Consider the following 52,322-nt stretch of genomic DNA (forward strand, 5'->3'; position numbering starts at 1 on the left):
CCTCGGGTAATACTTTCTGCATCACTGATTTCTTCTTCATCAAATTTTCATTTTCTACATAAGAAAACAAAAATATTAGAAAATTATTTATTACAAATACAGTATAATATGTAAAAATTTACCTTTTGGCCATCCTTGGTTTCATCAACCCTGTTCAAAATAAAATAATAATATTAATTAGTAAAAAAAGAGTTGCAAATACAAAAAAGTAAAAACAATATTAAATGTGAGAAAAATTAAAATGATACACAACTAGGCTATCAAGAAGAGTCGTCTTCACCGTCGTCACCGTCATCATCATCATCGGGAACCTGAGGAAGCTGACTTGGAGCGGAGCCTAACTGAAAATGCTGCATAATCAACTGCTGCTGTCTGCGCATTTCACTCATTTCTTCATTCTGTTGTCTGCGCATTTCTCTCATTTCTTGATCCCTTTGAATAATTATTCCTTTTAAATGAGAGACTTCTTCAGTTAGGCTATCTATTTGTGCCCTCATTGCTGGTTGGGTGGAAGAAGAAGAAGAGGTGGCAGCAACTCGATGAGTTCTGCTAAGAGAACCCATTCCCAATATCCTCCCCCCTTTGATCCTCCAGTCACATCCAACCAGATACTCAAGTCATTTCCAACGGAGGGCTCAGATCCATCAGCATTTTCGCTAGCACTTGAACTCCTCTGTGCTAGCTCGGCCTCATCATATTTTTCCTGTATTGAAATATAAATACATTTAATAAGTTAAACAACATACATAACTATTAAAAATCATATAACTGAAATAATTAAAATTTAAACCTTCATAGCTCTAGCTCTTTCCCCGCTCCAAGTCTTATCTTTTTTTTGAAAAGTACGGGTAAATGTTTCAATAAATAGTGGCTCCTTCCCCATCTCCTTAGTCTAAAATTAAAAAACATTGTTAGAAATAAAGAAATAAGTGAAATTACATTAATAACATAATGTATAGAAAAATTTACCAATCTACGCGTGTGTTCCTCGATGTTGATGGAGCCTCCCGCATATGTAGCAGATGAGTCACCAGAATTATATGATTGATTTGTCTTGTTCTGGTGACTTCGTTGTTTGCTTTGGTCAGTTTCCCAAACACCTTTGATCCTCGTCCAATTCTCATCAGTGATGCACGGTGGTTTCTTGTTTCTGTCCTTGGCATGATGTAGAGTATGACGAATATGATCCCCACATTTTTTTTAAAAAATTCTCTTTATTTCTAATTCATGTGATGGATCCCAAGTGAATGCTCGCTGAAATACATAAAAATAAATAGTTAGATATATTAAATTTTATATGATATATTAATTAAACACCCCAAGGTAAAAGTCAAAGTTCAAATTATAATCCTAACGTAACTTGCTATGGATGCAACAAAAGGGGACACATCAAGCCAAATTGCCCGGATCAAAAGAAGAAAGAAGATTCAAAAGAAAAGAAGAAGAAGAAGGAGGTGATGGTTGCACAAACCACATGGGATACCTCAAGTAGTGAGTCCTCAGATGATGAAGAAGAAGTGTGCCACATTACCCGACACATGGCGCTCATGGCACACAAGGATGATCAATACACATCAAGTGAAGAGGAAGAATCAAGCGACGATGAATCCTCCTCAAGTGAGGATGAGGTAATGGATAGTGCTAAACAAAAACTTATTTTTCGTACAATGGCTTATCTTAGAAATGCTTTAGTTAAATCAAAATCTAAGGTCAAAGCATTAAAAGAAGAACTTAGAACAACTAGGAATACCAACCTTGACTACCATGACATATGTGAAGAAAATGAAAAATTGAAAAATGAAGTTGAGGATCTAAAGAAATGCTTAGAGAAATTCACCTTAGGGTCTAGAAACCTTGACATGATCCTAAACAGTCAACGGGCGGTATACAACAAGGCGGGGCTAGGATATAGGCCTAAAGAGGTGTCCTACATTTCACTAGTAGATAGACAAAGGGGGTTAAACAAATCACCTAAGGACAAGGTTAGACAAGCTTGGGTACCTAAAAAGTATTTTAAAAATGTAAGTGAATCTAGTTTTTGGGTTCCAAAACGTGATGTAGTTTTATGTTGTTTTGATGTATTTTATGTTGTTTAGGTGAGAGAGAAGAAGGATACGGGCATGTGGATTATGGATAGTGGATGTTCAAGACACATGACCGGAGATGTAAGTAAATTCACGAAAATAAAATACATAAAGAAAGGAGAAGTATCATTTGGTAATAGTGGAAAACTCAAAATCATAGGTAGAGGTACCATTGAGGTTTCATCCAAAATTAAAATTCATAAAGTCCTTTTAGTCAAAAACATGGAATTTAACTTGCTAGTATAAGTCAATTATGTGACTCGGGCTATCAAGTGGAGTTTCATGCAACAAAATATTTGGTTAGGCAAATAGGTGAGAAAAATATCATACTAGAAGGCTATAGGAACCGAAATCTTTATTATCTTAATTTAGCTTTTGCTTCTAACCCGTATGTTGAGTGTTTCATGTCAAAAGAAGAAGAAGGATGGCTATGGCACAGGAGGCTTGGACACATCAACATGAAAACCATAGCAAAGGTGGCAAACAAGGAGTTGGTGAAAGGACTACCAAAGCTCAAGTATGTCAAGAACAAATTGTGTGATGCATGCCAAGAGGGTAAGCAATCAAAATCATCACACAAAGGTAAAACACTAACTAGTACTACATTACCTTTAGAATTATTGCACTTGGACTTGTTTGATTGTCATAGTACTCCTTCATTGAATGGTAGTAAATATTGCTTGGTAATAGTAGATGACTACTCAAGATACTCTTGGGTATTTTTCATGAAACATAAGGACGATACCTTAGACATTTTTATTGGGTTTAGTAAAAGGGTTGAAAATGAAAGAACACTCAAAATAAATAGAATTAGGAGTGATCATGGTGGAGAGTTTGAAAATTCAAAATTCTCCAAATTTTGCTTAGAAAATGGATACAAGCATGAGTTCTCATGTGCAAGAACCCCTCAACAAAATGGAGTTGTTGAGAGGAAAAATAGGGCTTTACAAGAAGCCGCTAGAACCATGCTAAATGCATATTCACTACCCACATACCTATGGGCAGAAGCGGTTAACACCGCTTGCTACATTCAAAACAGGGTAGCAATTCATAGATTTTTAGGAAAAACTCCTTTTGAGTTGTGGAGTGGAAAAATTCCAAAGATTAGTTACTTTCGAGTGTTTGGATGTAAAGTGTACATTTTAAACACTAAGGATGAGTTGAAGAAATTTGAGGCCAAGGCGGATGAAGGAATCCTTGTGGGTTATTCATCCTCTAGTAAAAGCTATAGGATTTACAACAAAAGAACTCAAACCATTGAAGAATCGTCAAATGTTGAATTTGACGAGTCAAGTAACACCTACCCTAGAAGATCACAAATCGATGAGGACATAATTGCACAAACAAAAGAAATAACCAAAGAAATGGAAAATCTACAAATAGAGAGCAACAATCTAGGGGGAGGAAGAAATGACCTTGAGGATGAGCCTAAATGCAACAATAACGAGTGTGAGGAGCCCATTAAGACTAGGACTCTTAGGCATCATCAAGATCACCCTATTGACCAAGTTGTAGGGGATATAGAACTAGGAGTAAGAACTAGGTCTCAATTTAGAAACGAAACAAGTCAAATTGCCTTAATCTCACAATGTGAACCTAAAACAATTGATGAGGCTCTAAGTGATACGGATTGGATCCTAGCAATGCAAGAAGAACTAAACCAATTCGAAAGAAGCAATGTATGGGAACTAGTTCCAAGACCCAATGACAAAACAATTGTGACCACAAAATGGGTGTTTAGGAACAAGTTAGATGATCAAGGAATTGTAACTAGGAATAAGGCTAGATTGGTGGCTAGAGGTTTCAATCAAGTTGAAGGACTAGATTATGATGAGACCTATGCACCGGTAGCTAGATTAGAGTCCATTCGAATCCTTCTAGGATATGCCGCATACATGGGTTTTAAACTCCATCAAATGGATGTAAAATCGGCATTTCTAAATGGATTCATTAAGGAAGAAGTATATGTAGAGCAACCTCCCGGTTTTGAGAGTGTTGATCTTCCCAACCATGTGTATAAGCTCAACAAAGCCTTATATGGGTTAAAGCAAGCTCCAAGAGCTTGGTATGAGAGGTTATCAACCTTTCTAATATCAAAAGGCTTTAGGAGAGGGAGTATTGATCCAACATTGTTTATAAAGTCAAAAGAAAATGATATCTTTGTTGCCCAAGTGTATGTGGATGATATTATTTTTGGGTCAACTAATGATGACTTCCTACATGAATTCATCAAACATATGGAAGATGAGTTTGAGATGAGTCTAGTTGGGGAGCTCACTTTCTTCTTAGGACTACAAGTAAAACAAACGAGTGAGGGAACCCATGTGTTTCAAACAAAATATGCAAAAGAAATGATAAAGAAATTTGGAATGGAAAATGCTAAAACAATAACAACTCCAATGGGAACAAATGTGAAACTAGATAAAGATGATGAGGGTAAAAGTACAGACTCAAAACAATATAGGAGCATGATTGGTAGCCTACTCTATCTAACCGCTAGTAGACCGGATATTTTATTTGCGGTTGGGATGTGTGCAAGGTATCAATCATGTGCAAAAGAATCACACCTTGCAGCTGTAAAAAGAATTTTAAAATACATTAAGGGAACCTTAAATGTAGGTCTTTGGTACCCAAGAAACCAAAATTTTGATCTAATTGGGTATACTGACTCAGATTATGCAGGATGTAAGTTGGATAGAAAAAGCACTAGTGGTGGATGCCAATTTCTAGGAGCTTCCTTAGTGAGTTGGAGTAGTAGAAAACAACCATGTGTAGCTTTGTCTACTACTGAAGCAGAATATGTGGCCTTAGGAGGATGTGTAGCTCAACTTTTATGGATGATGCATACACTTAAGGATTATGAGCTAAATTATTCAAAGGTTCAAATCATGTGTGACAACATGAGTACAATCAACTTAACGAAAAATCCAGTGCATCATTCAAGAACTAAGCATATTGAAATTAAACATCATTTCATAAGGGATCACATGGCAAGAGGTGATATAGAACTAAGCTACATTGAATCAAAATCAAATCTTGCCGATATATTCACCAAACCACTACCCGAAGTCGAATTCACAAAAATAAGAAGAGGGTTAGGAATGTGTCTTGTGGAATAGAAGTGTCTAGCATTTTATAAACCAACAACATGAACTTTTACATCTCACAAGACTTTAGGATGACTTTGAATGTGTATTGGTGATTTGATTGATATGTGAGATGATAGGATGATACTCATACCTCACAAATGCTCTCTAGCATCTTGATGTGGTATAAATGGTATCAATTCAATTATTTTAGACTAACTATGGGAAAGGCAAATGTCTAATTAATGGACATCTTGCTCATAGATCATAGTTGGACATTTTAAAGAATTTCACACCATTTCAACAATTAACTAAGGATAGGGAGACAAAAGACCAGAATTGAACTCATAACAAATCCTAAACTTGATACAAAATGCATGCATTTGTGCCAAACTTCAAAGTTTGTATCAAACCATGGAAACAAGAATATTTTTCATAAATTCATATTTTTCCCTAATAGAGAATATCAAAACAAACATGTCTGCAAAATTTCAGATTTTTCTGAATTTTATGGAATTTTTTATGCATTTCTGAAGTTCGTATCAGAATATGCACAGGGCTGATTTCAGACCATCAGTCGACTGACACAGAAATACCAGTCGACTGATGCAACTCGGCAAACAGCACAGAAAAATCAGTCGACTGAGCAGTCGACTGCTTCACTCGACTGATCTTTCTGTGAGTTTTTACAAAGGGCATCAGTCGACTGCAAATGGCTCAGTCGACTGATATCAGTCGACTGGCAACCCATCAGTCGACTGACGGCGCGACTTCTATATAAGAAATCATAAACGGCGGTCGACTGCTAACCCTAGGGTTGCGTCGTCCCTGCCGTTTTTCGTCTCTCCAGCCATCCTCCAGCCTCCTAGAGCCCAAAACTTCCCTATTTCTCATCTCCTACGACCTCTACTCCTCCTTTCAAGCGAAAAACTAGGGTTTTTCATAATGGAAAACCAAAAACAAAGAAGGTAAATCTCTTAAAACGATTCTTTTTTAGTTCTATTCTTTTAAAACTAATTTTTGGACTAATTTGCTTATGTTTTCATGTCCTTGCATCATGCATTGCATTACTCTTAGAGTTAGGACAAAACATGTAGCACATAAACCTTCTAGGAGACCAATTCCTCAAAGAACTGAAAATGCACCACAATATCCAAATCCATCTTACTTTCAGAACACTCCTGAACCTAGATTCTATTCTCCGGCGGCCCAAAACATCTTTGAAACAACTGATTTTCATCTTATGGATGTTAGGTTCATAAATAAATCTTTCTTCCAGTCATATGCACCTGGGTTGTATGAACTCATCACCTTTTATCAGTTGGAATCTCTTGTTAACTGCAATTGCAATGTAAACCTAGACATGTGTAAGGAATTCTTTGTAAACCTTCGTCCTATTGATGCAAATGAAAACAACTACAAAACCACTGTTGCAGGGAGATCAATAGATTTTAATCCTGAAGTTTTACGATCTTTTCTACGCCTTCGCCCATCGACAAACCCTTTTGTGTGCTTTCCTGATGTTCCTGGACCTATCACTGGTACTTTCTCACACATCACAGTCAACCAAATCCATGAACATTACTTTGGTGTTCCAAGAAATCCCTTCATAAGAATCTTTCAAGGCAATGAAATGTCAGCAATTCATTATGTTTGGTATAGGATAGTTCTGGATTGTATCCTTCCACTTGTAACCCGAGGTCGATCAGTAGTTAGAATTCCTCATCTAATCATGATGTATGCATTAGAGCAACATCTAGACATCGACATTGCTCTTCATGTCTTCTCAGTCATCCTCCATTATTCTGGTGTTTCAAAAGGCAAACTATATATGCCATTTGGAAATATCATCACTCAATTCATTGCATCCAAGGGCATTGACATCTCACTAGGTACCATTCGTCCACTCTCAAAAGATTATGATCAGTTGGGAGCCAAACATCTAAAGCTAGCAAAGATTCAACCTCATGGTGCAACTCTGGCATGGAAGCGTGACATTCAGCCAGGTGCTGCACAGCCAGCTGAGGCTCCTGAGCCTGAGGAGGGTGACGATGCACCTACTGAGCCTGCAGCTGCCACTTCTTCTTCTTCCACTAGCTTAGATGAGCGGATTAGTCATCTTGAAGAAAGGATGGACAAGAGATTTAATGATCTTGAAGAACGCATCCAGGGTATTATGATCATGTTGATTCATACTCATCAGGAGGTTCGTAGCCTTCGACAGGACTGGACATCTGCTGCACAAAGACAAAATGAAATGTATCAGCAGCAGCAGCAGATGTTTGACATGATGCAGAGGATGCACATGTCATTCCAGGCTCCACCTCCTCCTCCTGGCGATGATGATGTTGATATGTAGTTAGAGTGACTTGATGTTTCTATGACTTTTTGTGTAAACCTAAAACTTTGGTTGTGCTTGTGATGATAAGGATATTTTATTTGACTGTGAATGCTTTGAATCGATGTTGATAGTGATGCTTTTAAGTTCTTTTAGTTTGTATTGCTTATATTGTTATAATTGTGTGATATGTTTGATTCATATATCTTGCATGGATATAGGGGGAGCTTGGGATTGAAAATGGATTTTTAAATCTAATATATTTAGGGGGAGCATCTTGGGTTACAATAACTCCTTAAGATAAAATAAAAATTTGTAAATCTCAAGGAATTAAGATCCCATACCATTTCTTATATGACATCAAACATCCTAGAACCATTAAAGAGTGAAACTATTTACTCATTCAAACTGATGATACTTAGTTCTTTAAAACTCAAAGTTTCAAGTTTTTGATACATGGTATCAAAATGACTTTTTATTGATGCAAAAATATTGAAACCAATTTTCTCTCACACAAAATGGGTTAAGAAATTACATTGTCAAATTTTAGAATTTTTGGACGAAATTTGAATTAGTTATGAATTTCTAAAGTTGGGCTGAAAAATCAGACTTTCAGCCATCAGTCGACTGAGACAGATACCAGTCGACTGATATCTCTGTGACATTGTGATTTTGACCTATTTTCTTGGAAATTGACCATTCCTTGACATCAAACGCTTGATGTATGTTCTATAATTACTCTACTGGTAAATAGGACTGGTACAAACAATACCTCAATACCCAAAAATATTTTGATACTAATGCATGTTTCTTGACAATTTAAATCTCTTGGCACATAGTATCAAAATGATATTTTAAGATTGAAAATATGTTGAAACTATTTTTCCATAATTGCTTATGGGTCATTAAATCAGAGTGTCAAATTTCATATTTTTCTGAATTAATATGAATTAGTTAAGGCTTTTCGAAGTTGGCACTGAAAATCAGTTTATCAGTCATCAGTCGACTGATGCAGATAAGCAGTCGACTGATGTCTCTATTTTTCTGAATTATGCTGAATTTTCAATGAATTTTTGATTCCATCTTGCCACTTATTAGTACATTTAATATACTCCTTGTTCACTGATGCGCTTGAGTGTTTAATCTTATATTTTTAGTGCTTGAACAAAGGAGAAGTAAGGATTAAGGGGGAGAAAGTTACAACGTTAGTCATAATTCATTCCTCTTGAAAAGATTGACTACTTATTCATAATTTGCTCTGATAATTACTGCTTTTTGCTGTATGTCAAAAAGGGGGAGAATGAAATGAAATGGAAAGTTAGGCCTTCATGATTATTCATGGTTACTTATTCATGCTTAATGTTTATGCTTACTTGATTAACTCTGATTAAAGCATGATTATTGAAAGTACTTATTGTGATATTATATATGTTGTATTAAAGACCTAACTTAAATGATTTTTGCCAAACATCAAAAAGGGGGAGATTGTTGGGGCAATTTTGCCCCAAGTGATTTGGATTTTAATGTTTGGCTAAATCAGGTTAAGTTAGGCAATGCTTGTTGATCTAACATGTGTGACTTGAGTTCACAGGAAAGTCCAGGAATGAAGTCTTGGCATTTGGTGAAGTCCCGGAGGCGCGGCCTCTTGGCAAAGGTGAAGTCCCGGAGGCGAGGCCTCTTGGCAAGAGAAGTCTTAGCACGACAAAGTCGAGGGAAACGTCTCAAGCAAGTGCAAGGAAGTGCACGAGGCTTGTGGAAGGCGTTTGAAGACTTGTGTCAAGGCTAAGGGATGAAGAAGAAGCTGGAAAAGTGAGTTTTCAGCTTAGGCAGTCGACTGGCCCTGCCAGCAGTCGACTGGGGTTGATCCGAAGAACACACAGCCAAGAACAGAAAGATCAGTCGAGTGGACAGTCGACTGGGACCAGTCGACTGGCCTTGGAGCAGTCGACTGGTAGACTACCGTTGGGTGACAACTGGCAAATTAAATGCATATTTAATTGCCGTTGAAGCCCATCAGTCGACTGGCCCTAGGAGCAGTCGACTGGTGCACTGAAATTTATAAAAAGAGCGGTCAACGTCGCAGAGCAAAACAATCAGATTCTTTCATCTTCTTTACTGCTCTTTTACACTGTAAAAGCTCTTCTCTTCCTCTCATACTTCACTACAAATCTTGTACGAGGAAGACGTCCTGTTGTGAAGGTTTCTCCGCCTTCGAAGTGTGATTCGAGAAGGAGATTGTTTTCATAGTGGAATCGTCGGCTGCGTGTGTGGATCCTTGGATTAGTCACCTCGTTGAGGTGGATACCAAGTAAATCGAACCGGGTTAGCGTTTGTTTCTTTGTGCTTTATCATTATCTCTTTGCTTCCGCTAACAAACTCGCAGAGAAAAATCGAAAGACGCTATTCACCCCCCTCTAGCGAACGCCTCGATCCCAACATAGTGCCTGGGCTACTAGACAGAGTCACTCAAATCTCTACTGACCTAGCACCTGAATTAAAGACTAAGCTAATTGTCTGCCTCATCCAAAATAATAATGTATTTGCTTGGGTTCCTCAGGAAGTTACAGGAATAGCCCCAACATAATTGAACATCGACTCAATATCCTCCCTGATTCCAAATCTGTCAAACAGAAAAAGAGACATTTCAGACTTTAGCAAGATAAAATAATTTAGGCCAAAATCACTAAACTTCTCGAAGCTGGACACATTCGAAAAGTTTAATTTTCAACATGGATTGCGAACATAGTATTGGTCCTGAAACCTAGAGGCAAGTGACATGTCTGTATTAATTTTCGAGATCTTAATAAAGCATATCCTAAGGATTGTTATCCCCTCCCTAGAATTGATCAATCTTGTGGACTCCACCTCAGGATGTGAATTCATATGTATGTTGGATGTCTATCAAGAATATCATCAAATTACATTGGCCAAAGAAGATAAGGAAAAGGCTAGTTTTATTACCTCAGGAGGAATTTTTTGTTATACGATCATGTCTTTTGAGTTGAAAAATGTAGGGGTCATTATCAACGACTCATGGATAAAGTCTTCAAGCATCAGATAGGTCACAACATCAAAGTATATGTGAATAATATATTAATCAAATCAGTTCAAGCTAAGAACCTGATCATTGATATTAAAGAAACATGTAATACTTTGTGAAGTTATAATCTCAAATTAAATCCTAATAAATGCCAATTTAGCATCAAGAGTGGTCGGTTCCTGGGATATATAGTAATTGAAAGAGGGATAAAAGTTAACACGGAAAAAGTCCAAGCTTTGCAAAACATGGTTTCACTGTGGAATACTAAGAAAGTTTAAAGCTTAGTAGAACATATTACAACATTATCAAGATTTATATCACAATCAGCTACAAGGAGTCTTCCCTTCTTTAAAACATTACATAAGGTAGCTAGATTTGCTTAGGATGAGAAATGTGAACAAGCTGTTAACAATCTAAAGACTTATATAATAACCCTTTCGGTCTTGTCAAAATCTACACTTGGTGAATCTCTATGGCTTTATCTGTCTACCTCTAAAGGCGCTTTGGGCTTGATTTTGATCAAACAAGAAGGAAATACCCAGCAACCCATTTATTTCTTAAGCCATCTGTTAATGGATGTTGAAACTCGGTACATCACTTTGAAACATTTTGCTTTATCTTTGGTTCTGACTGTTCACAAACTTCGGCCATACTTCCTCTCACAATTCAATCACGGTATTGACTAATAGTCCTCTAGGTTGAGTATTAACTAATACGGAGGACTCGGGATGATTAATAAAATGGACTACGGAGCTCAACGAGTGTGATATACAATATCAGCCTAGAATAGCTATAAATGCCCAAGCCTTAGCCGACTTCTTGGCTATGACCTCTAGTATAGATGTGCAAGAAATCTAAAAAATCTTTATAGACGGATTATCCACTAAAAAGGAAAGTGGAGTCAGAATCTTATTATATTCTCCTAAAGGGGGCACGTTACAGATGGCCATAAAACTCCATTTTAAAGCATCTAATAATGAGACTAATTATGAAACCTTACTTGCTGGGCTGCAAGTAGCCAAAGATGTAGGAGCAACTCGAATAATTATCTGTTCAGACTCTCAACTAGCTACCCAGCAGATCGAGGGAACTTTCAAAATCTGTAATGATAGGCTCCGAAGGTATACCGAGGCTTTCAAAAAATTAAAGGTTTCTTTTTAGAAAGTTACTATTCAAATAATACCTCAGGTTGAAAATCAGAAAGTGGATAAGCTAGCTCAATTAGCTAGTGCCTTGATCCATTGGGAGCAAGAAGAACCCATAATACACAATCAGCTTATAGCCCACATTGATAGGGTTACAGAAATAAGTGAACCTGCTTATTGGAGAGTTCCCATCATCACCTTTCTTAAAGATAGAACCTTGTCATCCAATTCAGGTCGAGCAAAATTCTCAAAAGGTGTGTAACCAGGTTCACTTTGGTAGGAGATATTTTAAACAAATGAGTCTTATCCCAACCTCTACTCAAGTGTCTTGGTACCAATGAGGCTGAGTACGTTATGCAAGAAATTTATCAAGGTATTTGTGAAAATCACATAGGAGGAAAAACTCTGGCTCGGAAAGCACTGTTAGCTAGATACTTCTAGTAGACCTTATAAGTTGACATAGCTCGGATGGCTAGTATCTGTCTAAATTGTTAGAGACATCAGAATCTTCCTCACCATCCTACAGAATTGTTAAGAATTGATACCACCTCTTGCCCCTTTAATCAATGGGGGATGGATATTGTAGGCTCTTTTCCAATAGGACCTCACCAAAAAAAATTTCTCTTAGTAGTCATCATTACTTCTCCAAGTGGATTGAAGCTGAACCATTGGTAAGGAAACTAAAGAGACTGTTTTATAATTTCTATGGCAAAATATTATTTGTCAATATGTGATCCCTCGTAAGTTAATATTAGATAATGTGTGACAGTTCCGAGGATGCAAATTAAAAGAATGGTGCCAAGAACTTGAGATTGTACAAGCCTTCGCTTCCGTAACATATCTACAAAGCAACGGACAAGTAGAGGTGGTTAATAGAGAACTCGTCAAAGGCCTCAAGATAAAAATTGGATCAGGTGTAAGGTAATTAGGTAAATGAACTACTTGGTATTTTATGGGCATATAGAACCACCACAAGAGATAGCACCTGGATGACTCCTTTTCATCTCATCTATAGAAGAGAAGCAATAGTGAGATTGGGGAGGGATCAACAAGGATCAGTACCTATGGAGACAACAACTCTAACAAGTGATGTTCTAAACTCGACCTCATTACTGAAACTAAAAAATTGATAGCCATCAAACTCGCTTCATATCGTTAGCGCATGTGCCAGACCTACAATAAAAAAGTTATTCCTCATTCCTTTTATGTGGGAGATTTTGACTAGAAGAAAACAAAACCTGTAGGGGACGTCGAAAAACTAGAACCACAATGGGAAGGGCTTTATCAAGTTACTCAACGACTGGCCAGCAGATCTTTTATCTAAAAGACCCCAAAGGAAAAGAACTCAACAGACCCTGGAACGCCACACATCTCAGACCTTATTGTACGTAAACAGGATCTGACTTTGTCTAAATTTGCTTAATTTATTTTGCATTAGCAATTTATGATAAATATAAAATTTTCTACTTCATTATTTTATCCACTTAACATTGAGTCTCAAGCTTGCGACTTTGCCTTATGACAGGTCTGAAACACTGAGCCCCGAGCTTGAGACTTTGCCTTATGACAGGCCTGAAACACTGATCCCCAAGCACGCGACTTTGCCTTACCACAAGCCTTGAGCTCGCGACTTTGCCTTACAACAGGCCTGGAACATCTAGCTCTGAGCTCACGACTTTGCTTTATGACAAGCCTGGAACATCAAGCCCTGGGCTTGTAACTTTGCCTTATGACAAGTCTGAAACACCGAGCTTTGAGCTCACAACTTTGCCTTATGACAGACTTGGAATATCAAGCTTTAAGCTCATGACTTTGTCTTATGATAGGCCTAGAACACCAAGTCCTGAGCTAGTGACTTTGCCTTTTGACAGGCCTGAAATACTAAGCCCCAAGCTCACGACTTTGCCTTATGACAGGTCTGAAACATCGAGCCCTAAGCTTGTGACTTTGCCTTATGATATAGGCCTGGAACACCGAGCCCTAATCTTGTGACTTTGCCTCACGACAAACCTGGAACACCGAGCTCTGAGCTTGCAACTTTGCCTTACGATAGACCTAGAACACCGAGCTTTGAGCTCATGACTTTGTCTTACAATAGACTTGGAACACCAAACCCTGAGCTCCCAATTTTACCTTATGACAAGTCTAGAACACCGAGCTCCGAACTCGTGACTTTGTCTTATAACAGGCCTGGAACATCGAGCCCTAAGCTCGCAACTTTATATTACGATAGGCTTGGAACGCCGAGCTCCGAGCTTGTGACAAGCCTGAAATATCGAACTCTGAACTCGTGACTTTACCTTACGATTGGCCTGGAACACTAAGCTCTGAGCTTGTGACTTTGCCTTATAACAGGCTTGGAACACCAAGCTTTGAGCTCGTGACTTTGTCTTATAATAGGCCTAGAACACCGAGCTTTGAGCTCGCAATTTTGTCTTACGACAAGCTTGAATCATCGAGCTCTAAGCTCGTGACTTTGCCTTATGATAGGCCTGGAACATCAAGCCCCAAGCTCACGATTTAGCCTTATGACAAGTCTGGAACACTATACTCCAAGTTTGTCTTACGACAGACATAAAATACCGAGCCCCGAACTCATGACTTTGCCTTACGATAGGCCTAGAACACTATGCTACGAGCTTGCGACTTTACCTTACGACAGGCCTAAAATACTAAGCTATGAACTCGCGACTTTGACTTACGACAAGTCTAGAGCTCCAAGCCTCAAACTCATGAGAACTACTTCACAATAGGTTTAAAGTACTTCCCTTCTAACTTGCAATATAATCTTACCTCTTCATACACAGTTTAAGGATATCTAACTCTAGATTCATAAGTTCCAAAATTCTTGTTTAAAGTAATTATAAGGTAAAAAAAGTTCATACTCATTGAAGAATAATGCTTCCTATTGAGAAACAAGACAGCGAAATAGATAAAAGAGGGATATTCGTCATTTAGTCCATCCAAAATAGGAGTATAAAAGAAATGAACACTAGAAAGAGGTACAAGAGAGTTATAAGTTCCTATTATGCTCTAGTCTTGTCACTTAGAGTCGGCAAGTTGTCCGATACTTTCTGGGGATCCAAAAAGCTCAAGTCAGTTCCTCGAGGTATAAGACCTAATTGCAGAAACTAACGACTTGTCCCTTTAAATCTATGTTTTAACATCTTGCTGGTCCGAGCTCCTAGTATATCATAATACTCCTGGGACATGAGGAAAGCTGCTTTTTTTCTCTTGGCATTGGCCTTCCATTCCTACCTTATAATCCTCTAGCCCTTTCCTGATAGACTTTAAGTCAGAAATAACGTATTCTTTTTGTTTCTACTCCTCTGATAATTGTTTTTCTAGGTCTTGCCTTTTAGTACTGCCTCACTTAGGTCACGACATAGATCTCCTTTTTGTGCATGAAAGGATATTAGTTCTCCCTCTGCCTGGGTGGTTTCATTCTTAAAGGCTTGGGTCTCTTTCCTAGCTTTGAGAGCTTCTTCTTCAGCTGCTTGAAAAGCAACCTTAGCCTTCTCTAAGGCCTGCTCCATCTGGTGAAGTTTCTCTGATTGGAGATCGTCAAGACTCAAGATGCCTCAACATTATCTCGAGTGGTTTCACTTTCAACTCATGGTTTTTCTATTGCCGCACGAACCTCTTCAAAGTCCACAATTGGTTGTCTTTTCAGTTCGGCTATCTGAGTTTTCAAGCGGTGTTGTTCGGCAATTAAGTTAGGAAGTCAACGGTGGAGTTCTCTATGCTCCTTCCAGATCTTCAAAGATTATGAAGTTAGTATAATGGCTATGCCCTCTTGCGAGAAATCAAACTTCTTACCTTGGCAATAGAGCCATTTAGACACTCGCTCAAGCTCTCTAGATCTAGGCAAGGCAATACTTCAGTTTCATACCAATGTATCTCGTCAATTTTACGTTGGGAACGCTCCTCTTTCCCCTCATAAGAAGCTCGGGGAACCCTTGGAGGGAGGGCACTAGAGGGTCCGGGGCCCATTTTTGAAATAATAGGGGTAGACGTCGGACCTTGGCAGGGAGTCTGAGCTAGCACTTTATTTTTTATCTTGTCGATGTTTTGTGCGACCCTCTAGAGGCAAAATCCTCAGAGGTAGGGTTGCCAATGGAACTCTTTCTGAAGGACTTGATAAAGCCTCTGGGGTCATTTGATATGTCTCAGGAAGGAGGTAGAATTGTTGTAGTTCCCGAGGCAAGCTGCTCCCAATTCCTCTTTTATGATCAGAGATCTCGAGAGTCTTCTCCTTCTTCCTCTTCTCAGTGTTTAAAAGTGGGGCTCCATATGCTTGTTGGGGGGTTTCTTTTCTAAGGGGAGAGCCTATAGACTCCTAGATCAAATTGGAGAATCCTCGACCTCCATAGGTCAATCACTCACAGTTGTTGTAACCCTCACCTCGGCAGCTAAGGACTCGGTCGCATCTTCTGAGACCCACCAACTGTCAGTCATGGTCAATCCCACTTTAAGGCTTTGGTAACTGAGGCGTTCAACATAATGTGACATGCACAAATATAAAGAGATTAGTCAATATAAAAAATAACTTAAAGAAGAACATAAACCTTACTCAGTAGATCTTTTAAGGGAATGTCATTTGGGCTCAGACCGACTCGATATAGAATAACCTAATTATTCACCAATGAGTTCACATTAAATTTTAGATCTATCAAGATATCTACTACAGATAGATAAATGGATTCTAGCCTATATTGATCAAGGATTGGCTATGGCGATAGTTCGGAACACCAAGTGGTAAGCCAAGTGTAGGGTTGAGAAGACTTAATGAAAAAATATCTATTTTTCCAGCCCTCATGTGAGGTTGGATATTTATCTAAAAAATTTCATCCTGGCCTTTTTGCAAAGTAAACTACTCCCGACTTTCCTCTCTTGGGATAGAAAAAGTAATGAAAAGTGGTAGAGTTAAATGGGATATGATATATTTGGAAAATGATAAAAGCACCATAGATCAAATGGTAAGAATTAGGGATGAGCTGGGATAAAGAACATTAAAAATAGGTAGCTAGGTTTTGTAAAAAGGTTGGGATAGGGAATCTGAGACTGCCAGCCAGCTAACCATGAAAGAAAGTAACATAACCTAGTGGCGGCTCATGAAGACGGTGCTCTAGGGCTGGAATCCTAATCCTATGATCAGACGAAATGTCATACTACTCTCTAAGTGGTAGGTCATCAGTTGGAGAATAGGTAGATCATTGCACCTCATACCAAGGTAAGGGCACATTCGTAGTGGCCATGAGAATTGAGGGAATGGAGGTATAAGAAGAAAAAAAGAGAAAAAAAAGGCAATCTGGAGACTTACGGGATTATGATTGTCGCCGGACGATGAAGGAAGAAGAAGGTACAAAGGAAGACGAATGAAAGTAATGTTGGCGTAATACTATGATAGGTTAATATACTTTAGCCACAACATAGTATGGTTATCTCTACAACCCGCTTCACTGTTAGATGAGAGGAAAGAATGGCAAGATCTCGCTTTGGTTGTCATCGCATACAACCTGTTTGATAGAATCACAACATGATTTCCTTCATAAATGCTCGAAACTGATGGCACTTCAAAAAATACAACGGTTCAAATTCCACCGGATGATAAACTAAAGGGATAAAGAAATAGCCTCACCGTTTGATTTATGGATACGTCATCTCGTTTATCTATCCATATCTTCATCATTCCCATGTTGTCATCATTATAAAGGGTGTTCTCGCTGATCAAAGAGCATGATACATGCCTCCATTAATGAGATGGTCAAAATGGGGCCATGGCAAAGCTGATAAGTGACCTAATCTATCAACATCATAAGAATATATCATACTCTTGGGAAAGGGAATAGATTGATTGGGTCAACAATGTCATAAATGACTCAAATATAAGTCCAATCAGTGGGACTAGGCCTCTTTCATCTAGACTAATCAGGGAGATTTGTGATATGGTGAGATCTCTGAGTTGTCCTGTGGTTGCCACGTAGGTACTACATGGCCTTAAAGAAAGGTCAAAAGGATCAAATATGGTCATGTAAAAACTCCGAATCATTGACAGATGACCATAATTGACCTCTTGTCAATTATAAGTGTCGACCTCAGATTTCGACTCGACATTCACTCGGCCTTAGGTGCCGACCTCTTTTTAGTTATAGGTCTCGGTCTCAAGTTCGAACCTCAACATCTACCTGGCCTCAAGTGCCGACCTCTTTTTAGTTATTTGTCTCGGCCTCAGGTTCCCTTCAACATCCACTTAGCCACAGACGCAGATCTCTTTTCAATTATAGGCCTCAACCTCTGGTTCCGACCTCAACATCCACTCGACCTCAGGCACCAACCTCTTTTCATTTATAGGTCTCGGCTTCAGGTTCTGACCTTGACATCCATTCAACCTTAGGCACTGACCTCTTTTCAGTTATAGGTCTCGGCCTCAGGTTCTAATCTCGACATTCACTCGGCCTCAGGCGCCGACCAATCTTTAGTCTCGGGTCTTGACCTCAGGTTCCAACTTCGACATCCACTTGGCCTCAAGCGCCGACCTCTTTTCATCAGTTATAGATATCGACCTTAGTTCCGACCTCGACATTCACTTGGCCTCAGACGTTGATCTCTTTTTAGTCTCAAGTCTCGACCTCATAACTCAAGCTAACAAAGTTGATTCATCCATAAAATTAGGAAACTCTAAGATCGTTTCACTCGGAGAATAAAGAAAATATTTCAGAAAACATAAATGATTGGAATGCATATATCGGAATGAAATCTCATATTTTGGAATATTTCCTAAATTGATACTAATATTTTGGAGATCAACTCTATAAAAGGTTGTTTGTACCCATAGTCACAGGTATGCACACATCAACCTTAATTTTTCTAAGTTCTTAAACTTCTTCCTCATGCAAAATCTTAATTTGAGCGTCAGAGTGGTTTGCCAAGATTCGCCCTGACATTATTCTAACTCTCTTTTTGAGTATTTTTCATGTTCCTTTGTCTTCTTCGACGACTATCTTCGAGTGGTGTGCACGTCAACAGTTCATTGGCGAGTAACTTGCTCATCCATGATGTATTGGCCAGAACAAATAGAGAGTGGAATTTTCACTGTTTACCATGTAAATTAATTTCTAAATCAACTTACAAATTTTTCATAAGGGTGTTTTGGTAACACCAATTTATATGGACACTATTTTAAAAAATAATAATACCATACTCATTTTATTGATAAGGATGAAGTTTTGACTTAAAAAATGAGATTTTGAAAACTCTCCCTAAGTTTGAGATTTCTTTCAATAATAATATCATCATATTTTCTTTAAAGATAAAAATTAAGGGAAAGAGGGAATATAATTACCAAGGGTATAATGTACTCAAGTCTTTAATCTTGGTTTATGCTCTTGGATTTTTGCACATACTTATCAAATAAGTTACAATATTTTTTAAAATTTTATTTTGAATTCTTAATTCTCAAAAGCTCTTTAAAAGCTTATGTGTCCAAGTTCCCATCGTTCATTTACAAAGCTATCTAAATATCACTAGGTAAAATATTAGTCTAGTAAACCATATCATTCAAATTTGAATTTTAGATTTTTCACAATTATATATTTGATCAACTACTTATCCTTCCGATCAAACTATACTTAACAAGAAAGATTCTAGTCAATTAAAAAAATTTATTTCAATTGATTGAACAAATGAAAAATCCCCTCACCCACTTATAGCCCATTACAAGTCTTATATAAGGTTCATGGCATATGTGTTGGTGCAGCAAGGTCGAACTTAGTCTTGATAAACTAAGAATGTCTTTTAATATTTAAGCAATATATTTATTATTTAGATATGTCAAGTAGATCATAATTAACTAGACATTTGATATTAATTAAAGTCCAAATAGATCGAGGTCGATTAAATATTTGGGGCTGATAAAGAAGTCCAACAGATGTGCATTAGATGCTCTAATAGGTCAAGAAGAAATGGATGCTTTGCAATTGTAAGTCTAAGAAAGTCATAGAGAATCAAATGCACGGTATGTGATGAAGTCCTAGTAGACTGACTGGATGTCAAGCAAAGTTGAAGTCCTGGAAGAGTGAACTCTAAACAATTGAAAGTCTTAATTAGTGAAGGTTGAGTTGAGACTCAACAAAGGATGAAATTCAAGTGAGTCAAATTTAACTAATGTAGGATCGTAAATGCGCTAGAGGAGGGGTGAATACCGCTATCTTTTTAGCGTTTTCTTAGTTTTTCAAACACATCGATTATGCTCGTAAATCAAAGTTGGCGTTGCAGCAGAAATAATGAAAATAAGAACAACAAGTATAATAGACACAATTTCTTTTTACTTGGTTTACAGCGATTGACTACTACTCCAAGGCCCGCAATCTTTGATCGTTTATGTATGGACAATCCACTATATAATTCCTTCCTTACGGAAAGAAGTTGTAACAATTTACAAAAATAATATTATGATAAAAACTTTAAAGCATACAATAAATAAATCGTTACCCAAACCATCGGAGAAGAAGATGAAGCTTGCTGTGCGAACTCCGACGTTACGACAGCTGCTAGGGTGTTGATGGAGCCAAACCAAGTGATCAAGTTGCCCAACAAGCTAATACGGATTATACTTAACCCACTCTAGATGTTGTCATTATGCATCAATGGAGGCCCAATTACAAGAGCTAAAGCTAAGAAGATGAAGGAAACACTTAATGTGCTAATTGAAGATGTGAAAGCCAAAATTACAATCGAAGAAGGCTTGACCAAGAGGAAGTCATATGACTTAGTCAACTTAATTCAAGCTTTAGATGAGCTTAAATAGCCACTTAAGTCTCATGTTTATGTAGTGGGGATATGTAAGCTCAATTTAGGCTCAATTTCTAGCTTTATTTGTGTGACGACTCGGCCCGTCCGCCCGTGGGAATTCTACTTATCCCGATCCCTATTTTTCTGTGGGTCATGGGTCGTCGACCATCGACCGTGCCGTTATCTACTAGGACTTTGCACCCCTACCCAGTGGATTTTTGTCTTCCCCAGATTCGAACTCTAGACCTGCAGGCTAAAGTACTAAAGTTCCTTGAATCTGGTAACCAAATGAGAAGTTCTACTGGTCTAGAGTTCTCACTTTGGTTACCAGATTCAAGGAACTTTAGTATTTTAGCCTACAGGTCTAGAGTTCGAATCTGGGGAAGGCAAAAATTCACTGGGCAGGGGTGGAAAGTCCTAGTAGGTAACGGCACGGTCGATGGTCGACGACCCATGACCCATAGAAAAATAGGGGTCAGGATAAGTACAATTCCCACGAGCGGACGGGCTGGGTCGTTACAATAAAAATGCTCCATTGGTATGAGGTATTTTGGGGAGAGCCCAAGAATAAAACCATGAGGGTTTAGGCCCAAAGTGGACAATATCATGCTATTGTGAAGATATTTTGAATCGATCGGTACTAACAAGTGGTATCAGAGGGAGGCCATTCTTCACTGGATTAACCACCAGAAGAGCCATGATCTGGATCTAACCATGTGGGTTAAACCTTAAACAAAGGAAGTGGGTGCTCCCGTGTTTGAATCAAGAGGACCAGACACCAAGTAGGAAGTCCTAGTAGGTTGGATGGATCGAGGGGCAGAAAGTTCTAGTTTCGACTAGGCAGGAAGTCCTAGTAGGTTAGGTGGGGACCGAGGGGCAAAAAGTCCTGGTAGATCAAGGATTCAGACATCAAAAATGACGTTTGAGGGGGGCTTGTGGTCCTTTGTTTGAGGGGGATTATTGGGTTACAAGGGTATAAACATAGTTCCACATCTAAAACACATGAAAAATATCAAGGATTTAAAAGGATGAAAGATATCTCTATTGGTATAAGACCTTTTGGGGAGAGCCCAAGAACAAAGTGTAAAGGTTTGCACATCGAGAGGTAACATTATGAACAAACAAGTGATTAGTATTCACATGAATCCTCGATGAGTTCTTTTTCCGTTGTGCATATGTTTATTTTTCACATCAGAACCCAATAAGTTTATGATATCTTCTTACACTTGCAATGTCAAGCATATAATATTTTGATAGAGAACATCTTGTTTACTTTCATACAACATTTGTATTTAATCTTTGAATCACACAACAAAATTTAATAAAAGAAAAATCTTAAATTTGATATGCACAAGAGCACATATAGAAATCTTTACAAAGCTAAATAACACATTAACTTGCGTTTTGAATCTTACTTTAAGCATGAAGGTTTTTTCATATAGTGCAAGAATAGCATGTTCCGAATGCCATCATTGACAACATGTACTCCATCATCATTTGGTATAGACATATAAAATTGAAGACATTATATTTTGGTACCAATTTAAATTTGAAATTGGCAATGCATCTTGATGCATAGTCGAATGTCTTCTTCTTATGTATACAAATTTAAGAAACTTACACAAAAAAAATGGGAATTTTCATTTTGTATCAGGATTTTGGCAAATGTTATATGAATAAATACTTGAATCCTGAATCTCCTCTTGTAAGTTTGAAATACTTGAACCTTGTGTTCAGATTGACCCCCATGAAAGTTTAGGGTTAGAATGAGAAAAGCATGCGGTAGAGGAGAGTTTAGGGTTAGAATGAGAAGAAGGTGTATAGAAAGTTTTCAAACTTTACAACGCAACGAAGGAATCGAGAACCTTTTCATTGGAAGCGAAAAAGGGGCGGGGACGCATCGATAGCAATGCAAGCCAAGGTCTAAGTTATTTATTAAGTGAGTTAAGCAGCCGAGTCAGGAATTAAATTAGAGCAGTGTCCCCGAGCAAAAAGGACGCCATTATCCTTGAACCCCTCGTCGCCAGAAGAACACGCACACCATAAAAAAAATTTCTCCTCTGTTGCTTGTTCTTGTCCTCGAATCGAATCCGAGCGCGGGTGTCGCAACCCTCCCGCCGCTATCTCCTTGTAGCAATCTCGTCCGTGAGCACGCCCCGAGGCGATGCCGATGCAATTGCTATAATTATTGCTGCGGTTGCGCTAGCAGCTGCCGCTTCTGGTGAGGTAGAGTTTGGGTTTGCGGTAGAAGTAGGTGGTGGAGGGTGGTGCAAGGTGGTGGTGCTGCTGTTGTAATCTCGGCTGAAGCTACTTGTTGGCTTGCTCTCCTCCGCCGAAGCCCCGAAGTGGCATGCACCGAGCTGCTTCCCCTTGTTTTATGTGACGCTGATGGCCTCCACTTCCTTTCTCTTCTCCACTCCCCAAGCTCATGCCTCAACGGACCGCCCTAACTCCATCTCTACTACTACTACTACTACTGCCTCCTCCTCCTCCTCCTTTTCCTCCTCCTCCTTTATTAATACCAACTCCCCATCCGCTCCTCAATCCTCCCTCTTCCTCTTGCCTTCCCAACAGCTTTCCTACTGCCAGCAGCAGGAAGAGGAGCTGCTGCAACTCCTGCTCTTCCAGCACCAGCAGGAGCAAGCCAAGATGGTGAGGAAGCGCCTCGCGTCCGAGCTCGACTTGCAGCCTGACGACGGTTCTTGTGCGCCTTCTCGCCTCCCTCGCCGCTCCGCTGCCGCTGCTTCTTCCTCCGCGAACCCTCCCCCGCTCTTGGGGCAGTCGTCGTCTCTTCTCCTTCCGCCTCCCGTCGAGTCCTCTTCCGTCCTGTTGCCTAGCAGCACTAGCTCGATTCTTCCATCTTTGTTGAATCCTTCGCCGCTGCTGCCACTGCCAGTTTGTGGTTTCTCTGGTTTGCCGCTGTTTCCTCCGGAGAATGATCGGATTGCTTTGCCGGCTTCGGAGACGGCGGCTGGACGCCAGTTTGCTTCTTCTTCGGCCGTTGGAGGAGGAGGTGGCGGGGCTGATGATCCCGGGGCTAGCACAGCTTTTGTGGACGGGATCATTCGGGATATTATTAGTAGCTCCGCCGCCGGTGGGGAGGTTTCTATCCCTTTGATAGTTCAGAGTGTCCGTGAGATCGTGCACCCTTGTAACCCAAGCTTGGCAGCTTTGCTGGAGTTCCGGCTGAGATCGCTCCAACCGCCGGCTCCGCCATTGCCGTCTCTTCCGGCCATCTCGCAGTCGGCTCTTCATCGGAGGATGGACGCGAGGGAGGCTCTTCCAGTTACGGAGATTGCCTCTCCGTCGCTAAAGCGGGGGAACCCCGCACCACCCTCGTTTGCGTTCCCTGCGGTGGCTACTAGCAGCGGCGGATCGGAAAAGCTGCAACCTGCACCGCCGCCTCCACAGCAACCGCAACGGAGCTCCACGTCGATTTCATCCGATGAGGCTACGGCAGCGACGGTTGCTGCTACTACTTCAGCGGCAATGGCGGCGAAGGAAAAGAGGGTAGAAATGGAGAAGAGGAAGCGGGATGAGGATGGGCTACACCTGCTGACGCTGCTTCTCCAGTGCGCGGAGGCGGTGGCAGCCGACAACCTGGAGGAGGCAAACCGCCTGCTCCTCGAAATCTCCGAGCTCTCGACTCCCTTCGGCACGTCCGCGCAACGCGTGGCGGCCTACTTCTCGGAGGCCATGTCGGCGCGGCTAGTGAGCTCCTGCCTCGGCCTCTACGCCCCTCTCTCCACCGTGCCCCATCGCCACCGCCTCGCTGCCGCCTTCCAGGTCTTCAACGGAATCAGCCCCTTCGTCAAATTCTCCCACTTCACCGCCAACCAAGCCATCCAGGAAGCGTTCGAGCGTGAGGACCGCGTGCACATCATCGACTTCGACATCATGCAAGGTCTTCAGTGGCCAGGCCTCTTTCACATCCTCGCCTCCCGCCCCGGCGGCCCACCTCGGGTGCGCCTCACTGGCCTTGGCTCCTCTATGGACGCTCTTGAGGCCACTGGCAAGCGCCTCTCTGACTTCGCCGAGACCCTCGGCCTCCCCTTCGAGTTCGTCCCCCTCGCTGAGAAGGTAGGCAACCTTGACCCCGACCGCCTCGGAGTCAGCCGCTGCGAAGCCATCGCGGTGCACTGGCTCCACCACTCGCTCTACGACGTCACCGGCTCCGACACCAACACCCTCTGGCTTCTGCAGAGGTAACGCAGGCACTTGATGTGCTTCTCTTTCTTCTTCCTTCTTTTGTTTTTTAGTGCGATTGCCAATGCCGTGTGCCCAAGCGGAAGGAGAGCTCCTTTTTATTTCCTTCACGATTTTCACCTACTTTTAAGCTTTCCTTTTACGGTGTTAGCTTCTTCGCTCGATCCAAGTTTCCTCATTTGCGATTTCTCGGTGGAAGCTTGTAGACTTGTAGTGGTTCAAGGGATCTGTTTTTTCTCCTCCTTTTTCTTCTTCTAGTATCATTGTTGTTGCTTTCAAAGAGGTGATGATGGCGGAGGAGGTACTTTATTAATTTGTTTTTATTTTGCATGTAATTAAAATTGCAGGTTGTCGCCGAAGGTGGTGACGATGGTGGAGCAGGACCTGAGCCAATCGGGCTCGTTCTTGGCCCGCTTCGTGGAGGCGATCCACTACTACTCCGCCCTCTTCGATTCGCTCGGCGCCAGCTACAGCGAGGACAGCCAGGAGCGGCATATCGTGGAGCAGCAGCTGCTCTCGCGAGAAATCCGCAACGTGCTCGCCGTCGGAGGCCCGGCGCGCACCGGCGAGGTCAAGTTCAGCAACTGGAGGGAGAAGCTGAGCCAGTCGGGCTTCTGCGGCGTCTCCCTCGCCGGCAACGCCGCCGCCCAGGCTACTCTCCTCCTCGGCATGTTCCCCTCCGACGGCTACACCCTGGTGGAGGAGAACGGCACGCTCAAGCTCGGGTGGAAGGACCTCTGCCTCCTCACTGCCTCCGCCTGGAGGCCCATCAATCACACCGTTGTCGGAGCCACGCGGTAGCAAAGCTCAATTCCTGTTTAAAAAAAACCTGATCCTTTTCGTCTTCTTCAATTCCTGTGCGCATGATGCTTGATGTGTTGCCTAACGAGCAAAAGTTAGCCATTGCCGTGGAATGCTTTGGACGAGGTGTGCGTGGCAGCGACGCGGCCTCTGCCTCGACATGGCCATTGCTGGCAGCGTATGGTCCTTTTCCATCTCACTGCAACTCTGTACCCTCCCTGAAACTTTCACCCCCTCACTCAACTCATAGCTATTGCTTAATGGTTGAAGGAATCGAGTAACCTGTGGTAATGTACTCTCGATTTTCTGGAGATTTGGGATGCAGCTTTTACTTGTCTTGTTTAAGGAAATCATCAAATCGCCCTCTGATGCATGGGTTAAAACAAGGAGAGGGGCCATGAAGAATGCACTCCGGTAGGACATTGGTGTTTGGTTTGGCCCAGCAGATATGGACTTCTGTAGGTTACTGCAGCTTCAAGTGTCATATCAACTTTGAATGCTTGTGTCCTCTTCAGGGAATGTTAGCAATAGAAATGAATAAATTGATGCTTCCACATAATAATTTAAGAACAATGATAAGGAGGAAAAACAAGAGGGCCGACCTCGCTACATGATTTTGATTACATGGATAGTAATTAAACTTATTTTGCATTACAATTATATTCGTTTACAAAACATTCTTACCAATTAATATTTTACAATGAGAAGAAAAATAATTAAGCTGGAAAGTAAAACAATAATTAGGTTGAAAATAAACAGGAGCAAGATTGAACACGGAGCACTTTCTTTTGTGCTCCTTTATTTATAGATTTCAAATTATCTTTAAACTATTTTTCTGTGTGAATCTAGTGATTGAATCTTTTCAAGTCAATTATTTTCATGATCACATAAGCTTCTGTCTACAATAAATAGTTCACTAGCTTAATCATGTGCGTCATCCGATAGTAATTGTCTTTTTTTTGTTAAATTGGCATTCTTATTTTAGCTTTTGTTGGAGATCCAATTGATTACACTCTTTTTTGATTCTTAAATAGAGAGCAACTATTTTGATAAGATAGACCTTCATTCAACTATTTATTCCACTCTGTAGGATTGAAATAAGGCATGAGCTGGATGAATAGCTTTAAGAAATTATTTCAATAAGGAGAGTTATTCCAAAAAACACAAGTAATGCAAAAAAAATGCACAAAAGTAAAGGAAAGAAGGCAATGCTTACTCAATTTTTTATGTGGTTTGGTAGCCTTCAAATTCTTACTCCATGACCTATTATATTTCAACATGTCACTCTATAAAATTTATTAATTTATTTTTTTCAGTGGAAAAATCTTTTACAAACTTCAAAAGAAGAAAATAAAAATCACAAGTGAATAAGAGAGAGCTTCAGTAGAAAATTTGATAAAGTTTTGTGTTTATAGAATAATTGATGGTTTATAATCAATATGTCCTATATTTATAGCTTTACCCTAAACTTTCAAGAAGTCTCTAGAAGCATTGCATTAGTTGAATGATTATACTATTGGCTGCGGAATGAATAATCACTTCAACCGTCATTTAAGTCAATTATTTTTATCATTATTTTACTACCTTCTTTAAATAATCATTTTGATGAACTGATCATTTTGTTATTCAACCTCCATAAGTCAACTATTCCTTCCATCAATAGATTGCCTTCAACCGTAACTTCTAGAAAATAACTATTATAATGAACTAATCATTCCGTTATGATTGTTCAACACCAATTAATCGATTTCTCCTACTATTAATCAATTGTCTTTAACTATTACTTCTGGAAAACTGTTGTTATAATGAATTAACCATTTCGTTAGAATAAATAACCATTATTTCAAATGACTCAAGTGATTACCAACTATTTGCTCATCAGGAAGCAAATAGAATGTTTCATAGTTGACGAGTTAATTAACTAGCACAACATTAGCTGACTAGTTAACGGACACATTTGGGTTTCAAAAGCTCTAGGTTGTTTGTTGACTCAATAATCAATTGACTAATAGTTTCATTTTAGTTGATTGAAACAATGACTAAGCCAATTCTAAGGCTTTCTTTTGTGCCTAATATAGTCCTTATTTCCCATTATTACAAGCTCACTCCATATATTGTTGCCCAAATGAAATCTACCAAGTAACTTGAGAAAATTCTTTTCCATGACCTTATATAGAGTCTTATTTATCTTATCAAGATTTCTATCAACCTTAACTAGTTGAGGCTTCATCTTGCATTCTCTAATCGGCCGAGATTTGTTCTTGTTAGGTATATGATCACCCTTTACCTACCGAGACTTTCTTTTACTAGATATCTAATTAGCCTTGATCTATGGGGGCTTGCTTTTTGCTGTGTGACTTGCCCCTATCTACACTTTTCATAAGTTTATCAAATGCATTCTCTATTCTAATTATTTACCTTATATTAAAACTGATTGCACTAACACATTTAGCTTACATCAGTCAACTAAAGTTATATTCACTTGACTCCACTTCAAACAAAAACATTCTATTTATGAATAGAACCTCTTGAGTCGATTTGCTAGTCAATTCAACACCTTAGTTGATTAGACATTATTGACTACAACTAAACTATGGTTAAGTCCTTGCCTTTGCCTATGTCAAAGTCTACCTTGAACTCAAAGTAAAACTGACTTGTAGACTCTAACTCACTTAGCGATTATTTGCCAAGAGGGCACTCCTCTTGTTCTTCCTTGTCAGCCAAGAGGCCTCACCATCAATTCTTCCTCGTGCCAAGAGGCACTTCTAAGTCTTCCTCTTCTACCAAATGTATCACCTTTAGGACTTCTTTATTTTTGTAAAGAAGCCTCACTTTTTAGTTTTCCTCATTTACATGGTATTTGGTTAGCTTAACCTTCCATCACTAGCAACAGTTAAGTATCTAGTCACCGTTGACATGCTTGCACTACTCTAACTATCAAGTATCCAATCAATCTTGACTTACTTAGATTTCTTATCTACCAAGTTATTTTAGAACTTCTCATTTATCAACATTTGTTGGACTTCTCCTTTGCTAATGCCTATTAAATTTGACTAATTGTCAAGTATTCGATCAGCCTTAACTTAATTAAACTTCTTCCATTCATTCCATTGCACTTGCAATATCGTATTAAGTATTCTACACTTATACACTTTATAAACTTTATTAGTAAACACAATATTACTGTATTTATTTCCCAAAACATCGAAACCACTTGGTTGAGCTTGACCACTTGGGTTATAATTACACCAACAATCTCTTTAAATCCACTTGTTTAAACTTGACCATTTGGGGCATAATTCTACTAATAGTTGAAAATCTTCAAGTTGAAAATCAACAACTAAATCACAAGTGGAAAGTTTGAAGAAAGCCATAGAAAAGTTCACTAATGGTTCTAGGTATCTTGACATGAGCATACAAAATCAAAAAGTGAACCATAATAAGATCAAGCAAGAATATAAGTTAATATCAAAATGAAAGGCCTATTCTTCATTAATTATAGGGGATTCATCTAGTAGAAGAAGCACATTGGCGAATTGCAAAAATAAACTATTTTAATTTTGTTTTCCATGCTTACATTCGTGTGAAGATGATTTGAACTAGATTAGAATGGATGAGGTTTAGATCATATAAATTATGCAAGACACAATGAGCACTATATCATCCAATTTAATTGATCCCTCGAGTAACAAGTGTAGGATCCAATGAAGAGACTAGAGGGGGGGTGAGCTTAATATCCTATAGATGGAATTGATCGCTTGAGTTCAAAACCAAGATTAGTTATAGAACAAAAATATAAAATAATAATAAGAAAAATCAAACTATGCAAACACTTTTGTTTATGTGATTTGGAACCCATCCTTGGTTCCTACTCCATAATCTATGTCACATTAGTGAGTCACTTCTTAAATCCCTCTATCTTTTCTTCTTCTCAAATTATTCTGGAGGAGGAGAAACCACTTATAATTCTTGCTTATGATAAGAACAAGAAGAAAACATTATGTAAGTATAACATAGAAAACATTGACATTGTAATTAGGCTCAACTTTGTTGGTGCACGAAGGACCAGTCTACTTTTAGGGTTTTGATATTTAATAATATACATAGATCTGATCAGTTTGACAAAGGGTTGATCCAAATATGACTTAATATTTGGATGTGAGTAAAGTCTAGTTAAAGTTGACCAAATGACTAGCAAAAAGTCCTAGTCAGTTGGACAAGACAAGGAGAAATCCTAATTGGAGACTAGGCAAAAGAAGTCCTAGTTGGAGGTTAGGTAGGAGAAGTCCTAATTAGAGGCTAGGCAAGAAGTCCTAGTGAGTGAAGTTGGGTAAAAAGTCCTAGTAAGTGAAGATGGATAGTAAGACCTGGTGAGTAAAGCCGGGCAAAAAGTCCTAACTAGAGGTTAGACAAGGAAAAGCCCAAGTAGGTCAAGAGTGATCGAGTGTTTGGAAGGTGGGAAGTCTATCGAGCAACTAGTCCTAACTGAAGATTAGGCAAAAAAAAAAGTTCAAGTAGGCTAAGGATGACCGGATGTTTGACAGGTGAGAAGTCTACCGAGTCACTAGTTCTAACTCATAACCCAAGGAGTTTTGGGGTTCATAAAAAATTGAACTATTTAACCCATGATCATAAGCAAATACGTAAATATATTCTTGAAAGAGAAGTGGATATAGAAACTGTTGTTGCCGAGATCTATCTTCTTCTAAATATCCTTGTAATTCTTCCATTTATATTTCCACGTGAAGCAGAGGTATTGGGTTTAATTGATTTAGAATTGATTAAGTTTTAATTTTGTTAAGTTTTCAATTGATTAGATTAATTTTTGATTTAACTAAGTTTTACTTGATTAAGTTTAATTTGATTTAATTAAATTTAATTAGATTAAGCATTAATTGATTAAGTCTAATTTAATTGATTAAGTTTAAGTGATTAATTACTTAAGTTTAAATTTTAATTAAGTTAAGTTTTAATTAATTAATTTTAGTTTTAAATTAATAAAGTTTAAGTGATTAAGTTTAGTTTTAATTACTTAAGTTTAAGTGATTAATTAATTAAGTTTTAATTTTTAATTAAGTTAGTTTTTAAGTTTTAATTAATTAAGTTTAAAGTTTAATTAATTGAGCTTAAGTTTTAATTAATTAAGTTTAATAGATTAAGTTAAGTTTTAATTGATTAAGTTTAAGTTTTAAATTAATTTAGTTTAATTGATTAAGTTAAGTTTTAATTAATTAAGTTTAAGTTTTAATTAATTAACTTTAAGTTTTAATTAATTTAGTTTAAATTTTAATTAATTAAGTTTAATTGATTAAGTTAAATTTTAATTAATTAAGTTTAAGTGTTAATTAATTAAATTTTAATTTTAATTAATTAAGTTTGAATTTTAAATTGAACTTGATTTTACTTATAGGTTCCTAGTTTCTTCTTAACCATTTCTAGATCATCAACTAGCTAATCCTATGGGTTGTGTGAGATGGTCGTTCAATTTGGAGCGAATTTCAGGGTCTCATCCTTTTTTTTGGGACTACTCCGCCATTTCCATCCACCACCGACAAGGAGATTGAGATTCGAAGGAGTTCTGTGCACATAGATAAGTCTTTTCCCTTTTTCTCTCTTAGATTAAGGGTCAAGATATATTCCTTTTCTTCTTCCAGTTGTATTCCCTCCGTCATGGAGTAGATCTCCTATATTCTAGGACGTAGGATGAATTGAGATGCATTGGATGATTTGTATTTAATGGATTTGTTCTTTGTCATTTTCTATGACATGTCTATGCTTTGCTATATGAATTGTGTCTTGTGCTTGTTTGATGAAATGTTTATGAGGGCTTAAATTCATGTGGATGGGAGTGAATTATGATTTATAGGAAATCGTAGGATTGTATGACCAGGGTGCCTTGTGACAGAAGGTGAACCTTAGAACCGGACTTTCCAAGGAGATCCTTAAGTTGTAACAATCTCTCATGAGGGATAGCGAAGGACTATTGATCACTAGGAAGAGATCCTTAATAGGGGTACTCAGTGAAAGAGAGTAGGATATCAGGATAGTATGCCTGGGGTGCTCAGTGATAGCGGGAGAGCGATAGAACCGGACTATTTAGGTATCATCTCCAACTAGTATTCATAGCATTAGAAGATAATGATTGAATTCCAATGATGCCTAATGAGGTCAATTTGGTAGCTTGGTTAGAATCCCTACATTGATATAAACATTGAGGAATGGTAAAACATCTATTATATATCAACCATAGTCTCAAGGAATCCAAAATTCTAGGATCGTTTCGCATGTCTATCATCTAGTTGATATCTTTTCGATCGAGGTTTAGGCACTCTAGTTCTCCTTCTTCTCTCTCTCCAATACCAAAACTCAAACATTCGTAAACTCTTTTTGTTCTAGTCTAGTGATAAATTTCACGGTCCTTGTGGTTCGATATTTTTTATTACTTAACGACGACCGTATACTTGCGGCCAGCATCAATGACTAGGTCCTGAGGCGGGAGTCGTTGGCTCAATAGGGGAAGTGATGCGAGGTGATCAATTGCAAGAGAGGTAGTAGCATCAGGCGATGGTAAGACTATTGAGTCATTGCTTGATTTTTCTTTGCCCTTGTCTTAGGCACCAAGGGAGTGGGTCTTTGAAGGAGGATCAGCCTTCTTTGAAGAAGGGGCCAGCTTCCACTTCTTGGAGAGCTCGGCCCTAGCTGTGGAATCCTAGATCTTGGTCTTTTTAGCTTTTGCTTCTTGGAGAGCTTGGCCCTGGCCGTGGAACCTTGGATCTAGGTCTTTTTAGATTGATGGTCGTCTTTATGGGGTCGGGTCTTGGTAGGGGCCTCGACCTCAAAAAACCCGATCATGACAGTGGGTTTCTTGGCCTTGGCCAACGCTAGCCCGCTGGATGCAACTCCCTCAGCTGTAGGCTTGGTAGTTTCATCCTCGGCATTAGTAGTTTCGCTTACCAGGGATGGACGAGGAGGAGGTAGTTCGGAAGAGGCCTCGACCACTCCTCCTCGACCCACATACTATCCATGGATGTCAGATTTCATTTCACGGTCTTGTTCATTAAGGCATTCAATATGATTTGCCCTACACCACAGAGTAAAGTTAGTCAGTGTGGAGGAAGAATTAACAAAAAAAAAAGAATAGTTTACGCAATCGGTCCTCCATGGGAATCGCTATATGGCTCATCCCAGTTTAGTACAACAAAGCCTCATTGTCTACCAAGTGATTCACATTGAACTTTAGGTTACTTAGGAAATCGGTAGCATCAAAGTACGCTCGTGACAATCGGTATTGACCTAATGAAGGTGGTACAAATAGGTCGAGACGCCAGGTGGTCGACCAGGTATATAGCTCGGGGGGTTTGACATAAAAGAAATGCCCTTTCCAGCTTTTGTGGGAAGTTAGGTACTCGCTAAGAAAGTTACACCTTGGCTTGGCGGAAAAATAAAACACCGCACTCGACACACTGCAGACCAAAGAAAGAATGAAAAAAGGATAAATCTAAAGGAATTTGGTAAAATCGCCAGATGATGACAGCTCCACAAATTAAACGATAAGAGTTAAGGGTGAGCTAATACAGATTTACTTGGAAGAAGGTCGCTAGGTCTTGCAGGAACGAAGGAAGGGGAAAGCTAAGGCCACTCGTTAACTACCCATGGAAACAAGTCATGTAGCCTAGAAGTAGCTCGTGAGGATGATGCTTCGGTACCGAAATATATGTCGTATGGTTAGACGGGATCCTATACTGTATTTGAAGGCGACGCTCAATGTCTTTCTCATATATCATCCTTTGGGTCTCATATCAAGGATCCTCGACGGCCATGGAACCGAAGACAAGGAGGAGGAACAAGAACTTACTGAGGAAAGGGGAAGATGATAGATAGCTAAGGATGAACAGGACTAAAGCGATGAAAAGCAATGAAGACGACAACCTCCAGTGAGAGCCCCTTTTATACTTGTACCTGATCGCACAGTAGCGTTGTCGTGTCGCTCGGAGGGACCGTTGGATGGGGGTGGCTACATCTCCACGATCGAAAGGTGCTGCAAGTCCGACCAATCAAACTGACTTGACCTTTCTCCTCATCTGAAACACAACATCAATCTCATCTGAAACACAACATCAATCTCGTCCTTTGATCTTCACCGAGTTTTTGAACCTGATCGTAAGATGTTAAGGACAGACACGCGGCGGCATGGCGCTTGATCTGGCCATACAGTTCCCAAAACCAAAATCGCACACCTTCGTCATTAATGTGACGAAACGAACCCTAGCCTCGAGACAGATCCCACATCATGGTGATCCTCTCGCACAATGATACATGATCTTATGTATCTGGTCCATTAAATGCAACCCCACATGTCCATAGACCCGAAACAATGGAAATATGCTAGACCTGTTATCATCCAGTCAGTCAGTCTACGCCTCCTTCGACTAGACTTAAAGGGAAGACTTGTGATATGGCTGATTCTAAGTGCTCCTATGTGGCGTTTATGGTCAAGAGATAGGAAGATCTGTCGAGTCAACAGTCAATAGTCAACTAAGGACGGACCTCATTGAAAAAAGCTAATCCTTATGGCAAGCAACTTGGCAGCTCAGCCACCCTGCCACTCGGCAGCTCGGCAACTCAACCATTTAGTCACTCGGCAACTCAGTAGCTCGACCACTCAGCCATTTAGTCACTCGGCAACTCATCCACACGATAGCTCAACCACTCATCTATTTAGTCATTCAACCACTTGGTGGCTCGGCAACTCAGTCATCTTGTCACTCGACCACTCGACAGCTCAGCCACTAGCAGCTTGGTCATTCGGCCAAGTGGCAACTAAGTCACTAGGCCACTCGACCATTCGGTAGTTCGGCCACTCAACAACTCAATTTCTCAGTCACTCATCCTCTCAGTTTCTAAGCCCCTTAGCCACTTGGCATCTCGACCCTCTCAACCACTCACTATCCTGACATTGGACACCATCTCTTAGCCTAAATTGGAGGTTGCACAGAATCCTGAAATGTGTAACAGACAGAGGGCATAAAAGGGGTGCAGTTACGAGCATGTCAGACTTGACATCCCTCGAACGCTCTCATATCGACACATAACACCAAAAGGAAGTAGGAATATTCAGGGATTGTTGTAGAATAACTAGGATAGTTACGAGGTTATCAGATCTGGTCCCTCAGATATCTTATGTTTGCGCCTAATATCAATAAGCGTCAGACCCAGTCTCCTCAAGTCCTGCAAACGATCCCCCTTGGGTTGATGGGGAAATGTCTTTCGAGTGAGTATATAAATCCTTCAACAGGTATGAAGAACTCTCTCCAAAATCTAACACACTCTTCTTCTTCTTTCTATCACAACTTCATCCTCTTCAACTGATTCTAACTTGAGCATCAGATTGGCCTGTCGAGACTTCTTGACTCAGTCTAACCTCCTGTTGAAGTGCATTTCAAGTTCCCGTTGTTTTCTCCCTTGAGTTTCGCTAGGAAGTCGCGCACGTCTGATCATTCATTGACTGGTGGCTTTACCATCTACGGTGTTTAGTCGGAACAATAATCTTTCAATTAAACAAGATAACAAGATGATAAAAGTGATTTCATTCATATGTGTACACTATATATATAGTGATCTCCTATTACAATCTAATTGCTCTAGGCACTATCGCGCACACACGACTACAGTCAAATAAGAAATCAAATGGACCATTCATGCATAAGGAGGACAACTAGAGAAACTAAGACGATAAATACAATTGATCTTTTCGACATGAGTCCAATTGGGCCCAACTTGTCTTGAGTTCCCATATATAATTTCATCTTTTCAGATTGGGTTATTGAATGAGGGAAAAATGATTAGTTCCCTTCACTTGTGAGTTAGTGCATCATCTAAACTCTCTTTACTAATCATCCTCCAAAATATAATAACTTTAAAAAAAAATAAGATCACTTTAAATTTAAAGACCTAGATAACTTTTAAGGCATTCAATTTTTTTTAAAATAAAATCAAATGCTTTGTTTACCCTGAAGAGCAGATGAATCAGGAAAGGAATCAACAGCGGATAAAAATCGTCAATGGAATGGGAAAAGATCAATAATGGATCAGTCATGTTGGGAAGGAAAGAAGGAGAGAAAGTGAAAGAAAATAAGGCAAAAAATCACTACAAAAATGAGGAGGGAAAATCACCAGAAAAGAGAAGGTAATGGACCCTTTGCTGGCTACCGCAGCTTGTCTGTAGTGGCATGCCGCCGTGAGGCTGCGATCAGGCCTGGCCACCGCAAGCTCATGGCGTCTCTACATGGTTATCGCGACCTCACAAAGGACTCGTATCCATTTGGAGGCTAACTTGGTCGCGGGGTCTCTGCAGAAGCCAAGCTTGGTTGGTGTGAACCGCCTGGCACCGTTGAGCAACTTGTAGATAGACGGAGAAGAGTTAGGGAATGCCGAAGGTGTGAGAGAAAGGAAGGAAAGCTAGTTCCATCTGAGTTTGAGTGGATGAAAAAGAAAAAATTAATCTGTTAATGGATACGGAATCCATCATTTCTTTAATTTTACACCAAGTGAACAAGAAAAGAGTCTCAACTTTAGTGCAATTCATCCTTCATCCATCTTTTAAAGTAAATAGATCATGCTTAAAGGAACATACCACAACTTGATTGAAGTTGGGAGTTACTTTTATAAGCATATCTATTCTCAAAGAGCACAAATTGAGTTGTTTCTTTGAAATTTTAAATTCAAAATGAGAAAAATTAAGCTCCTTTTTCTATGGTTGATAACTTCTTTCTTTTACGAGATATCTAAATTTTACGAACTAATAAATCTTTGAATGTATGGGTTGACTTTATATTTTGTACATCAAATAAATTCAAAAAGTTTGCCCCTCTATTAAAATTGGTGGCAAACAACAGCCGACGCACATCTTTGGTGCAGTTCTGATGCAAATGGTAATAGCAAAACAAGGGGCCGCGCCAATTGTTTGATCTTGATGCAAGAATGGGAAATCCCCTCTTCTACTATCAAGTACCAACTTGACTTGGACCATAAAAAATGACATGAAATTGATCCATGTTTTGCAAAGCTGCCCAATTAGCCTACTTTGATTTCTTGATATTAGAAGTGAGCAAAAGTTTAGTTAAACCGAATAAATTGATCGAACCGATTAAAATTAAAAATTTAATTCCATTATTTTAGAATTTTAGATTTTTTCTAAAAAAAATTAATTAATTCAGTTTGATTTATTAAATCGAATAAATCAAATTAATTAAAATAAAAAATTAATAAATTCTTAAATAAATGAATTTATAAATCTCTAACTAATTGATAATCTCTCATAATACTTGAAAATTTGATTATTTCAATTAATTTAATTTTCGATCGAATTAATCGATATTTTATCAATTTGATTTATTTAATTTTTATTTGAAAATTTAATTGATTCTACTAGTTTAAAAATTTTAATTCGATTTGATTTTGATATCTGTTCAATTGGATGCCAATCCAATTAGGATTTGAGCCCACATCTGGGCACTCAACCCAATTAGCTCTGCATTGTAATTTTTCCTCCGTGAATTATCATTTACATATATTTTAGTTAACGCCCACCTCTTATTTTAGTGTCTATGAACCACACTTATATATAAACTAGTTCCCTCATTGGATCATAAAGTGATTCAGGCCAAACCAGAATTACCACACATTCCATACGCTTTTGGTTGTTGTTGTTGTTTAGGGATTTTAGATGAGCATGGATCTCACCCCCAACAATTTATTCATGAATCCTTGAATGCAAACGACTGCTCTACGTAGTAGTTGCTTAGTGCAGGAGACCTGAGACTTGGAAATCCTATGTGAGTTTAGCTTTCGTTGAAACAGAAACTCAAAACCAGGTCCTGGAGGAGAACCACGAAATGAAGTACTGGGGAGAAGCTGCCTTCAAGAGTACTATCGCCCCGGAGCAACACACTGCATTCTGCAAGTAGTTCTTGAGTATCATCTATCTTCACAAACTTGATCACAGAATGAGAGCACCATATCAGTTCATGTCAGAGATCCTCCGTGCCACCTAGTAAGTACAACGTATATGCCGAACTAATAAGAAACAAACTACTAGTTATTCTATCTCCAAGAGCCCAGCTGTTGTTGTCGGAAGGTCGCTGGTCTTCTACCATCTGAGTGATGTTGAGCACAGATTCAAATCAATAGTGTGAAATGGAACATGTTTAGATTTATATCTCAAGTAGGCGTGATAAGAATCACCTCCTCTACTTTGTCCATGTGGCTCGGTACCCTAAGTAGCTAAGAAGTGTTAGCTCCTTAAGTAGAGGGGAAAAAAGGGCTAGCCAGCAATGGAGCTTGAGAGGTTTGGCTACCCACAAAGAAGAGAGGTAGGGGTTGAGAGTGAAGAGGAATTGATCTACATCAAGAACTCCTTTTATTTCTAAGATAAAGAATAAGAGTTATTTGCGAGATCTTATATAGCTAAGTTGCTTTTGAGCCCATCAAACCGATAGGCCACTAACCAACTTGATCCATAGTCCAATTAGAATTAATCCACATCATGATGCTGCCAAATACATTACGATCAAATCCAACATATTGGTGATGAGATACAATCCAACGGTTGGTGATAAGATCCAATCTCATCTATTATATTTTATATTCCATACAGAATTAACTATGATCGAGTCCATATAATTGCTCTAAATTGATCCAAATTAAAGTTCAATTAACCTTTAATTATTTTAAATTTTGATTCCCTTAATTCACTTGCAAATTAACAGTTAAATTAATTCGAACAAACTAAAATTTGATTTGCCTCAGCCTAACTTTTTTAATTATCTAATTAATGAGTTGGAATAACTAAAACTTAATTATTCCTTCCCGTATGACTACATGCATTATATGACAAGTTCTCGAGTTTATCATGTGTAACTCTATAGACTCCCTTCTTCAGCAACTCTACAGACTCCCAAAACTAGTGGTAGTGATACCTAATTGACCAAATGCCTTGATCTCACGTGAAGACCTACTTCATCAATTTAGGCAGGCAAGTCCATATTAGCCTCTAGCAAAGCCATCTAGATTGTCCATCAATAGAAGTTATTTGTTGAAGCATATCATGCCATACAATTTCTCTTAATTATCATCTTATATCATGATGTGTGCCTAGGACTTAGACCATGTTTATCCTAATAGAGTCCATCTAAGTGACACTTGATACAACCATAACCACTAGAAAGAATACCAATATAAAAACACTTCTCAACTAGTTTCCTTTATGCACATATTTAATCCACATGATTTATAGATTGAATTAGCCATGTAATATGATCTCCCTTTACAAGGACTGAAATAAGTCCACTGTTTCTTCCTTCCTCATCACTAAAAGTAAAATACCTTACCACAAGTGTGTACATGCAACTCTTTCAATGAACTAAGTGTCAAAGTATGCTGATCTCCTTATGTGATGTGTAGGAACTTCAAATTTAAGGACCAATTGCACTCATCTAAAAAAAATCCCATAGGCACTAGGTAAAGTATTAAATGGGTTCTCACTATGAGTTATGACCAATGGATTAATGTTCCCTAACAAACCACCTATCTCCTACCCTAGACGTCATCATGCCTATGACCATGCGATTAGATCATTCACTATATCTCTTGATTTATCACTAAAATAACAATGCTATTGGGGATTTAAAACCCGATCGAATCTGATCTAAACTTGGTTGAGTCAATTTGAGTCTGAATTGAACTAGAGACACAAATATTATTATTTCCATCCTATTTTCCTGGAAAAATCAAGAACACAAATTAATATCCAAAATTTTTCATAAATTAATAAAAAATAGAATAAACATTAAAAATTCATCCAACATTAATATGGATGCATAGCTCAATCTAACCCTAATTTACCCGGTCAAATAGTCAGTTATTAGAGAATACTCTCATTATAACCTATTATTACACAATATAATGGGATTGTGACTAAAAGTGTAATTCTATTTATGGATGCAATCAATGCTGACATTCATGTTGTTGGTGGGACAATGCTTTGAGTAGGTGGGCTAATGACATTGTAGTAAAAGGTAAAATCCGTCATTTCAGCGGTCCCATACAATCGATCTCACAACCATCTGTAAAGAAATAAATCGAAAAGTTATAGGTAACCATTATGGAGGAAGACATTTTTAAGTGTGCCAACGACATTATTATAGGTAGATACACTTTAACATGACATATCCATGCTTAATAAACTCTCTTATCCAATAGAACCACCTAAGTACATGCTTGGATGAGTAATGAGGTTGTGGTTCCTTGTGTGATGGCACCATTGTTATTACAATACATTGTGATTGAATCAACAATGATCGTAAACATGCTAGTTTGCTAATGAACTTGCAAAACCAAAGCTTCATTTGGTGCCTCCAAGGTTCCAATGTATTTAGCTTTCATCATTGATCAACCATAGTTCATGCTTAAAACACTTCCTTCATAAGGTCCCAACTCAGAACAGATATCATCATGGTCAGTTTGGAAGTAGCATTCTTGAATCCTTCCACGATGAATTTTCCGCCTCCATCTCCATACACAAAGAATAAATATTTAATTTTTCTCAAGTCTGATATGATGTAATTCAATGACCACCATCTAAATTGGATTTATATCTACCACATATGCTAATTTACACATGACATCTGTTGGAGAATCTTTATCGGAGAGATTAATTCTTTGCTAAATTAAATTATAAGATAATTCAACTTATCTTGTAAAGATGACTTGAATTGATAATTTCAAGTAGCCATCAGGGGCTAGTATTTTCCCGATCAACGGTGCTGAGTCAGCCGAATGGTCGAGTCGCCGATTGCCGAGAGTCGAGACGCCGAGTGCCGAGACGGCGAGTGTTGAGACGCCGAGTAGCCGAGACGCCGAGTGCCAAGATGTTGAGTAGTCGAGATGTTGAGTGTCGAGATGTCGAGTAGCCGAGACGCCGAGAGGGCCGAATAGATGATGTCGAGACCTGTGCTCAACGCAATTTCCTTAAAATAGATTCGTCCCCTCTGCAGTGCTTAGAGGTCGTGACGGACGTCTATTTCCCAGGATACAACGACAAAACCACAATGACCACCAAGCATTGGCAGATCACGGCGAAATAAATTGTTACGCCCCGGGAGACGGCTTTTCGAGAAATTTCGGTAGCATCTCCCCTGTAACAATGGACTTTCCCTGAATACATACACATATATAAGGCCCACACGGCCAATCCATAACAGGCTATGGATTTATACAAGTAAAATAGAAATAAATGTGACTCACACGACCACTCAACACATCCTACTATAGTATCACAATCACGCATGTATATCAAATCCGTCCAGGAATTCGGTAAACAACTCGAAATGGAAAATAAAATATCGAATCAGTGGAAAACCAAGTACTGAAGGAAAAACACATCCAAAAGTCTAACATATCCAAATACAGAGGGTTCAATGGGATTGGAAAAGAGGGGATTACAGGATAGGTATTTCATTTCCTAGAGAGGAGAGGAACCATGAAAAGAGTATTCCTTGAGTTATAGATGGTTTTCACAGGATTGAAGTGAACTGGAAATAGGATTACAGCCCGAAAGAGAAACCGGACACGATTCGATAGAATTAGTGGCCATACCCGTAGAGTGAATGGCCTTGCACGAACTTACTCTTTTAATCCGGGCACGCCAAATATATAGTGGGGTGCTCAAGGGAAATTCTAAAAAATGGAATCCAGTTACTTATATTACTGCAGTTGAGGGCAGATGTCTTGGGTTTATTTACGGCCATCATTCAACTGGCTCCATACCTAGCATTTGGATATCTTTCCTTACTATATTTCCATCATCCTACTTTCCGGGCATCTCTCTTTATGTCCTTTCTTTACCTGTTATCTTCCATTCAATTCTCTACCTGAGCCCCGGAGCCTGTCGGCTCAGCTCTTCGCCCCATGCCATCATTCAACTCTTAAGCCAATGCCCTGGGGATCTCCTACTTAATTTGAACTCCTGCCCCTACTATAATTAAGTTCTCTTCTTTTGTTGGGTTTCTGTACCTGGCATTTTGCTCTCTACCTGAAGCTTCACTCCTAGGGTCTGCAGTTGACTCCTCTGCCCCTAATATAGTAAGAGCCTATCTCGATTTCTACATACCTGTAAGCTCTCTTTCGGTACTAGATTTCCGTACTAGATTTACGTGCACTACCCGGGCATCCGTAATTTCGCTCTCTTTCCGGGTGGAATTGCGCTATGTTTACGTACTCGATACCTTGCATTGCGATCTGTTTCTTTCCTTTCTGTACCTTGCATTTCGCTCTCTTTCGGTACTAGATTTCCGTGCATCTTTCTTTCCGTGCACTACCCGGGCATCTGTCTTTATCGATTCTCCTTGCGTCTGTCTTTGTTTCTGTCTGTTCTGTACCCGGGCATATGTACTGATTTGAAAGATGTTTGAACGAGGGGAGAAGAGCTGAGACGAAAGGAGAAGGGGTGGACGCGAGGTGACCCCGAAGTGAGGTCCGGAAGGATCTCTCAGAAAGAGAAGAGAAGGAAACTTTGCCCATGAACAATCGACAACCAGACGAAAGCAAAAGAGGTGACTCAAGGAAATTCAAGCTAAACTCACATCGACTGCAAATCCCAGATCTTTCTATACGAAATGAAATGAAAGCAAAAGAGGGTACGAAATATAAGTTACTGCCCAATAGAGGGTACGAAAGCTAAAGGGGGTAGTCAACTCAACCAGCAATCCCAAATCCTTGAATCCTTTAATACCACAACCAAAGGAAAAACCACAACTGAAAGGCACCACATGCCATCATTCAACTCTTGAGCCAATGATTCCACTAATGTTATTATACAACCTATGATTGGAGCTGATACCGGTTTATATATACTCTTTCTTCTGTAGACTTACTCCTCAAAAGGGGCCCCAACCGCACCCGATGCTATCAATGCCATCCCTACTAGAATCCAAATGCGAACCCCTCAGGTGAGACTACTGACAGGAATACTGGAATAATGGAATCTACAAATCGAGGAATACACACTCCTTTCATCCTAAACACGCACCCTTAAGGGTATACCTAATCCAGGAATCATAAATACTGTAATACTCAATACTAGAATCTAAATTTAACCCATCCGGGCGGTCATGCACAACCAGAAGGGCCATACACAAACAAAAGAAAGAGGGGGGTACCAACAAAAGGAGAAAACCAAACCACAACCACAACCATCAATCTTGTCCATCCCTACTTTCATCCTAAACTCACCCGTACGGGTATACCATAAACATGTATGGTAAAATACTGGAATCGAGGAATACCATAATTACCGGTGATGGTAATGGTACATCAACCTCCAATTCATAAAAGTCAGAGGACCCTGCAGGAACTTATTTATATTCATTTTAGGGCACAACCATAAAGGAAAGACCGGAATCCCCTCACTCAATCCTCGAATCCCCAATCCTTGAATACCCAAATAGAATGACTTCCCACCCCCCGGATCAACTCAATTGAATCACTTCCCAGATCAATAGAATCTCTATACTCCACTGATGGGTCTTTCTTTCCGGGTTGCATTTGGCTCTCTTTACGTACTCGATTCTACGTGCACTACCCGCGCACTCCTCGGGTCGGGTCTGCAGTTGACTCCTATGATATAAAGAACACTTAGAAAGATCCTCTGTCGATTTATATATACCAGGCATTTAGCTCTCCCCAGTCCTTTCCGGGCATCTGTCTTTCTCTACTCGATTTACGTACTCGAGGGCATCTGTCTTTGTTGGTTGGTCTTCCGTTGCTGTCGTCTGTAGTTCGGTACTAGATTTCCTTGCATATGTTTTTCTTGCTTTTCCTTTACCAGGCAAAGCAAACGAATCCCCATAAAGGAAGGACATAGTTAGAATTAACAAGTCAACAAGGAAAGAATTAACGAATCAAACAAGGGTACCGCAGCGCGAGGGAGAAACAGAGGTACGGAGAAAAAAACAATAGTAGCCCACCCTTTTAAAGTTAATATGGCAGGGAGAAAAACAATAGTAGACTACCAGAAAGGGCAGGGATGTTCGTCATAGGTCATAGGGCAGGGATGTTCGGCATAGGTCATAGAGCAGGGATGTTCGTGAGAGTTGATTAAGTTTGGACAGACGGTTCAGGACGGGTTAGTTCAACTGGGTACCCCATGACTTCGTGAAAGTTGACGCAGTGCAGTAAAGTTGACGCAGTGCAGTTTGGACTATTTAAACTAGGGGAACGGACAGAAAGATAGAGGAACGGTTTTGGGGTAGAGGTTTACGATATCTTAGGGGTGTACTGGCCCGGGTCTGTCTATATCTATAGAGAGTTCTCTCAGGTAATTTTATTCCCATAGAAAGAGGTCTGTAGACTAATTCGAGATAGAGGATGGTACATTCGAGAAAGATAGAGGATTCGTACAATGAGTAGCTACTGGAAATCAAAAAAAGGGGTTGAGAGTTGGAGTTAGGGGTTGAGAGTTCGGGGTAGTTGGAGTTAGGGGTTGAGAGTTTCCCTAGTGATACCGTTCCTTGTGTTTTAACTCACTTTACAATGAGTAGACCAATTGAGTAGACCAATTTGGCTAAGTTCAAATTGGAGGTTGAGGTACGAATAAGAACGCAGAGGCCACGAAATACCAAATCGAGCTACAACCAAGGAAAAGAAGGGGGTCTGATGGGTCAAATTATTGGGACTAGCACGGGGGACTTGAGCCACTCTTAGAGGGTATCCTACCACGACCACTATTAGAGGGTATCCTCCCACGAGGGGAAGGGGGGCTCTTATCATCTCCTTATTGCAGCTAAAGTCAAGAGTCTTTCCTTGTACAACACCAGCTAAAGAGTATGTATGTCCGGGTAAGGCTATTAAGGGTTTCCAGTTTCAAGACAGACCTCAAACTTTACGGTTTACGAGTACGGGTACCGATAGAAAGTATTGAACTCAGAAAGTATTGAACTCTACAACAGCAGAAACAGAGTATCGAAGGGTACCGATCTTAAGGGGTTCCAGTTAGGGTACCAGACACAACAATACCGAACCGATCCCTTGAAAGGTACTAGATACGCCTCTTAAGGGTTTCGGGTTAGGGCTCTTAAGGGTTTGAGTTAGGGGAGTGAGTTTCAGGGAGGGATGTTCGGCATAGGGCATCAAGTAAGGGTATAACTATTAAACGCACCATAGGTCATCAAGTAAGGCCTTACTATAATAAAACGCAGCACCCTTTAGGTCATCAACTAAGGCCTTACTATAATAAAAAGCAGCACCCTTTAGTTATTAAACTATCTTTATTAAATTAGTTATTAAACTATCTTTATTAAACTAGGTACACCTCACTTAGGCATAGGTCATCAACTAAGGCCTTACTATAATAAAACGCAGGACCCTTTATTTAAAATGGGTAACCCTTACTTGGTGAGAGTTGATCAAGTTTGGACCGTTCAGGACGGGAATAATTAGTTAAACTAGGTACCCCAAAGAAAGATAGAGGAACGGTTCGACCGGACAGCAAGATAGAGGAAAGGTTGCCCTACTTATAAGAGGATTAAGAGGCACGGAAAGAGAGAGAAAGGGGTGCCCCACTTACATAAAAGTAAGGAATCAAAGAATACAGCAATCAAAGAATGGTACCGAACGAAGTAAGGAATTCGCAATAAAGGAATCAAACAATAGTAGCGTACCCTAACGGGGAGGGATGGTAAAGCCATCTATCAGTGGTCAAGCCACCATAAAGTCCAAACCCCAACTCGAAATGCCAAGCGACATCATTCAATTCTGTACCTGGCATTTAGTTAGCTGTCTTTCTTTCCAACTGTCATTTAGCTCTCTTGCTCTACCCGAAAGGCCCAACCGAAGCGACATCATTCAACTCTTAAGCCAATGCCCTTTGGATTTACTACTGCATTTGAACTCCTGCCCTTTGGATCTACTACTGCATTTGAACTCATGATTGACTCTTCTTCGGTTTCTCTTACCACAACCCAACTCGAAATGCTATCAGCCTCAATCTATCTTACTTAGCCCTCCTACTCTCTCAATCCATCTTAGCACTCTTACGTACTAGATTTGCTGTCATCTGTCTGTCTGTCTTTCCTTTATGTACCCTCAAGTCCCACCTGCAAGGCAAGGCCCCCGATGCCATCATTAAACTCCCATAGCCCGATGCCCTCATTCAATTCGAGACCTGGCATTCACTCCTACTAAGTTTCAATCCTCGGGTATGACATTCAATTCGATACCTGTTAGCTCTCTTTCTGTACCTGAGCCCACTCCTTTCCTTACTCTGATTCCATTCCTCTGCTGGCATTCACTCCTCGGGTCTGCAGTTGCTGGCATCTCTCTTTCGGTACTGGATTTCCTTGCATTTGGATCTCTTTACGGACTCGAGGGCAGATGTATTTGCAGCTGGCATTTCCTTCTCTTTCTTGCTTTTCTTTTACCACGCATATGTAAGGAAAGAAATATCTAGATGAACTACCACGCATATGTAAGGAAAGAAATATCTGGATGCCCCTACTAAATATAAGGGAGATAAATAGCCCCGAGAAGATAAATAGCCCCTTTGGCCCCCTATAATATTAAGTTAAGTTCTAACTGTATATAATATAAGATAAGTACCTCTGCTACGCCTCTTTGAGTCGAAAATAGACCCAAAGGCTATTTCTCTTCTCTGCATAGCAGAGGTATTTATATTATAGTAAGGTGGTTTATTCTACTTAGTCGTAAATAGCCCCAAAGGCTATTTATATGCTCTGCATAGCAGAGGTACTTCTTATTCATATTTACTCTGATAATTACTGCTTTTTGCTGTATGTCAAAAAGGGGGAGAATGAAATGGTAAAGTTAGGCTTTCATGATTATTCATGGTTATTCATGCTTAGCATTTATGTTGCTCATTAATGCTTGATTAACTCTGATTAGAGCATGATTATTGAAAGTACTTATTGTGATATTATACATGCTGTATTAAAGACCTAACTTAAATGATTTTTATCAAACATCAAAAAGGGGGAGATTGTTGGGGCAATTTTGCCCCAAGCGATTTGGATTTTAATGTTTGGCTGAATCAGTTTAAGTTAGGCAATGTTTGTGATCTAACATGTGTGACTTGAGTTCACAGGAAAGTCCAGGAATGGAGTCTTGGCATTTGGTGAAGTCCCGGAGGCGCGGCCTCTTGGCAAAGGACGAAGTCCCGGAGGCGAGGCCTCTTGGCAAGAGAAGACTTAGCACGACAAAGTCGAGGGAAACGTCTCAAGCGAGTGCAAGGAAGTGCACGAGGCTTGTGGAAGGCGTTTGAAGACTTGTGTCAAGGCTAAGGGATGAAGAAGAAGCTGAAAAAGGGAGTTTTCAGCTTGGTCAGTCGACTGGCCCTGCCAGCAGTCGACTGGGGTTGATCCGAAGAACACACAGCCAAGTTCAGAAGTATCAGTCGACTGAACCTTGAATTCCAGTCGACTGGGGTCAAACAGAAAGATCAGTCGAGAGGTGCAGTCGACTGATACCAGTCGACTGGTGTTGGAGCAGTCGACTGATAGACTACCGTTTGGGCGACAGCTGACAAATTAAATGCGTATTAAATAGCCGTTGAAGCCCATCAGTCGACTGGCCCTAGGAGCAGTCGACTGGTGCACTGAATTTTATAAAAAGAGCGGTCAACATCGCAGAGAAAAATATCTGATTCTTTCATCTTCTTGATAGCTCTTTAACATTGTTAAAACTCTTTCTCTTCCTCCTAAACTTCACTACAAATCTTGTACGAGGAAGAAACTCTGTTGTAAAGGTTTCTCCGCCTTCGAAGCGTGCTTCGAGAAGGAGGTTGTTTCATAGTGGAATCGTCGGCTGCGTGTGTGGATCCTTGGATTAGTCACCTCGTTGAGGTGGATACCAAGTAAATCGAACCGGGTTAGCGTTTGATCTTTGTGCTTTATTATTATTATTTTGCTTCCGCTAACAATCTCGTTACGAGGTTATCAGAAAGATCGCCTAATATCAAAAATCAAACCCGGTCTATTCACCCCCTCTAGCGAATGCCTCGATCCCAACATCATATGTGCACACTATATATAGTGATCTCCTATTACAATCTAATTGCTCTAGGCACTATCGCGCACACGACTAAAGTCAAATAAGAAATCAAATGGGCCATTCATGCATAAGGAGACAACTAGAGAAATTAAGACGATAAATACAATTGATCTTTTCGACATGAGTCCAATTGGGCCCAACTTGTTTTGAGTTCCCATATATAATTTCATCTTTTCAGATTGGGTTATTGAATGAGGGAAAAATGATTAGTTCCCTTCACTTGTGAGTTAGTGCATCATCTAAACTCTCTTTACTAATCATCCTCCAAAATATAATAACTTTTTAAAAAAAAAATAAGATCACTTTAAATTTGAAGACCTAGAGAACTTTTAACGCATTCAATTTTTTTTAAATAAAAACAAATGCTTTGTTTACCCTGAAGAGCAGATGAATCAGGAAAGGAATCAACAGCGGATAAAAATCGTCAATGGAATGGGAAAAGATCAATAATGGATCAGTCATGTTGGGAAGGAAAGAAGGAGAGAAACTGAAAGAAAATAAGGGGAAAAAATCAATATAAAAATGAGGAGGGAAAATCACCAGAAAAGAGAAGGTAATGGACCCTTTGCTGGCTACTGCAGCTTGTCTGTAGTGGCCTGGCCACAGCAAGCTCATGGCTTCTCTACATGGTTATCGCGACCTCACAAAGGACTCGTATCCATTTGGAGGCTAACTTGGTCGCGGGGTCTCTGCAGAAGCCAAGCTTGGTTGGTGTGAACCGTCTGGCACCGTTGAGCAAATTGTAGATAGACGGAGAAGAGTTGGGAATGCCGAAGATTCGAGAGATAGGAAGGAAAGCTAGTTCCATCTGATTTTGAGTGGATGAAAAAGAAAAAATTAATCTGTTAATGGATATGGAATCCGTCATTTCTTTAATTTTACACCAAGTGAACAAGAAAAGAGCCTCAACTTTAGTGCAATTCATCCTTCATCCATCTTTTAAAGTAAATAGATCATGCTTAAAGGGAACATACCACAACTTGATTGAAGTCGGGAGTTACTTTTATAAGCATATATATTCGCAAAGTGCACAAATTGAGTTGTTCCTTTGAAATTTTCAATTCAAAATGAGAAAAATTAAGCTCCTTTTCTCTTTGGTTGATAACTTCTTTTTTTTTACAAGATATCTAGATTTTACAAACTAATAAATTCTTGGATGTATGATTTGACTTTACATTCTGTATATTAAATAAATTCAGAAAGTAAAGTGATCCATGTTGCCCCTCTATTCAAATTGGTGGCAAACAATAATCGGCGCACATCTTTGGTGCAGTTCTCATGCAAACGGTAATAGCAAAACAAGGGGCAGCGCCACTTGTTTGATCTTGATGCAAGAATGAAAAGGGCAAATCCCCTCTTCTACTATCAAGTACCAACTTGACTTGGACCATAAAAAATGATATGAAACTGATCCATATGTTTTGCAAGGCTGCCCAATTAGCCTACTTTGATTTCTTGATATTAGAGGTGAGTAAAAGTTCAGTTAAATTGAATAAACTGATCGAATCGATCGAATTTAAAATTTTAATTTGATTATTTTAGATTTTTTTTTAAAAAAAAATTGATTAATTTAGTTAATTTAGTTCGATTTTCTTATTCGGTTAAAATGAATAAATCAAATTAATCAAAATAAAAAAATCAATAAATTCTTAATAAATATCTAACTAATTGGTAAATCTCCTCTAATACTTAAAATTTTGATTATGTAAATTAATTTAATTTTTGATCAAATTAATTGATATTTTATCGGTTTGATTTATTTAATTTTTATTTGAAATTTAATCCATTCTATTAGTTTAAAAATTTTAATTTGATTTGATTTCGATTAATTCAATTTTAATCGAATATTTAACCCCACTTGATATCTGTTCAATTGGATGTCAATCCAATTAGGATTTGAGCCCACATCTGGGCACTCAACCCAATTAGCTCTGCATTGTAATTTTTCCTCCGTGAATTATCATTTACATATATTTTAGTTAACGCCCACCTCTTATTTTAGTGTCTATGAACCACACTTATATAAACTAGTTCCCTCATTGGATCATAAAGTGATTCAGGCCAAACCAGAATTACCACACATTCCATACGCTTTTGGTTGTTGTTGTTGTTTAGGGATTTTAGATGAGCATGGATCTCACCCCAACAATTTATTCATGAATCCTTGAATGCAAACGACTGCTCTATGTAGTAGTTGTTTAGTGCAGGAGACTTGAGACTTGGAAGTCCTATTTGAGTTTAGCTTTCGTTGAAACAGAAACTCAAAACCACGAAATGAAATACTGCGGAGAAGAGCAACACACTGCAAGTAGTTCTTGAGTATCATCTATCTTCATAAACTTGATCACAGAATGAGAGCACCATATCAGTTCATGTCAGAGATCCTCCTTGTCACCAAGTACAACGTATTTGCTGAACTAATAACAAACAAACTACTAGTTATTCTATCTCCAAGTGACCCAGCTGTTGTTGTCGGAAGGTCGCTGGTCTTATACCATCTGAGTGATGTTGAGCAAGTCTCCCAATGTCCCTGGTCTCTGGAAAGATAAACTCAACTTTTTAGAGGAGAGATCTAATTGTTGATATAGGATATGTTTTTGTTGAGATCAATATGAAAGAAAAAGTGCAGTGGCATGAGCAAAAGTATACAATTTTATCCTTGCCAAGCGTTAATTTCTACACAGATTCAAATCTCAAGTAGGCGTGATAAGAATCACCTCCTCTACTTTGTCCATGTGGCTCGGTACCTTAAGTAGCTAAGAAGTGTTAGCTCCTTAAGTAGAGGGAAAAAAAGGGCTAGCCAGCAATGGAGCTTGAGAGGTTTGGCTACCCACAAAGAAGAGAGGTAGGGGTTGAGAGTGAAGAGGGATTGATCTACATCAAGAACTCCTTTTATTTCCAAGATAAAGAATACGAGTTATTTGCGAGATCTTATATAGCTAAGTTGCTTTTGAGCCCATCAAACCGATAGGCCACTAACCAACTTGATCCATAGTCCAATTAGAATTAATCCACATCATGATGCTGCCAAATACATTACGATCAAATCCAACATATTGGTGATGAGATACAATCCAACGGTTGGTGATAAGATCCAATCTCATCTATTATATTTTATATTCCATACAGAATTAACTATGATCGAGTCCATATAATTGCTCTAAATTGATCCAAATTAAAGTTCAATTAACCTTTAATTATTTTAAATTTTGATTCCCTTAATTCACTTGCAAATTAACCTTTAAATTAATTCGAACAAACTAAAATTTGATTTTAATTATCTAATTAATGAGTTGGAATAACTAAAACTTAATTATTCCTTCCCGTATGACTACATGCATTATATGACAAGTTCTCGAGTTTATCATGTGTACCTCTATAGATTCCTTTCTTCAGCAAAAGGTGGAATTCGCTATCCCAGTAGTCTCATGACCATCTATGAGGAGGTAAAGTCCATTTCAGCAAGTCTGTCTCGCAGTAACCAACTCAACTATGTCCCAAGGGCAACTCTATAAACTCCCAAAACTAGTGGTAGTGATACCTAATTGACCAAATGCCTTGATCTCACGTGAAGACCTACTTCATCAATTTAGGCAGGCAAGTCCATATTAGCCTCTAGCAAAGCCATCTAGATTGTCCATCAATAGAAGTTATTTGTTGAAGCATATCAGGCCATACAATTTCTCTTAATTATCATCTTATATCATGATGTGTGCCTAGGACTTAGACCATGTTTATCCTAATAGAGTCCATCTAAGTGACACTTGATACAACCATAACCACTAGAAAGAATACCAATATAAAAACACTTCTCAACTAGTTTCCATTATGCACATATTTAATCCACATGGTTTATTGATTGAATTAGCCATGTAATATGATCTCCCTTTACAAGGACTGAAATAAGTCCACTGTTTCTTACTTCTTCATCACTAAAAGTAAAATACCTGACCACAAGTGTGTACATTCAACTCTTTCAATGAACCAAATGCAAAGTGTCAAAGTATGCTGATCTCCTTATGTGATGTGTAGGAACTTCAAATTTAAGGACCAATTGCACTCAGCTAAATAAAATCCCATAGGCACTAGGTAAATTACTAAATGGGTTCTCACTATGAGTTATGACCAATGGATTAATGTTCCATAACAAACCACCTATCTCCTACTCTAGACGTCATCATGTCTATGACTATGCGATTAGATCATTCACTATATCTCTTGATTTATCACTAAAATAACAATGCTATTGGGGATTTTCATTATAACCTATTATTATACAATATAATGGGATTGTGATTAAAAGCATAATTCTATTTATGGATGCAATCAATGCTTACGTTCATGTTATTGTTGGGGCATTAATAACATGAATCTGTCATCTCAATAGTTTCATATGATCATTTGTAAGGAGATAAATTGAGAAGTTATAGTTGATTATTGTGAGGACATTATTAAGTGGGTCAACCACATTGTTATTGTTAGATACACTTCAACATGACATATCCATGCTTGATAAACTTTCTTATCCAATAGAACCACCTAAGTACATGCTTGGATTAGTAATGAGGTTGTGGTTCCTTGTGTGATGACACCATTGTTATTACAATACATTGTGATTGAATCAACAATGATTGTAAATATGCTAGTTTGCTAATGAACTTGCAAAACTAAACTCCTTCATTTTGTGCCTCAAAGGTTCTAATTGTATGA

At 39.2% G+C, this 52,322-nt stretch overlaps 1 protein-coding gene and 1 pseudogene across 3 annotated transcripts; one reads left to right on the forward strand and one right to left on the reverse strand.

Annotated features, from left to right (window-relative positions):
• Nucleotides 1-260: 260 nt before the first annotated feature.
• On the reverse strand, nucleotides 261-1,269 carry LOC141813026 (uncharacterized; annotated as a pseudogene).
• A 21,317-nt stretch (nucleotides 1,270-22,586) lies between these two features.
• Nucleotides 22,587-25,800, forward strand: LOC141813677 (protein SCARECROW 1-like). 3 transcript variants are annotated; one of them, XM_074701646.1, is made up of 4 exons: nucleotides 23,061-23,269; nucleotides 23,327-23,797; nucleotides 23,876-24,691; nucleotides 25,040-25,800. In XM_074701646.1, the coding sequence occupies exons 1-4, from the start codon at nucleotides 23,136-23,138 to the stop codon at nucleotides 25,491-25,493; spliced, it is 1,875 nt and encodes a 624-aa protein (XP_074557747.1). In that variant the 5' UTR covers nucleotides 23,061-23,135; the 3' UTR covers nucleotides 25,494-25,800. The 3 variants fall into 3 exon arrangements, with proteins under 3 accessions (XP_074557745.1, XP_074557747.1, XP_074557746.1); XM_074701645.1 differs by having other exon boundaries at nucleotides 23,061-23,791; nucleotides 23,852-24,691; XM_074701644.1 differs by having other exon boundaries at nucleotides 22,587-24,691.
• Nucleotides 25,801-52,322: the final 26,522 nt, after the last annotated feature.

The sequence above is a fragment of the Curcuma longa genome, chromosome 20, assembly GCF_044706935.1.
Source record: "Curcuma longa cultivar G26 ecotype Majalengka, Jawa Barat chromosome 20, ITB_CL_G26_1.1, whole genome shotgun sequence".
Classification (NCBI taxonomy): Eukaryota; Viridiplantae; Streptophyta; class Magnoliopsida; order Zingiberales; family Zingiberaceae; genus Curcuma; species Curcuma longa.

Bases quoted from the DNA above. Each gene is read 5' to 3' on its own strand.
- LOC141813677 (XM_074701644.1), top strand. From the start codon at position 22,875: ATGGCCTCCACTTCCTTTCTCTTCTCCACTCCCCAAGCTCATGCCTCA. The intron at 24,692-25,039 runs GTAACGCAGGCA...TTAAAATTGCAG, and splicing joins ACCCTCTGGCTTCTGCAGAG to GTTGTCGCCGAAGGTGGTGA.